A 72,089-nucleotide genomic window follows, 5' to 3' on the forward strand; every position below is an offset into this window, starting at 1 on the left:
TAAGTTATAATGAAGTGTTTCATTAATATTTTACTATTTGGTCAAGGAAATTGCTATTTGTAGAATATTGTAGTATATGAGATAGATATCAGAAAGATGGTAAGAAAAGGCCACATCTAACCTCCTCTGATTTCTCTATTGTCAAAGACAGGGATCAGACATGTCTTCCTCATCCATCCTTCTTTACCTTATTCTGCCACCAGCAAGTCTTCCCTCATACACAACTGCTCTGTTGAGGTTGATAATATGTGGCAATTGCCATACAGAATTTACAATACACACAATGATGGGATTTATTAGATAGCTAATAAATTACAACAAGTAAGGATCCGTAAATAGTAAGGATATTGTCCGTGTTTTACAGCAGCAGATCTCCTTAGCCAGCAGCCAAATCGCTCACTGATCCTTAGCCTCTCAACCAAGTGGTCCTTTTTTCTCTGGCTCTGCAGACCAGGAAACACCCTGTCACTCAGCTTCACAGTCCCCTTAACTCAGTACTGCTTTTCTGCTCTGTCTCCTGTTTTCCTCACCTTGATCTCTGGTCTCTGACTGGCTCCTTTGCTCTGTCCCAGTGTCTCCATGCCATGGTCCCTGGTGCCTCCGGTCTTGGCCTCTGATATTTCAGACAGAGGTATTGAACATGATGTTCTTGTGTTGGTGTTTCTCTATGTCTGAGAAGGCTCTTAAACTCAGAAAAATGGCTTTGATGAAGGTGTGTTTTGTGTCTTTCAGTAGGACTTTCCCTGAAAGACACAAAGGATCTTACTTGATTCAAACTCTCTACTAAGGTTTAATCCCATCTTTATCTTCTCCATTAGCATGGCAGAAAACCCATCCAAAATGGGATTATATGCATAGTCATAGAGTGCAGAATTATAATACACCATATAAACACTTCAGCTAGAAGAGCCATATTAATTGGCTACAGCTCTATGGCCAATCAAATTAGTAAAGGCTTACTAAGTTTCAAAGTTAAGTTTCAAGGTTCATCTCAAGTGAATGTGTCTGACAGAAGAAAAAAGCAATCTGGAAAAAAAATATGTAAAAAAAGCAGTGAAAGGAATTTTGGATGGCTACATGCCCTAACCCTTAAACTGACTTCTACTTAGTGGATTATATATAATCACCAGATAATTGAGATATTTTTATATACTAACTAAATTATTTCAATATTTATTTCTATCTATACCAGCTACCTAGCTAGAGAATCTGGTAAAATCATCATACAATATTATTAAAATTAATAAATAATCCTCCTTTCTTCTTTGAAATATTTTATTTTCTGATGAAAGAATTACAATATGAGTCAACCAGAATGATGATAAATAATAAGGAATATCTCCCATTTTAAATATATGTAAAGTAATATTTTCTAATATATCTGTTACATATGAATTTAAACTACCAGTAGTTAGAGGTGAGCTTGTAAATATCAAGGGAAAAAAGCATAAACGACAAGATGGCTATTCCATTACTTTGCCCTAATGAGTATTGTCTTTCTCAGAATACAAATAACAAAATTATAGACTGTCACAAAATTAAAGCTTTCATAAAACTAAGTTTAGCCCATAATCTCATATTTAATATTAAAATGAGTGGAATATGAAGAGTTCAGGGGAAAATTCCCTTATCTTTCATTCTAGTTTCCATAAAATTATTGAAGCTTCCTAATATATCTTGAACTCTCAGACTCAAAGATTGCTTCTCCAAAGTGGGATTTTTTTAATGTTCCTGAAATATTTATATATAAGCTATTTCTAGAGCCCAGGTGATTTTGTGTTGGGCAGTTAAGCACAGGTTAGTAGTTCAAAACCACCGACTCACTGCACAGCAGAAAGAAAAGCTTTCTACTTCCATGAAGAGTTACAGTCTCCAAAACCCACAGGGCCAGTTCTGTCTTGCCCTACAGTGCTGCAATGAGGAAGAATTGACTGAATAACAGCAAATTTTTTTTCAAAATATAAGTTGAAAAGCATTCACTTTGAAAATTAATTTTTAGAGAAATACATAACTTTAAATGAAAGGAATACTTTATTTAATTATCCCAATGGGGTAGAAAATATATTATTAAAAAGTAAGAAACTGAAATAATTTACAAAAATAAGATAATATTTTATAATTAAATATATATAATTCAAAACTTACATACTTGTTAAATTAGATATCATTATAAACTAATTGAGATAAATTTTGTGTTCTTTGATAGGGCCGTATATACATAAAATTTGATATTACTTACTTTAGAACAGTAGCAGATGGTTCCATAATATCCCAGTAAACCTTTTTGCATTTTGTTCAAATTGCTACTTTTACTCACATAATTTAGGCGAGAGATTCAATACAATGTTCTAAGTTTATCGAAGGAGCCCTGGTGGCACAGTGGTTATGAGTTGGGCTGTGATCTGCATGGTCAATAGTTCGAAACCAAAAGCAGCTCCCTGGGTTTTCTACTTCTGTAAACAGTTAAAGTCTCAGAAACCCACAGGGAGGTGATATGAGTCAACATTGACTAGATGGCAGTGAGAGAGAGAGAGAGAGAGAGAGAGAGAGAGAAAGAAACAGAGATTGATCATACAAAGCCTAATTATTCGTAGTTAGCCTACACTTTTTAAATCTCCCTTTCTCAATTGTGCATTGAATATATTACCAGGGGCTAAATCAATGACATTATAAATGGAAGGATTTTATGCTCCAGGGAGATGATCCATAAGATTCTCTACCCAAAAAAAGAACAAAGATGTCTGTAAGTTGAGAGAGAGGCAGATAGAACAAATAGATAAGGGCTTTCCCTCATCCTGGCTCCAATCGCAGAACAATTAGTTCTTACTAAATGGCCCGACTTGATACTCACCCTCACAAAGGAAACATGAAATATTTTGGTTGCTATAGCAAAGTGTGGTAAAAAAAAATTCAGGTGATGTCCAGCCACCAGAAAGAATAACAACTGCCTTAGAGATTTATTTCCAAACAAGTAGCCATCTAGATGAGATGTCAACTAAACCCACATGAAAGAAGAACACCGACATCTGCGATCCAAGGATTGAAAAGATATAATCCAAATCCAAAGGAGAGAATGGATCAGAATCGGTCTGGCAGAAGGATATGGATGACAGTAAAAGCCCAAAATACATATGCAGGATCCACACCATAAGCCTCCAGGGATATGTCTCAGACTGTAAATGAAGGATGGGAATAATCTAGCTATCGGCCAGAGAATATTGGAGAGACACTTATAGTAGATTAAAATGATATGTCTAATTTGAGTGCTTAAACTCCTGTCCTTTATCTTCCTTTGGATACACTTTGAGCTTGATGTGGTTTTGAGTCTATCTTTCTTTCTTTTTTCATATTGGGGCTTATCTCTGTTGTATTTGTTATTGTTGGAAGCATTCTTGAGACCATTGTGTGTTTTTCTATGATTTTTGGCACATGAAACTCACTTGGTGAACCTCTAGGGACAATGACTCGAATAAGGATTCCTGGAGGATACAGCAGAGGAAGCATAATGCGGAGCTGATAGCAAGGAGTACAAGAAGGATGAAAATATTTTGAAAATGATTGTGATAGCAACTATACAACACTGCCTGGTCTGACTGGACTATTGAATGGTATGATATCTAGATTATGTCCTAATAAAATTATTTGGGGAGGGAGGGAGAAGGAAAGAAGAAAAAGTTCTAAAATATATGGAGAAAGAAAGAAGAAAATGTTCTAAAATGTATTTTAAAAAGTTCTTTTTAATACTATTGAACTAATTGTGGGATGTGTGGATTGTATGTCAATGAAACTGTCAAAGAAATAATCTCAATATCCACTCTCACATGTATATGAAACAATACAAAATGTCTTGATTTGGATCAAGTGAACATTAGTCCTCAAAATAACATCTTTGTTTTTCAATGTTCTAAGGAGATCTTGGGCAAGAAATTTACCCAATGCAATTTATCCTTTGATCTCTTGACTGATGGGCATTGGTGCTGAATCCCCAAAAGACAAAATCCTTAACAATGTCAATCAAATATATAGATCCCAAAACCAATTCATAAAGCTCACTCTTAAGACTTTGTGTCTCTAGAATGACTTTTAAAAAATCGTTTTATTGGATGCTCTTATAGATAGTATCACAATCAATAATTCAGTTAGATAAGCATAATTGTACAATTCCTGCCACCATCATTTTCAAAACATTTTCTTTCTTCTTGAACTCTTTGGCCACTGTACCCCCCAGGGACCCATAATATTATACACTATTATTATGACCCATCTTACACCATCCAATTTATCCCTTCTCCTACAATGCTGTTGTTCGTTCTCTTCGAGTGTGGTTATACAGTCATCATTGCTATCAGTTCCCTCTCCCCCGCCCCTTCTCTTCTCCTACCCTCAGGGAGTCATTATTTTCAATACTGTTTCTGAAGAGTTTATTGATCTTGGATTTCATGTATTGAATGGCCTTAATTATACAAATGAACATACACGGGTCTCACAAGATTAATGAGGTGAAACTAAGACCATAATAGTAAGAGGAGAAAAATTAAAGAACTAGAGGTTATCAATGTGTTTCATCAGTGCTATACAACACCCTGGATACAGCATCCATTCCATTTGTTCAACTCTTCTGTGAGGGGCTGTCCAATTATCTTACACGCGAGTTTTGCTTCTCCACATTGTCTATGCTCCTTCACATCAATCTGTTTGTTTTTGCATTTCTGATACCTATGCCCGCTGATATCTCATAATGGCACAGGCTGGTGTGCTCCTTCCATGTGCCCTTTTCATTTGGATAACGTGTCTTTAGTCTGCTTTTTGTCAGAGTATCTGGTCTTTAGCCCAGGAACTGTGCAATATGTACATCTTCCCCTGTGCCCGTTCTGTTGTTTGAACTTACCTCAGAGGACTCATGCTGTACTTGTCCTTTTGTGCTTGGCATAATGTCCTCCAACTCCTTCCACAGATGAGGTACCTCATTGTCTCTTTACTGATTTTTCAGGTATGCGTAGTACTCCATTGTGTGTATATACCAGGGATTTTAATCCATTCAAATATTGCTGATTCCAATTCTTTGTGACTGTGAACTGTGCAGTGATGATGATTGGAGTATAGATTTCTGCGTTTGACCTGTTTCTTATTTTGGAGGGGTATATGCTCAGGAGTGGAATAGCTGGGTCATAAGGTAATTCAATTTCCATCTGTTTTAGATATCACCAAATCGCTTTCTACACCATCAGTGAATGAGTGTTCCTATCTCTGCACAGCGCCCCCAACATTTGTTGCTTTATGTTGAATTGGGCTATCCTTGTCAATGTCGCTATATCATGGTTGTTTTGGCTGGCATTCCCCTAATGGCTAATGATCAGGAACATTTTCTCATATGTTTATTGGTCTTTCAGGTTTCCTCCTTTGTAAATCTTTTCAAGCCTTTTGCCCAGTTCCTGTCGGCTACTCTTTTTCTTTCCTTAGTGTAAAGTTTCAGGGTTTTATAGATTTTAGAAATAAAACTTTTGTCTGATATGTAATTAGTACATATCTTTCCCCCCATCTATGAACTCTCTCATTATTACTCTTTTGATGCACACAGTGTTTTATCTTTAGTATGTCCCGGATGTCTATGTTTTCTTCCTCTGGGTGAGTATCTTTTATTATTGTTGATAGCCCATGTATTCCCTGTGTTAAAGTTCTTAGCTTTGTCCCTATTTTCTTCATTGATAAGCCTTTAGTTCCGGGTTTTACCTTGAGGTCTCTGAACCACCTTTAATTTGTCTTTGTGTATGGGGTGAGGTCTTGGTTCATTTTTCTGCAGGTTGGCATCCAGGTTTTCCAGCAGTATTTATTTAAAAAGGGCATCTGCATCCCATTTGATTTTGGGAGGCCCTTATCAAAGATCAATTGTCTGTATTCTGCTGTCTTAATTTCTGTATTTTCTGTATGTATCCACTGATCCACGTGTCTTTCATTATACCGGTGACATGCTGTTTCGAAAACTCTGGCTGTATAATATGTTTTAAAGAAATGTAAACCCCCTCACTTTAGGGATTCTTTGCCAATTCTGTTTTTTCCCCTTTCCATATAAAATTGATAGTCATTTTTTCCATTTCTTTGAAAAATCATGCTGGCATTTGTATTGGGATTGAATTGAACCTCTCTAGTGCCTTAGGTAGGTTTGATGTCTTTACAATATTGAATCTACTGATTGACGAGCATGGGATGTGTTTCCATTTGTGAAGGTCCCTTTTGATTCCTTGTTAAATATTCTATAGTTTTCCTCATACAGATCTGGTGAGGTTTTTGGTTATGGATATTCATAGATATTTCAATTTATGCTTGGCTATTGTGAAGGGTACCACCTTCTTGATCTTTTTCTATAAACCTATCAGTTGTGTATAGCAACCCAATTGACTTTTCCATTTTGATCTTATATTTTGCCACTCTACCATATTCCTCTTTTGCTTCCAGCATCTTAGTCTTTGAGTTTCTTAGTGTATATAATCACATCATCGGCAAATAAGGATAATTTCACTTCTTCCCCAGGCATACACCTTTGATAGCCTTCATGTGCCTTTAATTATTAGCTAGGACCTCCAGGATGATGTTGAATAAAATGGGGACAAGGGACACTCTTGTGTGGGTCCCTGTTTTCAGGGGGAATGTTTTCATCTTTCTCCATTGATTGTGATGCTTGCTGTTGGATTTTTATATGTAGCTTTAATTATATTGAGGTAATTTTCTTCCAGTCCCATCTTCCTGAGTGTCTTAATTAGGAATATGCATTTGATGTTGTCAGATGCTTTTTCTGCATCTATTGACATTATCATGTGGTTCTTGTCCTTTTAGTCTCATTGTGGTGAATGCCGTTGATGGATTTTTGAATGTTGAACCAACCTTATATCCCTGGTATGAATTCCACTTGGTCGTTTTCGATTATTCTTTTTATATACTTCTGTTTTCTATTGGCCAAGGTTTGGTTCAGTATTTTTGCATTTATGTTCATTAGAGATACTGTATATACTCAAATTTCAGCCGATCCAACTATAAGCTGAAGTACCTAATTTTACCACAAAAAATTGGGAAACCTTATTGAATAGAGTATAAACGTAGCATGGCAAATGCCACAGATAATGGCAAATTTCAAAATAAAAATAGATACCAATAAAATTACATTAATTGAGGCATCAATAAGTTAAATGTTTTTCAATATTTATTTCAAGGAAAAACAGTAAACTAGATCTGTAAGTGGAAAACAGTGTCAACAAAAACAAAATGGTATCAATAATAACTATACACACTGTGTTATTGCATGCATTGCATTACTATATACACTGCTTTACTGCATGTACACAATGACACTTGTATAGGTTGAGGCCTAACACAGGCTGATGATATTCCAGAATGTGATGACATGACTGTTTGCATAGAGTAGCCTGTGTTAGGGCTCATACTATACACGCTGCATTGTATATGCACTGTGTTACTGCATACACAGCATATGCATGGGAAGTGCTAACGCAACACATTCAGTAACACACAAAGCAACATGTATAGTGTGAGCCCTAATACAGGCTGCTCTATGCAAGCATAGTTAACACAGTCTAGATAGGGGTTAATAAGAAAACAAAACATAAAGTATAGAAGACTAAGTACTGTAAATAAATGTACTGTATATCCAAGATCAGAAATTTACCAGTACTTGTATTCAGCAATACTTGGACATAGCAAGGGGGCGTGACCAAACACGGGTAAGACTGTAAAGGCTACATCATTGGTCACAGCCTTGGAGAAGAGCGGGAGAAGAAGAGCAGCTACATCCGACATTCGTCTGGCAAGGATGCAGTGTGCCCAGGTACCAGCACACAGAAGCAGGTAGGTTCATTCCCAGTACAGCAAAGACAATACAGGGCTGCCGGTGTGCAGGAGAAAAAGATGAGTAGTGATATCAGCAATCTATTGACCACCCACAGAGGCTGCAGGCCCCCACAGATGAATTGGAGAGACTAGAGAACACCTGCACTGAACTGGAGAATAGGTAAGTGGGACCCTCACTCTAGTATAAGCCGTGGGGAACACCGGCCAGTGCGATCACGAGGTGCCAAGGGACCAGGTATAAGGCATCATGCCAAAAAAACTATATAAGTGTGTGTATATATGTGTATATGTATATGTATATATATATATACCATATTAAATGAAGGGGGAAGTGCAGAGTGGAGACCCAAGGCCCAAGTGTCGGCCAATGGAGATCCCCTCATAGAGGGGTTTAGGAGAGGAGATGGGTTAATTAGGGTGCGAGGTAGTACCGATGAAGAACACAGCTTTCCCCCAGATCCTGGATGCTTCCTCCCCCCAACTACCATGATCCGAATTCTACCTTGCAGGACTGGATAGGGCAGAGGCTGTACACTGGTACATATGACGGCTGGAGGTACAGGGAATCCAGGGTGGATGATACCTTCAGGACCAAGGGTGTGAGGGGGCGATGCTGGGAGAGTGGAAGGTGAGAGGGTTGGAGAGGGGGAACTGATTATAAGGATCCACATGTGACCTCCTCCCTGGGAGAGGGATGGCAGAGTAGGGGGGAAAGGGAGACTCCGGATAGGGCAAGATATGACAAAATAATGATGTATAAATTACCAAGGGCACATGAGGGAGAGGGGAAAGGGGAGGGAGGGGGGGGGGAAAGAGGACCTGATGCAAGGGGCTTAAGTGGAGAGCAAATGCTTTGAGAATGATTGGGGCAGGGAATGTATGGATGTGCTTTATACAATTGATGTATGTATATGTATGGATGGTGATAAGAGTTGTATGGGTCCCTAATAAAATGTAAAAAAAGAAAAGAGGAGAAAAAAATGATTAGGGAAGGGACTGTACAGATGTGCTTTATACAATTGATGTATGTATATGTATGAACTGCGATAAGAATTGTATGAGCCCCTAATAAATTGTTAAAATTTAAAAAAATTTAAAAAAAAGAAAATGATTAGGGCAAAGAATGTACAGATGGGTTTTATACAATTGATGTATATATTTGTATGGATTGTGATAAGAGTTGTATGAGCCCCTAATAAAATGTTTTTTAATAAAAAAAAGAAATAAAATACAATTAAAAAAAATGTATTGAAAAACTCGGTTTATACAAGAGTGTATAGGGTATCTAATTCTAGTTCTCTATTCTTGTCAGATCCTTGCCCAGTTTTGGTGTCAGTGCTATCTATATCAGCTTCATAGAATGTGTTTAGGAGTTTACCTTACTTTTCTATGTTCTACAAGAGCTTGCTTAGCATTGGTTTCAGCTCTTCTCTAAATATTTTGTAGAATTCTCCTGTGATGTCATCTAGGCCAGGGCTCTTCTCAGTCAGTAGTTCCTTTTGTTATGGGTCTGTTCAAATTCTTGATGTCTATATGGGATCATCTGGGGAGTTTTGTTTTTTAAATTTTTAGGTATTTGTCTATATTTTCAAAGTTGTTGTATACCTTGCAGCACAGTTCTTTGTAGTACTATATAAATAGTCTTCTAATTACATTGGAGTCTGTGGTATTTCACCTGTTTCATTACTCAATCTAGATATTGAGGTCTGCTCCTTATCTTTTGTGAGGTTTGCCAACAGTTTGTCAATTCTGTTAATCATTTCAAATAACCAACTTTTTACTGAGTTAGTTTTCTCCATCATACTTTTGTTTTCCCACTAATTTATCGCCACCTTAATTTTTATAATTTATTTTCTTTTGCTATTAGGACTATTCTCTTGACTCTGTTCCAACTGCTGAATGTTTTTTATGAAGGTATCCACCCTAAGTCTTTTCCATCTTCATTTGCACTTTTATTGCTATCCAGCATCCTTTGATACTGCCTTTGCTGTATACTGTAGATTTTGGTATGCTTTAGTCTTATTCGCATTAGTTTCTAGATATTTCCTAAATTTGTTTCTAATTTGGGCCAATACCCACTATTATGGAAGGAGTAAGTTATTCATCCTCCACATATTTACCCTTGTTTTGATCTTTGTTTTGTTGATTTCCAGCTTTATGGTGTAATGATCAGAGAAGGAAGTCTGTGTGAATTCTATGTGTTTGAATTTGCCCAAACTTGACTTGTGTCCAACATGTGTTCTACTTTTGAATATGTGCCATTTGAATTTGAAAAGAATATGAATTTGTTTGCAATTGGATGGGGAGTTCTGAATATGTCTTCAGGTCAAGTTATCTTAAAGAGATTAGTTCTGTAGCCTACTTGCTGAGCTTTTTCTTGCTGATCTATTCTCCTTGGAGAGCAGTGTATTGAAGTCTTCTACTATGATTGTCAATCTCGTGATTTCTTTTTATATCTTTTGAAGATTTTGATTGATGTATTTCACAGGTCTTTCGTTGGGTGCATATGTTTATTATGCTCACTAGCTCTTTGTTTACTGATCCCTTAAATACTATATATAATGCCCATACTTATCTCTTGATTTGTCTGGCACTTGAAATAGAATTTGTCTGATATTACAATTGTGACTCCTACTTTATTAAGATTGTCATTAGTTTGATATACCTTCTACTAACCTGTGACCTTTACCCTGTTTTTGTCTGTAAGTTTGAGATGTGTCTCTTGCTGACAACGTATTGCTGGGATGTGTGTCCTAATCCAGTCTGCTAGCTTTGTCTTTTGATGAGAGAATTCAGAACATTGACTTTCAAATAATTACATCCATCTGTGGATTTTTTGTTGTCCACTTGTATCTTTTGTTGTAGATATTTTCCTACCTTCCTTTTTAGTAATGTGTTATGTACATATGTGTGTGTTGGGAGGGGCATTATTCTTGCCTTCTTTTCACAGTTGGGTCAAAAATGTCTTGGATCTATGACTTTAGATATAGTTACACTGTGTGGTGATCTCATGTTTGTGGTCTATGATTGTTGGTCTTCTGACCAAAGTGAGTTGGAAAGTAAATCAGGTTTTTTTTGTTTTTGGCGGGGGGGGGGAGGGGCGGGACTGGTTTTTTTTTTTGTACTCTCTAAAATTTTCCTAATCTGGGAAAACACTTACCTCTCCATCTCTTTAAGGGTGATTTAGGTGGAAGAGAGAATTTTTGCGTTTCTGTTTTCCTATTTCAACTTTTGGAAAATGTTATATTATCTCATCTTCTTTCAGGTTTCTGCTGCTAAGTCTGAGTATATTCTTATCTGATTACCCTAATAGATGACTGCTTGTGGAAGTTACATAATCTGTCAACTTGAGTGAAAGGGTGGAGTCTAGCCTGTCAATTAGGTCATTGCCAATGAGGCCTCTGTGTGGGCATGGCCTTCTCTTGGGGATTCTGAGAACTCCTGTCTTCCTTCCTAGAGGCAGCATACACTGTGTTTCTACTGACAAGCCACATGGAGCTATGCTGATACAGCCAGATCCCTGGAGCTGGAGGAACCTTGTGGATACCCATAAAGTGCTGAGAAGCTTCCACCGCCACTGGAACCACAAGACTTTCCACCACTAGTCTGTGAACTTCCGGCATTTGGCATCTTTGATGTGTTGTATGAGTCTGAAGAGGAATTTATAGTCCGGTATTGGACATATGGGTTAATATCAGACTTATGGACTTTATCTGGACTAGGTTGGGGTGTTTTTAAAAAAATATACAGTTACTTGTGGATATTAAGTTCTCTCCTATATATATGTGGGTCTTCCTGAATTTGTTTCTCTAGTCTACCTGGACTAGCACACTGCTGTTATGATTTTGTCCTTTTCTACAAGTTGGATGGTTTGACTACTATGTGCCTTCATTTGCTCTTCAGGGGTTCAATCGAACTGGTGTCCTCTCTGCTTCTTGGATGATTGTCTGATTATCCTTCATTAAATGGGGAAAGTTTTCTTCCAGGAAATCCCTTGCTAACTTGTCTGTTGATTTTTGTGTGTGTCTTGCTCTGGTAACCAATTATTTGAATAATGTTTCCTTCATAGCATTGTTCTCAGGTTTTCTTCAGTTTCTTTGATCATTTTGTTTGATTCTTTCACATTTGAATTCTACTCGGCTGTTGAATTTTACTTGGCTATCTTCAGGGTTGTTGATACAATTCTCCACCTCTTCCAGCCTGGTGATAAGGTCTTTAGTATTTGCTCTGCTTCTGCCTCATTCTCCCTTAACTCCTGTATTTCCCTTTGATAGGCAGATTCTATCCTATCAATTCTTACCTTCTTTTTCTGCTGTGTAACTCTAAGCAGCATACTGAGTATTTCTTTCTGAGGTGGTTAAGTCTTTTTTTTCTATGTGGGTCACCAGGTTCAGGTCTTCCTCAGACATTGCATTTTGTTTCTCTTGCTTTCTTGTAGTGCCTGTTGATATGAGTTGTAGTCTGTGTAGTGTTTTGGTGGAGATCAGCACCATTTTCCTGGGAGACCAGGAGCCCCGTGATCTTTTTATTTTTTTGTCAGAGGCTAGTTGGGATGATTCCAAGGACTAACTGGGGCCAGGTGTGCTGTGGGTCCGAATTTCATCTTTCTCTCACTAGGGTTCACTCTGATCCTAGACACCTGGGACTATTGCTTTAGAGGGCAACATGGGTGGCTGTCTCAGACAGGGTGGATGGGTGATCACATGCACCAAGAGTGGTTCTGGGCAGACAGATTGTACTTATCATGAGCCTGTGCTCACATCCCTTAATAAGGGAGGGAGATTCTCAAGGAGCCTGAGCACAGACCAGCTGCAGACTCTGATCACTGGCAGTCTCTGTTGTGAGCAGTGAGGGTATCACTGGGCCAGCCAATTGTGTGCAGGTGGACTGTTGTTCGTGGGCACTTGTGTGAAGACCATTTTGAGGGATGCATATTTAGGTGATAAGATGGTGGAGAAGAGGTTTCCTTTGGGTGTAGGAAACAGGTACTAAATGTTGTGGTGGTTGGAGTATGCAAGAAGGTATGTTAAATCTACCAGGTTCCCTTATCGGCCCTCAGTGCCATTTTCCCAGAAGGCCCCTAGAGCAACAATTTTTAACAAAAATATCTAATTTTCATAGTCAGGTTTTTTTTTAGAAAAAAAAATCTAAAAATTAGAGTCAGTGCCACTGAGTCATTTTGACTCATAGTGACCCTATAGGACAGGGTAGAATTTTTAGCCCCTTTGGATTTTGTTGGGAAACTTATTTCATCTAGACTAAAGCCCTGGTTTTGCCTCTTTAGACTTCTTTGTTTGTTTTCCAAACACACACACACACACACACACACACACACAACATGGTGTAAGATCCTTCAGATGGTAAAGGTCATTATGACATGTTATAAATCAAAGAATGCAAATTCTTTGAGAAAGGGGTAGAGATGGAAACACCACCTTCAGAATTTCACAGACTGACCTTGAGAAATAAAGAGCTTAATATTTTGCCATCCCTGATTAATATATTTTTAAAATGATTTGTAGCCATGCACTTAGACAAACTGTCATACATGGGGTTGTGATGTTATTATTGGTCACAAAGTTAAGGGAAACGTTACAGAAGATAGTAATATTTGTCTCAGTACTTCTTGGTTCTTTCGGTTAAAGAAAGCCATAAAAATAAGAACTTTGAAGAACTTTTTAATTATGTGCAAAAATTCTTGGGAATTTTGATTCTATGTTCTAGATTTTACTATTCGACTAGTTAATTTGAAGACTTTGATATCTTTGGTTTCCCATTTTATCATATACAAAATGACATTGATTATCTATTACAATGACACTTGACTCTACAGACCTAATATGATTCATTGCACTTTTAAAAAACACATGCAAATAATTGTTGGTGTTATTTTAAAACATCCATTAATATTTTACAAGTTTTCCAAAGATAACATGTTTCTTTTTCATTGGCAATTTTCCTTGATCACAGTGACTCTTTAACAATTCCTTAAATTTGGAGAATAGTTACACAATTATTAGATGAAGAAAATAAGTGGGAAAAAAAGAAAATGAGAAATTTCATTTAAAATAATAGTGCAAATTAATTCGCCTCTAAACTGATAAAAGTAAGCAATTTTCTAGAGCACTGTTATCATATAGAAAATACATTTCAATTTTATAAAAATCCTTTGATTTACATATATTTACACACAAAACAATGCACACAGTACTCTCAATAAAAACAAGTAAGAGTTTTTGAAATAAAAAGGATACGTCTATGTTAAGGCTATATATATAATTCATTTGTTAGGGGCTCATACAACACTTATCACAATCCATAAATAAATGAATTGTGTAAAGCACATTTGTACATTCATTGCCATCATCATTCTCAAAACATTTGCTCTCCACCCAAGCCCCTGACATCAGGACCTCATTTTTACCTCTCCTTCCCCACTCACCCCTCCTTCATGAACCCTTGATAATTTATAAATTATTACCTTGTCATATTTTACTTTGTGCAACATTTCACTTCACTCATTTTTCTGTTGTCTTTCCCCCACGGAGGAGGTCACATGTAGATCCTTGAAATCAGTTCCCCCCTTTCCAGCCTACACTCCCTATGCCATCCCAGTATCGCCACTCACATCCCTGGTCCTGAGGGGATCATCCACCCTGGATTCCCTGTGTTTCCAGTTCCTATCTGAACCAGTGTACATCCACTTTATCCTCCTGTGTCTTCTCTCTCAGGGGAGTGATCCAGAAGCCTGGTGGGTTGTCTGCTTTGGTGTTGCGGAGGTTGGGCAGAGATTCCTGCTGTAGCTTGGAACGTTGAGGAGTGTTGGCCAAGCTACCTTAGGAGCCCAGGCACACAGGCAGGAATTCCCCTGTAAGAAGTTGAGCAGAGTATCCCCTGGTGGAGGTCGGCAGGGCCTTCCAGCCTCGTGTTAGCCACACTGGTTGAAGCTCACCTAGCTTGGTGTGGCCCAGGCATAAATGCCCTAGGATAAGGGGAGTGGTCTGGAGGTTATCAGTAGTGTTGTGAGAGATCAAGAAAAAGATGAGAAAAAAAGATAAAAAAGCAAGCCTGCTGAGCCTGTGGGACTGGGGAGATATAGTGAAGAGATGGAAACAAAGGCAACAATGTAGCTGAGTCACGATCACTGCCAGTGGAGCTACAAGGATTTAGTGCCTGCTCTGAGGCGGCAGAGGTAAGCTGTGGCTGTGTTGAGAAAAGGCCTCTATGCAGCCCTCAAAAACCGAGGGGGACATAGAGAGAAGAGGGAAACAAAGCAACAATGTAGCCGAACCTCGATCCCTGCTCTTGGAATTCCAGGGGTCCAGTCCCTGCCCCGAAATGGGTGGTGGTAAACTGTGGCTGTGTTGAGACCAAGCCACTCTATAGGCTTCAAATGGTCCAGGCTCCAGCAGAAACAGTGGCGGGGCCAAAGGCAAGCCCCAGCCAGCCTCCACTGAGGTAAGCCTAAAGCCCCCAGCCCCTCAAAATTCCATGGGTCTGTGCCTACTTATCTTTATGATGCTCTTCCTGTGTTCCAGCATTGTTGATTTTCTCTCTAGTAACTCTCCTGGGTTGAATTCTGCAGAGTCCCTCTGGTATGTGTTACTCTGTCACTATCTTTGAGCTGAAGAGGTGCAAGGAGTCTCAGAGAGGTGGCACGGCTGGGAGCTCTGGCAACTGGGTGCTCAGGCCGTGGGTGTTTCTCAGGCACCATGTGCAGTACCCAGGTGAGTAGGATCTGCGATATAAAGGCTATATTTTTAAAAAGTCACATATAAGAAAGACAAAAGAAAATTCATCAATAAATTTAAAAGGAAAAAGAAATACAAATATTTTCACTCAAACTGTAGAGGTTAGAGTGTCCATAGAGATAAGAATAACTGATATAATTAGTCCAAAATTCAAAGAGAAAAAGAAAGGTTTAATCTGAATATATTACAAGTTTATTATATCTGATTTCAACACTGACTAGGTCTTCAGAGTGCACTTGTCAGGAGATTGATGTGATGTGAAGAGAATTTTTTGAAACTCAAATATTATCTCAAATAATTTCAAGAAAATCAATATATTAAAAGAAAAATGATGGTAGAGTAAATCCACATACTCTCTACATTATTATAGCTTAGTTATCTGAGAATGAGAACTACTGTTATTCATATAATTTACTTCAGCTGATATGTAAGTGCTTTAGCAATTCATGGTGATATAAAATTATTTTGAATATAATATTCGAAAACATCTGGACAACTATATATGTGTATAATGTATATATAAAACACTCAAACTTCTGCAAAAATTAATAAGATTTAAAAATGAATATATGTTGATACAGTTACTGGATCCAATCCATTAAAATAAATTAGTGACACACATCTGATTATAAACATTAGTTACCTGAGATCTGAAAAGATAAATGTGAATAAAAATAGAAATATCAGTTATGAGGTATTTCATATACAATTAAAACAATTTAATTAAACAGAAAATATACAAAATTTTATAAGATTAGAAAAAAGCAAACAGATTTATATGTAAAAATGTAAACCTTGAGATCTTGATTGGAAAATAACCCTTGAATTTGTGCCTATATTGGTGTATGCACTAGGGGAATCAGCTCAAAGCAGCTAACAAGAAGAACGACATCCTTAGACAAACTATTTGAACCAGGAAACGGATTTGATCAGAGCTATATAATCTAATTGAGAGTTGACAATTAGATGAATCTTAATTACTCTTCCAAATGAATATTTGAATGCTTTATTACCTTTCACGTTGACAATGTTTTCTGACCAAGAATATTGGATAGATAAACATCCCTGATAATTTTCATGCAGGAATTATAGCTTTCTAAAAGGTAAACTGGCAGATAACCCTTCAGTTTCCTCTTCCAAAATAATACCAGTGAATAGTTTGTGCTCTTTCAGAAACATTAATTAAATCACAGATAAAATATGCTAATTATGCTATATATGCCAAACTTTGCCAAGTCTATCTTGGACTGAAGAGATGGAGTATCGATCTTTGTTTGCAGAAAAATTAATATATAAAATAATCAGGATTTATGATATATATGACCCTCACATGCAAATCCACTGTCATTGAATCTATGTCAACTCCTAGCAAACCTATGTAGGATTTCCCCAATAGTAAATCTTTAAGAATGCAGACAACCTCTTCTTTCTACTATGGTCAAAGCTGATGGCTTTGACCAATAATGCCACCAGGACTTCTATATGCAATAGAGATCGAATACAAAATTTTGGAAATGTATGGCATAAAATTTCACAGGAGTTTTGAAAGTTGATAGTGTAGAAAGTTATTATTGATGGGTAACATATCCTCTGGTTAAGAGAAAGAATATTATTATCTGACCATAGGAGAACATGAGCAAAGTCCTAGCAACTGGAAACAAAGTTATAGTCAATAGAAGAGAGCCTTAGTCACATAGTGGGTTGAACACTGAGCAGCTAACTGCCAAGTCAGTAGTCTGAACCCCTCAACCAGCCTCTCATTGGGAAAAGATGACGCTTTCTGCTGCCATAAAGATTTTCAGCCATGGAACCAACAGGGACAGTTTTACTCTGTCTCCCTGAAGTAAAACTACTTGATGGCAGTGAGAGGTTTTATTGGTAATCGATTTTCAGTTGGAAGGATCAGATAACTTATGTTAAGCCTACGTTGCTTCGTTCAGGTCCATTTTGTGTGTGATGACTTATTTGGCTCAAAGGGCGTTCTCTACTTATAACGGATGCCTATAAAGATCCCTGTTTCATGAGGTTGTTGTGAAGACCAAGTGTTATGCATGCATGTATAATGTTAAACCATATTTTACCATTTGACACAAGAGAGAACAAAAATTCCGAAGTCTGCTTACCTGCCAGAACACATTGTATTCATTTCTTTGATACCATGCTGCTTCCATTCTACATAATTGCAGAGTAAAGATGGATAATTGATATTGAAACAATTTTGATATTGGAACCCAGAGACTACTTACAGGGTATTTCAGAGATAGAAATCTGTCTGCCCCAAAGTGTCTAAGTATGCCTTTTTTCCTCTCAGCACATAAATTCAAACATCTTCTAATTATTGGACAAGTGCTGATTGGTTGTAATATGCATCCCCAGCAGATATCATTACAAGGAACAGTCAATGGAGCCATTGAGTCTGTCTGGCTCCTGGCTGCCTGATTATTCAAAGACTGACCTTAATTTACTTTCTTCCAAGAGTGATGTGTTCTATGAAACCTCTTTAAAACCTTTCTTAATTCAGCACTTGAAGTTACTTCTCCCTCTTCTGAGTTTTCACGTTTGTTTTTGCTCTCTTTTTGCCAGTTTTCACTTATTGGTTTCTGCTATAGATAATTAAATGCATATGTTTAGTTCTTTGTGAACTTGGGTCTATGAAAAAGGCACAGGCTTGTCACATTTGTTTGTAACAGCTTAATGCATGCCCTTAAATAAGTCCAACTATCTGATTCAAATAAATGCATCTTGATCACACGTTTGATCAATTTCAGAAAAGTAAAATCAGACTTTAAGTAAAAATCTTAGATTTGTTCATCTTTGACATTAGTAGTGGGTGCATAAAATTGGACTTGATGCACATTAACTGGACGTCTTTGTAGCCTTATGGATTTTATTCTTTCACTGACAGTGTTACACTTCAGTATAGATTTTGAAATGGCTTTTTTTTTTACAATGAATGTGGTGCCATACCTCTTCAATGTATGATTATGGCACAGCAAAGCATATTGGTCCATTTAAATTGGATAATATTACCCCATCTCAACTCAATAATGTCTTGAATATCTGTCTTTATGCTTTTCATTACATTTTTGATGGCTTGAAATTTTGTAGGTTCGTGTTTTATATACTCTGTTCTGATAATTAATGGATGTTTCCAACCATTTCTTCTCATTTAGCATTGTGTCACATTAGCAAATGCAGGTTCTAAAAGATTTATTCCATCCATGTCTTTAAGGCTGAATCTTCTTTGCAGATTCAAGCACTTGTATTTCAAGCGCTTTCCAGTCTGGTGTGTTTGTCTTCTGGCACTAGATCCCATTATGTTTCTCTGCGGTTGATAACATTTTCTTTTTTTTTTTAATTTATTTATTTATTTATTTTAACAATTTATTGGGGCTGATACAATTCTTTTCACAGTTCATACATATACATACATCAATTGTATAAAGCACATCTGTACAGTCTTTGCCCTAATCATTTTTTTTCTTTTATTCTTTTACATTTTATTAGGGACTCAAACAACTCTTACCACAATCCATACATATACATACATCAATTGTATAAAGCACATCCATACATTCCCTGCCCCAATCATTCTCAAGGCATTTGCTCTCCACTTAAGCCCCTTGCATCAGGTCTTTTTTTTCAGAAGCAGGTCACTACATCCTGATTCCTAGTTTGCATGACTAAAATTTCCACCCAAATCTGTCTACCATACATAATCCTGCTGGTGTTTGAACTATTGATGAAATAGCTTTCAGCATTTATAGGAACAAGCAAGCTACCACAGTCTGCATAGAATTATAATAATATGAACAAGGAAGAAAATATGAATTTGAGCTACATTTAAAAAAAAAAAGGATTGGTAAAGCCTTGTAAACCATTCGGCTTGAGATGAAAAAGCGAATTAATTCCCATGGAAAAGACCCAGATTTACACCAAACATTAGTAAATTGCATTCCTTTGCTTCCCTTCAGTGCTATTTATCCTGACAGTCAATTAAGAACCTGGAGACTTAGCAAACCTGGAACTGGAGACTTAGCAACTCCTTTAGGGCTGCGAGCTACTCCATGGCAGCAGGTACAGGCTGCAGGATTGGTGGGTAGGTGTGCCTCTTTTTCTCAGCACATAAATTCAAACATCTTGCAACTATTAAACAAATGCTATTGTATGTCAATATGCATCCCTACGAGATATCATTACAAGAAAGTCAGTGAAACCATCGTTGTGTCTGTATAGCTCCTGGCTGCCTGATTATTCAAAAACTGACCGTAATTTACTTTCTTCCAAGAATGATATGCTCTGAAGACCTGACTGTCATGTAATAAAAGCAAATTAGATTCAACACTATGACAAAATTAAAATTTGCTGTGGAAAAAAAACTTCAGCTGTAACTTAGCTGACTATTAGTGTTGTTGTAAAGGAAGTGCTAAATGTTTCTTTTACATCACTGATTAAATGCATTCCATTTTTGCAGGTCTTATTGAGGTGATTTCTCTGAACATTTTAGTAACAATATAACACTGCAAGACTATCGTCCAGAGTAGTAAAATGCCTTAGTGTATGCACGGAAAAGAATAGCATTCACATACAGGGAAATAGTTGCTGACACATCTAGAATGCTTTTAATTGTCTTATTTTTAAGTGTATTCTTCTAAGTGTAGTTTTAAAATATTTGCTTTTATTAACAGGGAGTATGAATTCTTATTAATTAAAGGCATATCGCGTTTTATTAAACATTCTCTTCATATAACAAAACATAAGGTTGTACAAATATTATTAATATAAAAATTAGAATTAACTCTAGGTGTGAGATTGATTAAAAATGACTGATGCATGACCAAGGTGATCATGTTGGCATCAAGCTAGTTGTGTTTAATACCTCTTAATATGCATGGCTTTTATGGACTCAATACATATAAAACCTTGGAAAAATATAATTTTTGGCTCTTTGAAAAAATATACTTGCCCTCCTACTTTTCTTTTAAGAATCACATTATTTCTAGATGATGCATGTATTATATGAAATAATGCCCACGAGAATTCTAAGACTTGTCCACTTTGAAAATCACAGTCCTCTTCCAATTTTGTACTTTTAAAAATTATTAAACATTTTATTAAAAGCAAACAGCATAATTTGATAGCTGAAATATTCTTTTTTCGATTTTGTATGATTGTGGGTTGGTTTGATTTATTTTCTCATTTAAATGAAATAAAATTTTTCTTTCAAAAGAGTAGGCTACATATTTTGAATATAATTATGAACTAAAAGAATGTCTTTATAAATTCAACTTAACTTTAACTTTAGAAGACAGAATTTTCTATAGTATTTTATAGAATATTTACTGTTTTATAATATATTTTAGAATAATATATTAGTATATCTTGTCAGAAGTCTGTAATACATTATAGAATAATATGTGAGTATATGTTATTAGAGAATGTTTTCTTATTATCTGTTGAGATATTTTGGCTTAATATTTGAATGCTATATGTAATTTTATTCTTCTGGAGAGAATTCCATAAACTCTGGTGAATAAAATGTGGGTATGTTAATATGTATTCTGATATTTTCATTATTAAGACAAAGAGTTTCATTTATAATTAGACTTGTTATCTAGAGAGTTAACCAAACAAGCACCCATTCTTATCATGTGTACTGTTGTAGAATTCTTACTCTATTTATATGTGATTTTAAACATACAAATATACAAACATACATGAAACTACACCTTTAATTCTCTCCTAAAACACCGCATGTCTTTCTTGCCTCCCAGTCACTGAGGAACCAGCTTGACCGCTCCTAGGATTTCTGCCTTGTGAAGCATTAACCTGCTTCCATCCACTCGGCCCTCAACTCTTTCCTCTGGAGAATTTCACTGTTTGATCCCTGTGCTGAGACTTAAAGCGAGCTCTCATTTTTCATACCCATTTAGATGCTTTAAAGCATTCTGTTACATAGCGAAAAAGAATTACAATTGAAGATGTAATATTTTAATGAGAAAACCTATACCTTTATTAGATTTAATATTGCAATAATATACATGGTGATGCAAAATCATAGAAATTTTTATGAAACAAAAATATGCTACAAGAATTTAATTGGGAACATTACTCCACCCTTCCTACAGTCCTGACCTTGCATCTCTAGATGTCTTTCTTTCCCTCAAATTTAAAGAATGTTTCAAAGGATCACAGTTTGAGCTCCTTTCAGATGTCAAGACTGCTCTTTTGAGGTGGGACGCATTGAGGGTTAGGGAGATGGAAACACTGCCTTACTCAATTTATAGGCCTAGATGGAAGATATGATAAGGCACAATAACTTCACATTTCGATAATCTTGTTTACTAAAAGTATCTATGATTTCAATCAATAATGTTTCATTGCTATCATACTGTTGGATGGATCTTGAAATGTTCTTTTAACAGTTAGTGGAGTGCCATTTTTATTCATTCGTCATTCCTGTACGAGCACATCATATGTTTGATTTTAAATGGTCAATGGAAGTCTACTCCTGCTCACTAATGCCTAGGATAAAAAGTGCTAGATAGTCTAGCTCATTGGAGATGACTTCCAATTTTTCCATTTTCATTTCATATATTCCATGCTTTGATTATTAATGAACATTTGTAACTGTCTCTAATTTAATTGATGTCACATCAGCAAAGAATGCCCGAAAAACTTTATAATGTCCATGTTATTAAGGTTGCCTCCACTTTTAGAAGGCAGTTCTTCCCCAGTGATATTTTGAGTCATTTTTATTTTGAGCAGCTCATTTTTCAACACTTTAGCCGACAGTGTTCCATTACTGCTTATACTTTTTCAAATAGATAGGCCTTTCCAATGTATATCACTAGGTCCTATTTTCTAATCTGCCATAGTCTAGAAACGTCATTGAAGTCTGTTCACTCTGTGTGATCCCAATAGTATTTGATATACTAGCGGAATAGCTCTCCACATTGCAGCAGCATACGAACTACCGTAGCTCACCAAACTTACTGACAAGTGGCCATCAAGGATTAATAATATTTTAAATGGATTTATAAACAATATTCATACAATTATCATTTCACCTCATTGTGGGATTTTATAGACATAGATAATTAATTCTGAGAAATGCTTGGTCTTAGACAAGAGTGAATCCTCTCTCAGAGGAGTGTTCAGAGGCCGTTGTCACATTCATTATCACTGTAAAGCAGTTGGAATGAGATTGCTTCCGCTGGCCTTTTGGGGCTGTTATAACACACCAGTTATCCCTTTGTAGAAAAAAATGGAATGAAGGTTAACTTTCCATGTTTGCTTCTTTTGGGTTGGCATGAAGAACATTAATGAATTGCAAGCTAAAGCCCTCTTTGCATTAACTCTCTATATAATTAATGACTGCACATGATATTTTCTTGTACTTATTTCCTAATCTCTGTTTTTTATAGCCATGTCTGCCATCAATATTAATACAGTGTAGCAGCAATTATTCCAGATTTTATCTTCAAATACATATTCAGATTATAATAATTCTTAATTTTACTTAGAGACAAAAATATATAACTGAAGAATTTTTATTTTATGTTCCAGGCATAGATCTTAAAATCTTTGTCAAATTAAATGTTGGAAAAATCCATTGGAACACCTACGATGGCATGTGAAAACAGCAACAACAACAACAAAAATGAAAACAAGCAAAACACCTGCCTTGTCAACTGAGGTGCTGCACTTAATTCTGACCTAAGAGTGTAGGTTTTTAACCTATACTTGTTGGGGAAAATATTACTATGTCATGAACATTTTTCAAAAAGTAGAAGAAAGTCACTAAATTATCTCTAGGATTCCAAAGGAAAATTAGGAGAGATAGTTGAATTTGGTTATCAGATGTCAATTGTATAATTTTTCTTATTGTGAGAATTAAGTCAGTTGCCTATAGTAATAACCTCACTTGAATCAACCTTAATTGTTTAATGTTTATTTGCATGTATTTTAGCATTTATTATTGTGTATAACCAGCAGCTTTATAACCTCAATGACATATCACAACAATTATTGAGCTCATAATTCCGCAAAGTTCAACTATTTTGGGCTAGTGAGCAAATGATCAGATATGAATTTGTAATGAACTGAGAGCCAAGTACTTGGCTCTTGTAATCTTGGCTGGTCTTAATATAATGTTATAGTTTAACTGGCTGCTGTTGAATTCCAATGAACTTAGATTGAACAACTGAGGCAAAATATCACTCTTCTACATTTCTCATCCATCCAGCAGGCGAGGGAGGGTATTGCCATGCCAAAATGGAGAGTAGGAACTAGCAGGCTGACACATTCTAGGTTTGGAACTAGCCACACTGCATTTAATTGACCAAACCAAACCACAAAATCAGCTAGATTTGCAATTAAATAAAACCTCATCTTTTAACGATAAGACCTGCAAGTGACTTGGTGAAGAGCAAGGGGTGGAGGGATGCACATAGGGATGAGAAAAGAATGGAAACAATCTTATAATCCATTTACTAGTTACATAAAGGGGTATACTAGACCATTTAATAAACTTGCACTTTTTAGATGCAACATTTTCTCCTCAATGATGAAACTAATCTCAACTTTTAGAAGATTTAAAAAGGCATACTTATACATACATATGATCCAAGTAGCTTGTGAAAATACTAAATAGATAAATCAAAACATTTGAAATAGTTAAAGGACTACACTTGAAACACTTGACTAAGCCCAATGCCCCCAAATAAATATTTTTGTTGTATTTTTCAATAAAATATCAAAATAATCATGTGTGTATATTTTTATATTAATAAACACATACTTAATGATCTATGAGGGTAAGTAAAAATGTTTTGTTACAAAATAATAGAACCCTTTATTAAACAGAAATATCAATATATAAATATATTGTGTCTAGACAATTCCTTCATGTAAGATCCATACGGTGTGACAGCAGGCAGTATTTCCAATTCTCTTACCTTCCCTGAAAACTGCTATGCTCTGCATTTGTTACAGGCTTCAATTGTCATTTGGGCAACCTTAAGGGACTCAAATTGTGTTCCTTTAAAAATTATTTGAGTTTGGGGAATAAAATAATCCCGATAGGAAAATATCAGGACTGTCAGGTAGATGGGTACGGTTTCCGAGTGAAACTCCTTTTCGGCAGCCCTTGCTACTTTTGAAGAATGAGCAGTGGCATTGTTGCGATGGAACAAAAATTCCTCAGCACAACTTTTATGGCCATTTTCCACCATTGCAATTTTGTATTTTTCCCGAAAATCTCTTCCTAGTAAGCCCCTCTAATTGTTCTTGCACATTCGGGAGAATATATAAATATGACACCCTTGGAATGCCAGAAAACATGATCATAATCTGTGGTGACTGCTCTGCCTTGAATTGATCTGGGCCAGCAGTTTAAACGCATCCTAAGCCAGGGAGTAGTCAGGAGACATGTTTAAAAATTGGTTGTTTCGAGTAAAACTGAAATTCCAAACAAGTTATGTTTGGCCTCAGCTGTGAACTCCTGCATTAAAATGTTAACCACATTTACAAGAACATATCAAACCAAAGTTGTGAAAATATTGATTTGCAGAAAAAATTTAGTGACCAATACATTTTACTTAATAGGTGCCCTTACAAAATCCATAAATAACAAGAATTGTATGTGTGTATACAATATACCTTTCTTATTGACTACCTTGTTATTTGACAATTACATTTATGATGATTTTGTGCATTGAAGACTACTATCTCTCAGTTATGGGTGGTGCCTCTATTACATATTATGTCACTACCTGGGAAGAGAGAGAGGGAATGGTCTTCCCAAGCCAATGGAGTGGCTGAGAGCCTGGGAAAAGCAGATAACACACTGAGGCACGGTAGCAGAAGTGAGGGCCAGTGTCCTGTAGGCAGGTTACATTTGGGGCTGGCCCTAGCTACTAGCCTTGAGGGGTCACAGGGATTGCCTGTCCTGTGATTTCACGGAGGCCTGAGATGGGACTCCAGACTGTCCAGAGTCCACAGAGCCATACATCAGTGGATTATCAACAATATAGTCCTTTCAGGTTTCATTGAGACTTGGGGGAAGAGAAAAGCAAGCATTCAGTTAGACCCAATGAATGCTTAGGGGAGCAGTTGGTAGGGAAACCCAGCCAGCAGCATATTTCACCCCCTTGTAGCACAAGTCCCTCCTAAAAATGCACAGAGAGGTCCCTGCTCCGGAAAAAGTCACCAAAGGGCTCTGAGGAGAGGTTTGGACCACCCATTGTGAAACCAAGGAGACAGGGTGGACCTAAGAAAAGGAAAGGGTAGCAGTGCCTGGACTACCTTATCTCTGAAAGACAGGCTAGCCCTCCCCATTGGGTGATGATGGAGGCCAAGCTCTGCTGAAGCAACATGGAGCAGAAGAATCTGGTGATGGAGGGTGACTTCAGCTGGGACCCTAAGCAATGTACCCGGTCCAGGTGAGGCAATGCAGTGCGACAGACATCCTCCAGCTGACCCAAGTCTGTTGCACATGGAATTGCTATGAGTCAGCAGTGACCGAGGACACTTTGTAACCACAGCAGCCGCACAGGACAACCATGTAGCCCTAGAAACCCAGGCACTAGACAGCTCCTCTGCGCTTCCTCGTCACATCGCCTACCAAGGACTGGGCACTTCCTGGGGATGAGGCCAAGGAAGTTGTCTTTTGAATACCTCAGAATAGGCTTTAGGGTTCTGATAAGCTTCGCATGTTTTTCTAAACCTATTTTTAGAAAATTAGCTCCATCATATTTAAAATTTTACTATACCTGAATATGAAATGTTTTAAATATTCTATCCTGGTCATAATCAACCACCATAATTAATTATCTTATTATTTTAGTAGAAATTCAATTGTTCCTTTTCATTTCTAGTGATGGGATAGTCCCTAGAAATTCTACAAACCACAACACTTTTTATGTCAGGATCTAAAACTTTTTGTATTTTTTTCTTTTGTTGAAACACATGGGCTAGAACTTACAAGGCAAATATTACATAATATTAAAATGCCTTGTTTGTTATTAATTTTATCACTATTTTATTGAGGCATGTTTAAAAATTAGGAATGAATATTTAATTAATTAAAGAAAATATTTAAATGCACAAAATAAATAAAATTTGAAACTTGACTTAGTAAATACCACATAAAGCTGTGAAAGCAACTAAAATATAAATACACCATAGGCATTTAAAAAAGCTGATTCAAAAGTATAAAAGTAGGCATTAATGATTTATCAAATAGAAAAGAAGTTAGAAATCCAAGAGCAGATTCTTTGAAGGTTGAAGTCTAATAGAATTAGGTCTGACCCACTGCAATAGTTTATTGTGTCAGCCTGGCCGATAAACACAAGTAGGATTAACTGAAAGGCAGAGGGATAAATGGCTCGGTGAACCTCACTTTGCTTGTTCTGTGCCTCAGTTTAAAGGGGTACACTACCTGTGGGATGCCTTGCCTGTGGACTGTGTCACTGTAAATTGAGGTCCCTTCAAGCCCACACGATTGGAATGTTCATCTCTGGAGCTGGGGACCGACAGTTGATGACAGTTGGGGACCTGCCTTGCTGTTTGCTGCCTGGATATGTATAGCCCAGCTCTCTCTACAGAAGGGAACTGGCAACTGGCGGCTCTCAAGCCTTAAAGAACTGATAGTGTCTCATTGCTTTATAATTTAACTGTTAACTTCTTGTATTACCTAGCTGTATATAATTTAACGGTTCATTTCTTGTATTATATATTTATCTTTATAAATATATTTATATATAATTACTAGCAGTCTGGTTTGTCTCTCTAGAGAACCTGTCCAACACACCCACATACTTGGAACTTGGCCACTTCTACAATTATGTGAGCCATTTCATTTCTCCATAGAAACATTTATTGGTTTTGCTTATCTAGAACCCAATCAGTTGTCTTTAAGTAAAAAATGAAAGACTTTATTTCTTCAACATATATTGTTTAATGTTGTTAAGGATCTCTCAGTGTATTGGTGAAATTTTAAAACTTGGTACAAATGTAAGTTACAGAAGTGCATGCAATTTTCAAAATTTATTGAGCCATACACTAAATGTATACTGTATATCTTTATGGAAACTACTTTAAGTAAAAAAATGTAATACAGTTTCTACTAGTCAGAAGTTCCTTAATGCTTGAGATTTTAGATACATATTGGGATAGTGATTATAACAGCATTTCTATAGCATGCAAGCCATTCATATATTATATGTGGAACTGTGTTTATTCAACAGTCTATAAAACATGACCTTGTTTGGATTTAAAATTTTACCTCTATGGGTTATTTTATATAACTCATTTTCTTCAAAGTAGTGATTTTCTTTTAATACCTCTTTGCAGAATCTGAGCTAATAAATCTCTTCTTGTGTGAGCAAAACATAACCTTCCCATTTAGTAAAATTATCAAAGCAGAATATGCTGGTATAAAAGTTACTAAAATCATAGAAATATCTGAGAGGAAAGTGAAAGAAAGCATCTTAGAAACAAGAGAACAATTATTTCTGTTAATAAAAACATCAATAGCAGACAATGAGGCAGACTTTTAATGAAAAGGGATAAAAAGAAGAGTACAATTATCTGTAATCATGAGATAGACTTGAAAACATTCAATTTTTAAAATTGTTGAGTTACAGGCATTTGCAATCTTTTATTATCTTAAAAATGTTTTTTTCACTCTCTATTGTAGTTAGTTGTAAAATATATTTAAAAGTCAATTCTAACAGAGTGATCAAATATAGCAGAACACTAAATCCAATACACTATAAGAATATTGGGACCATAATATGTAATCTTTATTAAATTTATGTTTGGACTGATGCCTTGACACTGAGGCAAAACATTAAAGGCGTGCAGCAGAGCAACGGGGGAGCAGAGCAGGGAGGCCCCAAGGGAGTGCAAAAAAATACACATTTGGGGCCAGAGCTTGGCATCCCATCAGACCTGCCTAGAGGTCAAAAACCAGACCTTGATCTATTTACAGGGTTTTCTTTCTTTTTTAAACTTTAAAAACATTTTCTTTTTCTTTTAATCAATTTATTCATTTATGGGCCATTGGTTTCTTTTTGTTGTCATCACTGCTTTCTCTTGAATTGCTTGGTCTTGCTATGCCTTGTTTTTTTGAGGCATACTGTTATCTCCGCAGATCTAGCTACATAAGATAGGCTGGAAGAGCAGTCTGGAGGAGAAAACAACGGGACCGATGGTTCCAGGGGAACATGGGAGAGGGGGAGGGAGAGGTAAGGAAGTGGTGTTGACCAACACAGGGATGGGGGAGCAACAAGTGATCCACAATTAGTGGCAAGGAGGGTCTGAGAGGCCTGGCAGGGATTCGGTAAGGGCAATGTAACCAAGATAAATTACTGAAACCCAAATGAAGGCTGAGCATCATAGTGGGACAAGAGGAAAGTAAAAGGAAATAGAGGAAAGAACTGAGAGACAAAGGGCATTTATAGAGGTCTAAATACAGGGATGTGCATATGTAAATATATTTATATAGGATGGTGGGGAAATATATCTACATGCATTAATTTATAGGTTTAGTATTAAGGTAGCAGATGGACATTGGACCTCCACTCAAGTACTTACTCAATGCAAGAACACTTTGTTTTATTAAATTGGCATTTCATGATGCACACATTTCCGGCACAATCGCTGAAAACAAATGTGCGCATAAGCAAATGTAGTGAAGAAAGCTGATGACGTCTAGCTATCAAAAGATATAGTGTCTTGGGTCTTAAAGGCTTGCATGTAAATAAGCAGCCATCTAGCTCAGAAGCATCAAAGCCCACATGGAAGAAGCACACCAGCCTGTGTGACCACAAGGTGTTGAAGAGATCAGGTAACAGGCATTAAAGAACAAAAAAAATCACATCATTGTTAATGAGGATCCATACCCAATATGTAGGCAACTGGACACTCCCTTACTGAAGGTTTGCTGGGAGGAGATGAGCCAGTCATGGTATAGGGTAGCAACGTTGAAACATAAAATTTTCCTCTCGTTCTTAAATGCTTCCTCCCCCCCCTATGATGATCCCAATTCTACCTTACAAATTTGGCTAGACCAGAGGACGTACATTGGCAAAGATAGGAACTGGAAACACAGGGAATCCAGGAAAGATAGCAAAAGAAAAGAAATAATAAAAATCAGGGCTGAGATTCAGGAGAGGGGAAATAAGAAAATTATGGAAAAATTAAACTTGCTAAAAGTTGATTCTTTGAAAGAATAAATAGACTCGATAGACCACTCACAAACCTAACCAAAGAAAGGAGGTAACAAATTTCAATAGAAAGAATGAGGGATGAAAGAGGGGATATTACAACAGACCTTAATGAAATCAAAAGGATAATTACAGAGCACTATGAAGGATTGTACTCCAATGAATTCAGCAACTTGAAAGACATGGACAAACTCTTTGAAAAATAATCCCTCCCTAGACTATCGCCAAAGGATGCCAAGAATCTCAGCAGACCCAGAGCAATAGAATAAATAGACAAGGTTATCAAGGGATTACCCACAAAAATACCCCTTGGACCAGAGGGCTTCATAGGAGAATTCTACCAAGCATTTAGGGAAGAACTAATACCAATCCTACACAAACACTTCCAGAACACAGAAAAAGATGGCAAACTCCTGAGCATCTTCTATGAAGCTAACTCTGATACCCAAACCGGGCAAGGATCCCACAAGAATCGAGAACTGCAGACCAATATCCCTAATGAACATCAATGCAAAAATCATTAATAAAATATTGGCCAATAGAATACAAGAGTATTTAAAATAAATAATTCACCATGACCAAGTGGGATTCATACCAGGGATGCAGGGATGGTTCATCATACAAAAGAGCATTTATATCATTCCTCACATTGACATGAAAAACTATAATAATCACACGATAACATCAATAGATGCAAAAACAAACAAACAAACATTCTCCAACATCCAACACCAATTCCTGTTTAAGACACTTGAGAAAATAGGAATGGAAGGAAAATTCATCAAGACAATACAAGCTATTTATGAAAACCAACAGCAAATGTGGTAGTCAATGGAGAAAAGACTAACACAATCCCACTGATAAAGGGGACCAGACAAGGATGCCTTTTGTCCACACTCTTATTTAATATCGTGCTGGAGGTTTTAGCTAACAGAATAAGGCAAAGAAAAGACATCAAAATTATTCGTCTGGGGAAGGAATAGGTGAAACTGTCACTTTTTGCAGATGATATGATTTTATATATGGAAAACCCCAAAAGTTCCACAAGGGAAGTACTGGAAGCAACAGAGGAGTTTTGCAGAGTGGCAGGATACAAGATCAACAAACAGAAGTCCACTGGACAGCTGTACACATCAGATAAGACCACAGAAGAAGAGATCAAAAAGGTGGTACCCTTCACAATAGCCAAACACAAATTGAAATATCTAAGGATATACTTGACTAAAAGAACAAAAGATCTATATGGGGAAAACCACAGAATACTATTACAAGAAGCCAAGAGATATCTCAACAAGAGGAAAAATATCCCATGCCCCTGGATTGGAAGACTCAATATAGTCAAGATGTCAGTTCGGCCGAGGGCACTATATAAGTTTAATGCAATCCTGATAAAATTACCCTCATCTTTCTTCAAAGAAATGGAAAAACTCATTACCAACTTCATATGGAGAAGGGAGAAGCCCAGACTTAGAAGAGACCTCCTCAGGAAGAAGGACACAGTGGGAGGGCTTTCTTTACCTGACTTTAGCACATCCTATACAGCCACAGTTGCCAAAACTGCATGGTATTGGTACAAGGACAGATATTCAGACCAATGGAAAAAAACAGAACATCCAGAAATAAAATCATCAACATACGGACAACTGATTTTTGTTAAGGGCCCAAAAAATATCCAATGGGAAGCAGATGTCCTCTTTAACAAGTGGTTCTGGAAAAAAATGGATATTTACCTACAGAAAAATGAAGCAAGATCCTTATCTCACTCCATACACAAGAATAAACTCAAGGTGGATCATAGATCTTGAAGTTAAACCCCAAATTTTTAGGGCCATCAGTGAGGCCATTGCGACCAATTTGAGAACTTTGGCACAGAGAATAATACATAGGCTATCAGAAATAGGGAAGGACACAAGCACAGAGGAGGCACAAATTGACAACTGGGATATACTGAAGATAAAACACCTGAGTACATCTAAAGAATTCATCGAGACTAGTAAGAGAGTCCACTGACTGGGAAAACATCTTTAGCAATGACACAACAAAGGCCTTATTACTAAAATCTACAATACTCTGTAGCTTCCAAAAAGAAAAAAAAAAAAAACTAATTGGCCACTGAGGAGGTGGGCAAAGGACCTGAACAGAAGTTACACAGGTGCAGACATCCAAATGACCAACAAACATATGAGAAAATGTTCCTGATCTTTAGCCATAAGAGAAATGCAAATTTAAACAACAATGAGGTACCACCTAGCACCCTCAAAGATAGCACAATTCAAAAAATCAGAAAGCAACAAGTGTGGGAGGGTCTGTGGGGAGACAGGAACTCTCATCCACTGCTGGTGGACATGTAGGTATGTACAGCCACTATGGAAATCAATCTGGCGGTATCTAAAATAGATGGAAATCAAGTTACCATATGACGCAGAAATCTGCTTAGTGGGACAATACCCAGAATAGTCAAGAAACAAAACAAGGCCAGACATCTGTGTTCCAATGTTCGTTGTGGCCCATTTTAAAATTGCAAAGAGTTGGAAACAACCCAAATTTCCATCATGTGTGAGTGGATTAAAAAGCTATAGTACATACATACAATGGAGTACTACGCATCACTAAAAAGCAGTGAAGAACGCATGACGCACATTGTCACAAAGGAAGAACTGGAGGAAATCATGCTAAGCGAAGTAAGCCAAGAACAAAAGGACACATCCAACATGAGTCTGCTGAGGCAAACTTTAAAAATAATGCAAAAGGGGTATAGGGAAAAAGTTACTGTATAAAAACATTCCTGGGGTGAGGACCATGTAGTATATAGCAGGGACCAGACCACATATGGGAATATATATGGTAGCCAACTCTAAAGAAGTTGGGGGAAAAAAAAGAAATGAGTAGTGGGGGCACAGGGCACTAACCCACCCAAGCTGAGGGTATTCTTTATATCCCCACAGGGAAAGTGGGACCAAACTTCAACCCAGTGCTCCAAGATGTGAATGCAACATGCCAGCATGGAGTCGGGAACCCGTGGAGAGGTCAGAGGGGCCGACCCCAATTCCAACTACTATGTGAATACCAGTCCCTCCCCCCAGAAGAATTTATTTCAAAGGACTTCACTGAATCTGCCACTCCAGGAGAGGGACATATCTGATTAGAGCAGATGGGAGCAGATGACGGGGGAGGAGTAGAGGGTGGAGCACATCCTGACCTACCAGGCCTTGAGGACGATGTTCCCAATTAGAGGAGCCAGTCCACAGAGAAGACCACATGGCCGGCCCCACTATGAGACACGACATCCCTCACTGGCCCACAGCCTTACAGGGGACAATACCGGAGACACTGTGTGGGAATTGCACCCTATCTGATCCCACCACACAGAGGCAAAACATTAAGGGGGTACAACAGAGCAGCAAGGGAATGGAGCGGCGAGGTCCCCAGGGAACACTGAAGGTGGACTTTGGGGCCAGGGCATGGTGCTCCAACAGACTGGACTTGAAAACACTCCTAAAGGCCAACAAACGGTCCTTGAACTAACTATAAGCTTTTTCTTGTTGTGGTTTTGTTGTTTTTTTTTTTTGTCATTGACTTGTTTTTTTTGTTGTTGTTGTTGTTACTTGATTTTGCTGTGTCTTGTTTTTGTGCATGTTATTATCTCCGCAGGTCTATCTACATAAGATAGGCTGGATGAACAATCTGGAGGAGAAAACAACAGGTTTGACAGTATCCATGGCCATGGTAGAGGAGGAGGTGGGGGGAAAGGTACTGGTGTTAACAAAGCCAGGGACAAGGAAACAACAAGTGATCCAAATCAGTGGTTAGGAGGGTGTAGGAGGCCTGGTAGGGCATGATCAAGGGCAATGTGACCAAGAGAAATTACGGAAACCCAAATGAAGACTGAGCATGATAGTGGGACAAAAGGAAAGCCAAAGAAAATAGAGGAAAGAACTGGGAGGCAAAGGGCATTTATAGAGGTATAAAGGTATGTACGTATGCAAGTATATCTATATATGAGGATGGGGAAATAGATCTATATGCATATATTTGTAGGTTAAGTATTAAGGTAGCAGAAGGACATTGGGCCTTCACTCAAGTACTCCCTCAATACAAGAATACTTTCTTCTATTAAATTGGCGCTCTATGATGCTCACCTTCCTAACACTGAAGACAAAGAGGGTGAAAAATCAAATATGGTGAAGAAATCTGATGGTACCCGGCTATCAAAAGATAGAGCATCTGGGGTCTTAAAGTCTTGAAGCGGGCCTCTATCTCAGAAGCAACAAATCCCACATGGAAGCACACCAGCCTGTGTGAGCTTGAGGTGTCGAAGGGATCAGGTATCATCAGAACTAAAAATCATATCATAGTGAATGAGGAGTGGAGTGTGAAGTGGAGACCCAAAGCCCATTTGTAGGCCACTGGACATCCCCTTACAGAAGGGTCTCCGGGAGGAGACTAGCCAGTCGGTGTGTAAGTTAGCAACGATGAAACATACAACCTTCCTCTAGTTCATAAATGCTTCTTCCTGCCCCACTATCATGGTCCTAATTCTACCTTGAAAGTCTGGCTGGACCAGAGGTTGTACACTGGTACAGATAGGAACTGGAAACACAGGGAATCCAGGGTGGATGATCCCTTTAGGACCAGTGGTGTGAGTGGAGCTACTGAGAAGGTGGAGGGAGGATGGGTTGGAAAGGGGGAATCGATTACAAGGATCTACATGTTACCTCCTCTCTGGGGAATGGACAACAGAAAAGTGGGTGAAGGGAGCCTCGGACAGGGCCAGATATGACAAAATAATAGTTTATAAATTATCAAGGGTTCATGAGGGAAGGGGTAGCGGGCAGGGAAAGGAAAATTGAGGAGCTGATGTTAGGGGCTTAAGTGCAGAGCAAATGTTTTGAGAATGATAAGGACAATGAATGTACAAATGTGCTTTCCACAATGTATGTATGTATGGATTGTGATAAGAGTTGTATGAACCCCTAATAAAACGATTAAAATATTTTTAAAAAATTAAGTGTCATGGACTGCAGAAAACAACAACAGCAACAAGTCTCTCTGAAATATTCAGCCAAGATGCTCCCTGGAGATAAAAATGGTGAGACTTCACGTCATCAACATTGGACCTGGCCTCAGTAGAGACCAATCCTTGGGAAAGGACACCATACCTGGTACAGTGGAGGGGCAGCAAAAAAGAGGAAGGCCCTCAAGGAGATAGACTGACAGTGTCTATAACAATGGGCCCAATCGTAGTGCAATTGTGAGGATGGCTAAGGACTTGGCTGTGAGTTGGTACCGACTCAATGGTACCTAGCAACCACCATCTGACAAAGGATATCTAACAGTCTCCTGTAGCAGTATTACCTATAATGATAGAAATTTGAACAGATTTTGTTTTTAAAAGCTCATATTTCATCATCTTATCTTTTTCAGGTTTTCATGTGTTTACAGGTTCTTGTCATAAATGGAGTGGGCAAATATTTTCCATATACTCTGGAGTAGTTCATGTTCCATTAGAATTATTTTTTCTTTGACTATTTAATAACATTTTGCTCTTAAGAACAAATATATTATATATTTAAAATTTTCACAATACAAATTCTATGTAATATAAGAAATTCAAAGCATCTCCTCTTTTCATATTAGAAATATATTATTCACCTTTCAGAATTCACTTGCACTGCTACCATTGTTGCAAAATATGGGGAGTGTGCTAAATTGTACATTGATGCTATTTTCTGCTGAAGGACAATGATCCTAAAGATCAAATGGCATAGGTAATAGCCTTACAGATTATAATTACAGTGGTGAAGTATCTGCACCTGCCTCCTATTATAATGCATAAAGAAGGTCCCCACATAGACATCTGGGAGAAGTTGTTGCTCATTGTCAGCTTATGGTCGGGCAGAGTGCCCTAGTAATACAACCAGCTCTATGGATGCTGAGTAAGACATGTTCGAAGACAAGAAAAATGTACCAGATTGATCATTTTCTTAAATAAAACATTTGTGTCTTTACATACAGAAAATAGATTAGTAACAGGCTCATACAAAAAGTCAAATTTTGATGGACTTGATCGAGGCAGTCTCTGGGGATATCATTGCTACGAGGCTGACTTTTTTCTTTTCTTTTAAGGATAATCTTAGTGTAGGGACCCTGCTCTGAAAATGTGCAAGTCGAACATTAGAAATAACAGTGAATGGAGATGGAGGTATCAAAGTGGTAAATAATGGCATTGCCATATTTTGATAGGCATGTAGCTTATATTACTAATTTTTTCCTATTGGCAACTAAAAAGCTAGTGACCTTTATATAAGACTTTTTTTCTTGGTAATTTTGTGTGACTTGCTGATCTACTTCCAGATGCCAGCCAACAAACACCTTACGCATCACAATGGTTCCATCTTCCATTTTCCTGGGGATTGCAACTGATAGGGGATCATTTCCTTTTTGTGGCACCTGGGTTCCTTATGAGTCAGGGGCCAACTAACCAAGAGCTTACAATGCAGCAACACCAACTGGGATAGAGTTGCTTATGTTTTAGGGAAGAAAACAATTCCTAAGTATCTTTGTATTCTCAGTTCTGCACAGTGCCTGGCCCAAAGGAAACTCATCACCAGGATGTTTATGCTGACTCATGAGAGCCCTAGCTTTACAGAGTAGATCTACCACACGGGGCTTTCTTGCTATATAATTTGTATAAAAGCAGATCACCAGGCCTTTTTTCTGTGATGCTGCAAGGAACATTTGACCCGCCTATCATAGATCAATAGACAATTTGCAAACACTTGCACTCTGTAAAGACATTTTTAAGTTCTCATGTCTGCACATGGCTGGCACAACATATCATTGTGTAAATAGTGATTTATTTTGTGCATCTGAAATTCCATGTTAAAAAGATACATGCTACATATCTCATTCTTAAAAGACTAACACCCGTGAGTACCTATTGACTTTAAGGACATTTAGTGTGGCCCTTCTTGTGTATTATCATCTTTTCAACTGCCCTAAATAGTTCAAGCTTAATTACCTCCCATATTCTCCAATTCCTTCTCAACCTCTCTTGCTAACCTCTGACTCCCCACACCTCCTCTTGCATAAAGTCAGGGGCAAATAATGATGTGATAATTCTGTCATCCTAAACTCCACGTCATCCGTGTCCCTGTCTCTTTCTGCACAGCTGCTGTCATGGTTTGCTACTACACCATTTTCCAGCAGCACTCTCCAGCACTAACCTGGAAAACTGTAGTAGCCACTTGGCTGGACGTTCTGCCTTCAATGTCTCTTATGCTCCAATCTAGCACAAAGTGGGGAGTATCAAATATATTTATTTTTTTCAATTAGCACTATATCTGCCATATTTAAATAAAATATTTATGTTCCCTTGTTGCTTAACAACGTCTAAATAAAAGATGCTAGTTTAAAAGTAGGAATAATATTTGTTCAACATTCTTGATTTCAATGCATTACTAATAGATATGTGAGATTTGATGAACTCTTACATCTGGATCCAAATATCAGGCAAATATTTCTCAAATATTTGACCTGTTTAGAATTCAGTCTTGAATGTGGAGTTGTGACAGATAAAGAGATGTTATTTCTCTCCATTATAGTTATTTTTGTCATGTTCATATAATCTAAAGAATGAGCTGGTAGATTAATGGTATGTCAGAGCTCCTTTAAATCCATCCTCGACTGCAACACAAACTACAAAAGGATCTACACAATTTAAGTGGGGATACATCAATCATAGAAATGAGCAGGCTGTGGGTCCAGGTCAATACCTTCCAGCCCATTAAACAGAGGGAAGGGAAGCAAGTTTGCTTACGTTCAATATGCCAGAGAGCAGAGATGAATAACAACAACGCAGGTCTCTGACTACAGCCTGCCAATATTAACTTGAAAAATTATCCACCATTAATCCATCACAGTCCTAATTATTACTGAACTTCTACATTAACAGGAAAGGGAATTTAATGAAATAGGTTAAAGAGCCTAGTTGTTGTTTTTTTTAAATCTTATTGGATTACATTTTAATACATTCCTATTATTAATGAATCTAGACATGTTAAAAGGAATCCTTGTGGCAGGTTTTGAAAGAAATTATATCAATAAAATTACTCACTGTACTTCTAAAAGTAGCAGTCTTGTTAGTACCCATTTATATTGAAGCCTTTATAGCAAATTCCAGATTTTTTTTGGCTATTGTTTAAGTATGAACAATGGGGAGATAGGAGCTTATTCTTCTTTTCTTAATAAAATAAGACTCAATGACAATTAGGGTAAACACAATTCTCATAATAGACTACAACGGTATTTCGAATGAACACTGTAAGCTGCTTAATTGAAGTCTGGGTAATATAATAAAATCTCTGAGAATTAAAGTTGAATAATTCAAAAAGGAAGCTAGGCTGTATAGTTGAAAATGTCTATAATATTAAACCATGTCCAGCTACCATTTTTTTCCTTTACCTTTCTCTTGATAGATTATATGAAGGAACATCAAAATTCTCAGAAAAATAAAATAAAAAGACAATGGAATTATCCAAAAACTCCATGTTTCTTTAGTAGTCATGGTTATTCAATTTCACAATATCCTTCATAAATCTAATAATTTTATCATATTTTTATTTTTAAAATATACCTTCAAGTATGTTTTATATACTTGACACAATTGTCCTTTCAATAAATATCTAAAGCATAGAACCAACTCATCTAAAGAATAGACCCAACCAAGCTTGTTTTTCATTTTATATTACATCTTCAATATTATTGGTTATTTCTGGTTATTCTGACTCCATTTTTTTCAGATTAGAGAATCAAAGCTGTGGCAGGGGCACAAAGATCTCTTCAAACGTAAAATGTGGTTAACATCAGTAAAACAAGTAATAGAAATTTTAATAATCATTAGCTTGTTTGCGTTCCTAGTTAATGGCACATATAGTAGGATATTATATGTAATAATTCAACTTGAGTAGAGTCATCCATTAACCTCTGAGAATGAAGATTCCATGGGAATTCTAAGACAAAACTTAAATAATGTCTACATTGCTTTCAACGTGGATACATCGGACTGCAATTAATTTGTGCATCCTGAAGTACTTCTGGTGAGTTTATAATAAGAAATCTTTGGAATATCCAAAGACGACTGTGTTAGACAGGGTTCTCTAGAGAGACAAAACCAGATTGTTAATAATTATATATATATTCATAAAGATAGATAGATAGATAACACAAGAAATGAACAGTTAAATTATATACAGATAGAGAGTTTTGAGACACTGGCAGTCTTTCAAGTCTTGAGGGCCAGCCAGTCCTATGTAGAGAGATTCAGGCTATCCCAGCACAGGCAGCAAACAGCAAGATAGGTCACCAACAGTCAGCCAGGTCACCAACAGTAAGTCCCCAGCTCAAGAGATGTAAATTCCAACTGTGTGGTGAGGCAGGTCTTAAAGGGACCTCAAATTACAGCTACACAGTCCACGGGTTAAGTGTCCCAAAGGTAGTGTAGCTTGAAAACTGAGGCACAGAACAAACAAGGCCACACTGGTCCGATGTTCAAAGAGCGAGAGACAAGAAAGGCCAGGCTCCAGGGACATTTGTCTCTCTGCCCTTCAATTAATCCCACATGTATTTCTTGGTCAGGCTGGCACAATAAACTAATTAACTCAACTCTCAATAGTTAATAAAAATATGTTAGGTTAAATCCAAAGAAGGTGATTGAAAAATTAGTTTGCGCTGCCAGTGAACATTTTCCACAAAATATATGGTAATTAAAAATATTGCAAAGGGACCAGGTATAAGGCATCATCAGAACAAAACAACCTTACCATAGTGAATGAAGGGGGAAGTGCAAAGTGGAGACCCAAAGCCCATTCATCGGCCACTAGAGATCCTCTCAAAGAGGGGTCTAGAGGAGGAGATGAGTCAGTCAGGGTGCGACGTAGCACCGATGAAGAATACAGTTTTCCTCCAGTTCCTAAATGCTTCCCCCCATCCCCACCCCACCCCCGCCCCCCAACTACCATGATCCGAATTCTACCTTGCAGGACTGGATAGAGCAGAGGTTGTACACTGGTGCATATGGGAGCTGGAGGCACAGGGAATTCAGGGTGGATGATACCTTCAGGCCCAGAGGTGTGAGGGGCGATACTGGGAGAGTAGAGGGTGAGTGGGTTGGAAAGGGGGAACCGATTACAAGGATCTACATGTGACCTCCTCCTCGGGTGACGGACAACAGAAAAGGGGGTGAAGGGAGATGCTGGATAGGGCAAGATGTGACAAAATAATAATTTATAAATTATCCTGGGCTCATGAGAGAGGGGGGAGCGGGGAGGGAGGGGAAAAAAGAGGACCTGATGCAAAGGGCTTAAGTAGAGAGCAAATGCTTTGAAAATGATTAGGGCAAAGAATGTACAGATGTGCCTTATACAATTGATGTATGTATATGTATGGATTGTGATTAGAATTGTATGCACCCCTAATAAAATGTTAAATAAAAAAATATTGCAATGGTCCTTAACATTTCCTTTTTTTAGTAAGAGTAATTAAGCCAAGACAACACTATATATTTAGAAAGAATGGCATTTAGACAACATCTGTAAAGTATCCTATTCCATGATCTTATGTGTTGAAAGTTTTATGGAGGAGTCAGTGCAAACAACCCCCTGGCCCTTATGCGTACACAGCCTTTCCTGTTGTTTCCCTCTAGGAGGTCATGGTGGTCTGCTGTGATGACTAGGACGTATAGGCTGCGGCTGTCTTTGCAGGAAGGCTTTGAAATTAGCATTTGTGTTGCCCTTGGCCAGATTGGCTTTTCTGCCATAATTCTTTTTAATTCTCTTGAAATGGTGTGAAGCTGCAAATTTAGGATTACGTCAAATCAGTCACAGGCTGTCCACTAAGAATGTGCTAGAAAGAGACATTTAAAAAAAACAAAAACTCCTAGAGTAGAATGGAAGAAGTGCTAGCAAGAAAAACAGAATTTGTAATCGTGCAGAAATCCACTTACACTTTGCTTGCTGCAATATTTTGTCAGATTCTTTACATTCTACGTGCATGCATTTTAAATGTTCATTGTTGAATATATCAAAATGTCCTTGTAACAGACTTGGCTCGGCATGTACTATTTCTTTAAAAACTGTCATTGGTTCTTTATTTGAATTTAACTTTTATATTTTCTTATGTTCTACATAGTGATCCTTGAAAAGTTAAATAATTATGCAGGTTTACAAAGAAACAGCAATTCACTCTTCCCATTTCCCTTTGCAATTCAATAGCCGAGGGGCTCACCTTTGTAGCATTCTTTTTACCTGAGCATTTGTTTTTGTTGTAGTTGCCTTCAGATTTCCAAGAACAAGCTTAGAAGGCTGTCTTTTAATTTCTTAGTTTTAGACTTGTTGAAATTTGACTGTGGAAAGTGAGGATCTACTAAAACTCTTTGATAGGTTTCACTCACTGTCTCAGTTTTCTGTAAAACATCCCTACCTTCAGCAAAACCTTGTGCTCTGGATAGAGAAGGCCTCATGGAGACATCTCCTGCTCCATTTCGTAGGGGTTTCTGGGAACAGGCAGCTGAACGTTTCCGTTTCTGTGCGCACTGATTGAAGTTTCTGCTTTCTTGCCTGTGTTTCATTAGTCGTGTCGCATTAATGCGTCTTAGCTGACAATGTCAGCTCCCATCCAGAATCTTCCTTCCTGGGACATTGTGGACTGGCGGTCCTTTTTCTTACTACTAAGGGAATTTTTAAAAAGAGAGGATATGTATACCAAAGCGCTGCTCCAACAATGTCTTGTCATCGATTGTTTTCTCTGTGTTCTGATCTCATCAGAGAGACGGATTGTACCATCAAGTCAACTCTGACTCACTGGGACCTTTTGGACCAAAGAACAGACTAGACCAAATCCTTCTTTCTCCTCAAACTTGTCAGCAGTTTTTAAATCCATCTTCGTGGTTACTGTGCCAATCCATCTCATTGTGAGCCTCCCTCACTTTGCCAAATATGTCTTTCTCCCTCAGGCAGCCAAACCCTTCTGGTGACTTGTCTGAAACAAGCAAGTCAGATACCCTTTTGTCATGATCACTGAGATTTTAATGATTGATTTCCGGCAGCATGAGGAAGTTGCAAAAATTTTTGGAAACACTTCATTATTTTTGAATGAAGTTCTTCCAGGAAATTCTGTAAAGCCATATTAGCTTAATCAGCCTCTTCAATGGTAGGTCCAGATGAGGCATCACAAGCTGCAGGAGCTCCCCCACCAGGGAAGTCTCCAGTGGGGGAGGGGGGCTTCCAATCCTGGCCACAGCACTGTGGTACATCTTGGTAATGATGGGGTTGCCGACTTTCTCCAGGTCTTTATGCTGGTGCTCAAATTTCTCTTTCTCTGCAGTCTGATCCTACCATGCAAGTTGATCATTTCATCTCACTTGTCTTCATCCCTGATCTTGCCTTGAAGATTTTCATCAGCAGCAACTTTCATGTTAATTGTGTAAGATTCAAGTGAATTATTAGAGAACTTCTCTTCTCCTGGGTTGTACTCCTCAGAGTCTCGGGCCATCAGTCCACAATCTTCTTTACTCACAAGGCCTGGGCATTAGTGAGGATAATCTTGCTCTACTTTCCCAGTACTCTTACCCATGGCAGACACACTGAGATTGCCATTGGTGACTTGAATCTGAGGAACACCACGGAGTGCAAGAGGTATGCCAATGAGCTCAAACTTGTCATGCAGGTTGTTATCCTTGGTGATAGCACGTTCACCTTCATAAACGTGAAGGAGGACGCCAGGTTGGTTATCAGAGAAGGTTGTGAAGGTCTGCCTATGGTTGGTAAGAATGATAGTATTGTGCTTCATGCGACCACCAACAGTTTCAATACCAAGGGAAGGAGGTGTGACATCCAAGAGCAGCAAGTCTTGAACATTTTCAGATATGTGTCTGGATAAGACAGCTGCCTGAATAGTTGCATCGTAAACAATAACCTCACTAGAACACTAAGAAGAACCTGTAATGCCAGATATTAGGGTGCATTTTAATTTTAAATAGAGTATTTAGAGCAGGTCTCATGGGCAATGACATTTTGGAAGAGAATTAAAATGACCCCAGACTAACTGAGGTTACTTGAATAAAAATGATAAAGCATTCACTAGAACAGCTCATAACCCAAAATAAAATAGAATAAGAACTAAGAATATTACTGGAAAATAATCTCAATAAATGTGAAATGTTTGGCACAATGACAGTGGCATCTTAGTTTGTAATTTAATGTAGTTCATTCTAATTCTTACCTGAACTAAAAGTAAAACCCACATTTGTTTGTGTTAGAGTCAAATCCTATTACAATTCCATTACATTTAACATTGCGTCCCAAGGGCTTGAAATAGAGAAAGTTGTAGAAATCGTAATGAATGTGAAGAACCTATTTTAATGAATTGAAAAGAGCATTCACAGTGAAATGCTAAGGGTATTGAAATTCATGTGCACCACTGTAAGTGGACGTGTATATGTGTACATAACACATATGCATCCACAATTCACACATATACATGCATATGTATACATATGCATATACATGTTTAGATATTCTGAATGTCATTTGCCATATATCCTGGCCATTTGCAAACTGAGCATTGAGCTACCATTGCCTGTGTATGTAGTTAACTCAGATGCCCAGGCAGAATTTCTAGACATTTCTACAATGGGCCATTTTTTTTTGCTCTGACTCTAAAAATATTCTACAAGGATAATCTCAAAAATATGTGAAAAACGTATTCCTCTAGACTTTCTAACTTATTATGTCCATTTAAAATCACATACATTCACAATTCTAATCTGTGAAAGATTATGTAGAAATGCCTTAGAAATACCACCTAAAATTATACTAGCATAAATCACTTGGAATATTGAGGAGTGATGAAGTAAATATGCAAATATCTTCTCCAAATGCTCTCAATTCTTCAGTACTTCAAATCAAAGCTCCTGCACTTAAGTTTCCATAAACCTTTCTTCATTTCTAAGGCATTGCATTAAAGTAAGGGAAGAATGAAAAAAATAAAAGACTATCTTTCAATAGACTGCCCTGATATTCTTTCAAATTCGGGTCGTCAGTACTCCATACATGGGTCAAGGCCTATATTGATTTATCTGCATCCCCAGTAGCTGAGGAATAACTGGGATTCAGTATATTCTATTTGCTTTCTATCATACTTTGACAAATCTCTGTTCTCAGTGGCTGACTGCTAAGAACTGCAATAGCTAGTAGTGGACATTAGTATTGCCACAGTATCAAAATGGTAAGCAAGAGACTATTTTGACTTTAAACCGTGGACTGTATTATACCCTTTGACTTACTTGGCTAAATGTATTTTTATTACAAATGTATTCCCATGGATGAGCTAGAAAGGCTAGTTTGAAGGGGGAAAGATCCATGGAAGTGCAGCATTGCCCTTGGCTTTTCATTGTTCAACTGGGAGACACAGCTACCACTCAGGTCTGAAACCTGACTGCCATGTCGTTCCAAGTGTCAGCCATAGATCACCTGTGACAAGTATTTAATCCTTTGTCTCGCCAGGGACGATGGGCAACCTTCTGCTGAAAGTGAGGTGCTTTATTTCATTTTAAAGATGCCAACACTAGTTGTCTTTTTGGCCTTGCTGTAAACTCCTTTTCGATTTAGTATTCCCAACTTCTACCTCTAGAGGCTCTGAAAATCACTCTCTCTCTACTGATTTCCACGCTACACCCTTTAAAAAGCATATGACTCTTCCTACCACAGTAGTGAGTTGGGTTATTTTCCCACAGAAATCTACATAGAGCATTTTTGCCTTTGTTTTTGCCAATTGAACAGAAACAAAACATACTTAAGGTGATGATTGAAGAGGCAGGGCAAATGGCTCTTAGTTTTTGGGCTCCTAGAGAGAAGGAACATAGATTACAATTAACATAGGCAAGCAGTGTTTCTAGTGCTGAAACATACAAATTATGTTCTTCGTAAGAGTTAGTAGGTACAATGACAAGAAGACTTACTCTATCACTGAAAAGAGATTGTATTTAGGATTAACTATTGTCTCACTGCCATTTTACAAATCATTGGCAACTCATTGGGGCATTGCATCTAAACTATGGCAGAGACACACAGCAATACAGATTGAGCCTCAGACTCCAAATAGTGTCCATATTACTGTAATGGTTATTATAAAATCATAAATAGCCTATTTTGTTTCATTATAATCAATAATGAATAAAAGTTATGTTGTGTTTTATGAATGAAAAGAATTAAAATTACTGTTTTTAAAACTCATACATAGTATAGACCATAGAATATGTATTTTGCTAAAACATTATTTTGACTCCTTGAGACAAATAAAAGAGTTGCAGTATTTCACTTCTTTCCCAAATGTATCAAAATACGATCTAAGAAAAGCATGATTGCAGGTAGTGAAGAATAAAAAGGGGGATGAGTGTTGTTTTTAAATAGGAAACAATAGATGTTAAGAATTGGATAGATTACACAGTAAGTTGACCCTATAAGTTGTAAAATCTCTGTGTGAACAATAAAACATAGGCAGGAGAACTATTTGTTTTGTGTTATAAAAGTCAACATTCTACACAGGAGTAAACGGCAATGTTTACAAAGCTATGAATGTATTTTACATCACTGAAACTATTTCGCTTTAGGTATTCACTAACCAGTGTGATCTCAAACTAATTCAGATTGCTTCAACCCTCTAAGATACTGTCTTTGCAAAATAAGGATTGTTTCTCTTTAACAGAGATACTCATTTGTAAATGAATTACATGTATGATTGTATCACCAATTTGTGCTGTCTTTTAGAAGACACTATATATTTAAGGATGACCATTGTTAAAGAATATATAGAAAATAAATACAGGAAATTGAATTGCCTTAACCTTGAGTTTTGCTCTTAGATGGTAGAGTTTGTTTCCGTATTTTATGTGCATCTTATTTCTTCATATATTCTATTTATTCCTTACATACTGGATTGCCTACGGGTAGACAGAATCCGTACGTGTATATAATAAGTTAGTTAGAAATTTGCCATGATTCCAGCATGGTTATTTTCAAATTTGCTTTCCAGGTTAAAATTTTGAAAGAAGTTTAAAAAGATGCCTTTTCTATCTGTTAGGTTTTGACTGCATAACTGACCCAGCCCTGCCAGTAAGATGTCTGCGGAGCAATATGACGGCATCTGCAATAATGTTTTAAAGCGGAACATATCTCTATGGGTTATACTTTATGTGTGCTGTAGATACTGGGAAGAAAAGCATTCAAGGACATGCTACTCAAAGTGAAGCTGTCACAGGTAAGAGAAGACTACAGTACTGAGGGGAGTGATACAGATGGACTTCTTTCATTTTCCAGCAGAACATTTTAAGTGGGCTAGCTCTTAAGAGCCTGTAAATTGTCTAAGCAGGGTGAAAAAAGAAGCCAGCTGATAAAATCGTAAATAGCTTTTCCATCATTGCTGCAACTCTAATTTTCTTGCTTATTGCTTGAGTTGATAAAACAAATAAAAAAAGGAATCTCAGAGAGCGATTTCTTTAATATGCAAAATGAATTTCAATGTACTCTCCTGCTGGTATTTTTATGGAAAACCTGACTACATGGTACACATGGAATGCAGAAATCTGCATTTAGATGGAAATATTATTAAATGCATGGTATGGCACAAAGTCGGTATTTTAATGGAGATTGCAAAGCGCTGCATCATACGGTTGAATGGAGAGACAGCATGCCTATAGGCTTTCCCGTCTTCAGTAACCAAGTGCCTGTTTTGTACATTATTTTGAATTTGTGACAAATATTGATAAGGGAAACAATATGCCAGATGAAGAGACACTTGTCCAAGTGACTCTTTGGTGCTTTTTATAGAGTATATGCTTGTAATTTCCTCATATTTGTCCCAAACACTTTTGGAAAACATTGAAGATTCTATGGAAGTTGTCCTGTCATGCATAGGTGGCATTGATGGTGAATAACTGAACAGTGCCTTAAAGTTATAGGAAGACAATAGAAGGTCAGAAATATTTGGTTCTAGTACTGTAGTGGATTTTTGTGGGTGATCAGGATTTTCACAGTTCCTCGGTATCCCAGTCTACATGGATTGAACAGTTTAAGGATGCCTCTCACCACTTTTGCACAGGGATGAATGAGATAATATCAACTCAGAAAAGCCTCGGCCATCTAGTCAATTCTGACCAATGGCATCCCCATAGGACAGGATGGACCCACTCCTGTGGTTTTTCGAGGCTATAACTCTTCACAGATGCAGAATGCCCCATCTTGCTCCTATGGAGCCCCTCGTGTTTTTGAGCTGCACACGTTGTGGATCAAATCTCAAAAGTAACCACTCCACCATATATGTGTTATATTATTCTTGGGTGATGGCCAACTCCCAGTGACCCTATGGACAACCGAATGAAGCACTAGCTAGTCCTGCACTCTGCTCACGGTCATTGCTGTTTGAGCCCATCGCCGTACCTGCTGTGTCAATCCATCTCATTCCCTCTTCAGGGACTAGTTCCTTTTGATGACACGTACACAGAACACGAGATGGAGTCTCACCACCCTTGCTTTTAAGGAGTGCTTTGACTAATGGTTTCCAGACAGATTTATTCCTTCTTCTGCTACCCATTGCCGCGGAGTCGACAATGACTCACAGCAGCCCTGTAGGCAGGAGGGGAACTGCCCCCTGTGCGTTTCTGAGGCTGTAGATCTTTATGAGAACAGAAAGCCTCATCTTTCTCCCACACAGTGGCTGGTAGATTGGAACTTCTGATTTCACAGTTTGTGGCCCAACACACAACCCTTTATGCCCCTGAACTAAAAATCAGCCATTTGAACCTAATAGCTGTTCTACAAGATTAAAAACAAACAAACAAAAAAGCCGGGCTGCCTACTGTCATAAAGATGGTTGGTACTGATGTTAGGTTCTGCTGAGAGTTTTCTGTGCAGCAAATCAAAACACCACCAGGCTCTTCACCATCTTCACATTCATTCCTATGCTTGATCCCGTTTTAGCCTCTTGTCAATCCATCTCTTTCAGGATCATTTCTCTCTTCACCCTCTACTTCCAACAAACATGGTGCTTTTATTTTCTTCTTTCTTTCTTCTTTCTCCTAATAATATGAGTAAAGTAATGAAATGAGGTTTCAGTATTCTCACTTCTAAGAAGTATTCTGATTGAACATCTTGAAAGAAAATGGCTTGATCAGGTGCACCTTAGTCCTCAAGATGGCACATTTGCTTTTTAGCATTTTTACAAAGGACTCTGACAAGCAGGATACTCAATACCGTGCACAATGTCACTTCCTAGCTGCTGCCTGCCTGGACTGATTGTGGACCCAACTCAAGTGAACGCCTTGACAATTTTAGTCATTTCCACTTTGATCACAATGCTGTTATTGTTCTATCTGTGAGCATTTTTTAATTCTTTATGTTGAACGGCAATCCATATTGAGTGATGCACTCTGTGAATCTTATCAATCAGCTCTTCAGGTCCTCTGAAGTTTAGCAAGCAAAGTTGTGTCATCTGCATATCAAAGATTGTCAACCAGCCTATATTCAATCTTGAAGTCTGATCTTCTTCATATTGTCCACCTTCTCTGAGTAATCGCTCATTGTAGAAATTGAGTATATATGATGAAGTAACACTCTCTGATGGAAACGTTTCCTGACTTTAAGCCAGTTAGTATCCCCTTCTATTTTAACATCTGTCTCTTGTTCTACAGTTTCCGCAGAAGCACAACTAAGTGTTATAGGGTTCCTATTCATAGCAATGTTATCAGTAATTTTGATGTCATGTCAACTGGCTTTACACAGTCAATCAAATGCAAGTGGACACTTTTCTGGTATTATTTGCTTTCAGCCAAGATCCATCTGATGTCAGCAATGCTATCCTTTGTTTTATGTCCTTTTCTGAATCTGGTTTGCATTTCTGTGAGTTCCCTGTCAACATGCTCCTATGACTACTTTTCAATTTCACCCATTGAATCCTTCAATATTGCAATATTGAGTTTTGTTTCAGTTCTTTCAGTTGATAGATGCTGTGTGTTTTCCTTTTTGCTTTTATCATAGAACCTTCGGTTATATTTTAATTTAATCATTTATGTTCTTTGCTACCATTTACGTTTTCTGTTCAGCTTTCATTCCACCAATTGTTCCATTTGCTTTCGCTACTCTATGTTTAAGAGTAAAGCTTCAGTATCTTCTCTGACACCCACTGTCAGATTTACTCTTTCCATTTTTGTCTTTTTAATGAACTTTTGTTTTCTTTGTGAATAATATCCTTGATATCATACCACAAACTTTATGATCTTCAGTCATTAGTATTCAAGGTGTCTTGAAATTGTCTCTAAATTTATGTGATATAAGCACAAGGCCATATTTTGATTTAAATAATAATTGATATAAAGTAAAAGAGATGGTACCTATTGGGGCTATTTGTGCCAAATGTCTTTTAATGCTTTGTTTGAAGTATCTGTAATGATTTTACTCAAGGAATCTTGGTAATGTAGTGGATTAAACATCAGGCTTCTAACCATAAGGTCAATAGTTTAGACCCACCATGTGCTCTGTGGGAGAAACTTGAGGCTACCTACTCCTATACAAATTTACAGCCACTACCAACTCTATAAAGTGTGTGTCAGTCTGGGCAAAGTAGAGAAACAAATCCAGGGAAACTCATATCTATATAAGAAAGAAGTTTATATACATGAACAATTGTACATTAAGAAAACATCCCAGCCAAGTCCAGATAAAGTCCCCAAGTCTGCTATTAACCCATATGCCAGTTATCAATTATAAAGTCCGTGTCAGACTCATGGAATACATGCAATGACGCAGGAAGATCACAGGCCAGTGGGTGCAAAATCTTGTGGATCCAGTTGAGGTAGAGGCATCTCTGCACTGGCAGGGGGGGGGCCCCATGTGGTTCCTCTAGTTCCCAGGGCATGGGGACCTATCAACATAGTGCTATGTTGTCAGTAGAGCGTCTCCAACGGAGTGAGCAGAGAGAGAGAGTGTGTCTCTAGCCTCCAAGAATCCTCAGGGGAAGGCCTTGCCCACACAGAGGCCTAAATGACATATTAGGCTCACCCCTTCACTGTTAATTCTCCCAGGTTCCAAATAGACAACAGATTATATAACTACCGCAAAGTGAGTTTGTTTTGCATTGTGTTCATCTACCACCAGTCTGTCAGTTTGTCATACAGTGATGGCTTGTGTGTGCTCTTGTGTTGGAATCAATGCCACTCACTGGTATTTCAAGTACCAGCAGGGTCAATATGATGAACACATTTTACCAGAACATCAAAATTAAGGAAAATTAGTAAGCCTAGCCCTATAATCTATAAAGGCGATTTTTGGTTGTTTTTGACTTTGGCTTATGTAAGAAAGAAAAATCCCCTCAAATTTATATATAAAGTCAAACTGAAACCACCGATTATGGAAAGAGGTAAGAATTATTGGCAACCAGGAGGAAGATCAGGTCAGAACCAAAATCACAATCTAAATACGGGAGAACTAGGGGACTGACTGCTGTTAGGTGCTGGGTTTGTCTGGCAAATCTAGGGGGGCTGGAATACAGTGTCCTGCTGCCATTAAGTCCCTCCGGTGAGTGTTCTTTGATGTGTTCATAGCACCATCACATTCAGAACAGCACTCGCAGTTAAAGCTTACACTCAGCTACTGACCTCAAAGTCAGTGGCTTTGCAAGGAAAAATTCTGGCTATTTTCTCCCATGAAGATTGCTAGTATTGATGTTAAGTGATGTTGAGAGCACGGAGCCCTAATGGTATAGTGGTGACCTATTGGGTGACATTCCACATGGTTGGCAGTTTGAAGCTAATAGCAGCTATTTGGGAGAAAGGCATCTTTCTGTTCTAATAAGCAGTTACAGTCACAGAAACCCACATGAGGCAACTACAGGTCAGCATTGACTTGATGACAGTGAGTTTTGTGGCTGTTTGATCTTCCACCATTGCCACATCCACTGTTATGTTTGAGTGGATTATTGTTACCTCTGTGCCAATCCATCTCACTGAGGATTTATCCTCTAATTTTCCAAACATGATGGCCTTCTCCAAGGGATGATCCCTCCTGATAACATATCAGAAGGAGACAAAGCTTCACCATTCTTGCTTCTTCAGGTCCGTACTTCTTCCAGGACATATTTGTACATTCTTATTCCAGACCATGGTATCTTCAATATTCTTTGCCAGCAGTATAATCCAAATGAATCAATTCTGCAGTCTCCATTTCTCATGACACTGCTTATTGGTCCGCTTGTGAGAATCTCCTTTCCTTTATGCTGTGTAATAGTTCTGTATGTGGTGAAATACATGCAGAAGGCTGTATGTAGTCTCTGATCTTTATAGAGTGATTTCAGTACACAAAGTTGTCTCATATGCAGGTCGTTAATGACTATCCTCTAACCTTGGTGCTACGTTCTTCTTCACATACTGCAGTTTCTCAGATATATTTTCTTTCTTTCATTTTTTTGCATAGCATGCAGGTTAGATAAATACAGTGAAAGTTTACAGCCATGAAACAAGACTTTACTGATTTTGGAGTAGTGTATGCTTTCAGTCAAGTTCCATCTGACATTGTCAGTGATATCCCTTATTGTACATCCTCTTCTAATCTGGTTGGACTTTTTGAAAGTCCCCTCTCAATATATCACTGCAAATGTTTTATTTTATTTTTAAAATTTGGCTTCAATGTGATAGTAATGCTTCTGTGACAACTTCCAAATTCTATTTGATCCCCGTTTTTGGGGAATGGAAACAAATATGAATTTCTTCCAGTTAATTGGACAGATCCAACTGTCAAATTTTGGCTTAGATGAATGAATACTTGTAGTGTTGCATCTGTATGTAGAAACATCTCAGCTTTTCATGTGATACGTTCCGGGGGCCTTGTTTTCAGCCAATGCCTTTAGTGTAACTTAGAGTGCACTGGACCTTCTGCTACCTTCTATAGAATCAGTCCTGAAATTTAAGTGCATATATACCTTCTACTCTGCCATAGGTTCAATATGACTTACAATCATCTGAAAAATATGCAGCATATTCACATATTCACTACTCGTTTACTGTTTGTGTTTATCTCTTTACATTAACATATAATCTCCCTGTGGTAGTCTTGTTATTTGGGTTTATGAACTTTGGGCCATGACTGTAACAGGAAAGTTACCTTAGAAAAATCTGCTGAGTGAAAGTGATCTAATATCTTTGACTAAAAATTTTAGAAATACTATTTGAAGACCAGTCTTCCATGATAAGTATAGTTATATTGGGTTAATAAACAACCTTCATGTGACTTAACACATGACTTAACACATCAAGCTGTATTACTCATTCAACATTACATGTATCAGTCATGGATGAGGAGGGAGGCCTACGTCTCTGTCGGCATCGCTCAGGTACCTATGTTGAAGAGGGCTCCATCTCAGTGCCTATACGACTGTCAGGACAAGAAAAAGCCGAACAACTTTTTCCTAAATATTTCTTCAAATAATTAATGCATTGTAAATGATTAATATTCATCATATTCCAATAATTATGCCTTACACTATGCCTGTGGTTTAACCTTGATAGAACATTAGAGAATATAGAAGACTTAGTCTTCACATATTTTTTTAGATTAGCCTTCAATATTCACAGTCAGAAGGTTGATGTAACTCAATGTCATGTCAAAAAAATTGACCATGTTATAATTTAAGTCATATAAAATTGTAGGTATTTCAATTAATCCTGCCCATTACCCAGTGAGACTTCTCTTGTCGTCCTTATTCTTGGATAAAGGTAACAGAGACTTGGCAATGTTGTAGTTTGTGCCGGGTCACAGAGTTAGGAAGGCTCAAGACAATTTGAAACCCTTAGAAGTGTGTGCAAGCAAAGCTTCATGCTTTTTTTTTTCTTTCTCCATAGCATACTGGTTACAGAATCTGTTATTCACCAATTTAAGTAATTGACAATACAGCCGTCAAATCTGCAAAGCAAATAGTTTGCTGGCTTTAGAGATCTCATTTGGAAGCGATTCAAGGCTGTTTTGCTTACACACAATTGGCTAATGCAAAGTGGGAGATTTCTGTAAGTTGAATGTGCCAAGGAAGGACCATTCTGCCATGTGCCTCGATGTAAAATGGGAAATATTTGAGTGAGAGCTTAATAACTACACATCACAAAAATATTTGTTCTCTTTCTAACACTTCTTAGTATTACTGCTATATTTTTCTATAACACACACACACAATAAGATATGGAAAAGGAAAGAATATCACTTCCATTAACATTGAATATTTTTTTGAAAATGCCACAATTCTATCCATGACATGAGTAGTCGTGAAGCATCACTGAACAGACACCCTCACTTCCTGTGTCCTTGAGCAAAATGGAAGAAAACTGCTCATCAGAAGGGAAACAGGTGCATCAAGTGTTGGTCTTATCTCATGCCTCTTTGTCCCTTGATGTGTTGATATTTTTCCTCATACAGAACTGATCCAGAAGTTAAGTTTAAACCAGTAAATAAATCTCATCCTTTCTCTCCCTCTTTTTCATTGACTTCTTGCTCTTGCTGTGGTTAAATTGTTGGGCTGCTAAGAGAAAATTTGATGGTTTGAATTGTCGGAAGCTCCTGGGGAAAGGATGTGGAAGTCTACTTCCATAAAAATGTCATAATTCAAGCTACTTAATGCATAAATCCTAGGTCGAGGTCCAGCTTCTTTGGCAGTGTCTGACCCAACTCAGGGATGCTTATGGCAGCCAAGTAAAATGGAGGGGAGGACAAAAATGAACGTGTTGTGAAATAGGGCACTAATACACCACAGTGAGGATATTGTTTATGTCTGCACAGGAAAGGGAGAGAGGGATCAGGTCCCATCCCAGAACGCCAAACCTTGTGGACTATACACTTGCATGGAGAAGTGAACTAATAGAGAGGATGACAGGGCTGGTTCTAAGGCAAGCTCTGTTGACCTGCTCCCCAGAGAAGGCAATACTAAGGACAGCACTGAAGATATAGCCCGAGGAGAGATGAGAGTCTCTCCAGACCACGGGGGGGGGGGGGGGAGCATACTAAAAGAGAGAGAGAGACAGAGAGAGAGAGAGAGAGAGAGAGAGAGAGAGAGAGAGAACCTCATTATGGCCTACCAAGTCCTGGGGATGACAATCTTGCTCAAAGCAGCCATTTCACAGAGGGGACCGTAGGGTCGGCCCTACCACAAGACATGACACTTCCTCACTGACCCATAGCACCATGGGGAACAGCACTGGAGACACTGAGCGGGAAGTTTGCCTGTTCTCTCCCATGCATAGTGGGGTGAAATGCAAAGGGAGTGCAACAGGGGCAGCAAGGCAAGCAAAGTAACCAAGTCCCAGAGGAATCCTAAAGATAGATATCTGACTTGGGGGCCAGGGCTTGGCACCTCATCAGCCTTGATGAGAAAACATACATGAGGGTCAGCAGACAGATCTGGAACGTTCTTTTTTCTTTCATTGCTTTGTTTTGGTTTTTCTTTTACCCTCTGTCTATCTATACCAGCTAGACAGGATGGACACTTCTGAGGATAAAGCAATGGGTCCAGTGGTTTTGGGGAGACATGGGAGAGGAGGGGTCAGGGAGGGAGACAGAGAGCCAACAAACTCAGAGATAAGGGAACAACAAGAGATCTAAAATTGATGGCGACGAGAATGCCTGGTGGGGTTTAATCAAGTGCAATATGTCCAAGAGGAAGTACTTAGTCGAATGGAATGTGAACATGATAGTGGGATAGGACAAAGGTAAAAGTAAATCAAAGAAAGAAATAGGAGGCAAAAGCTATTTATAGAAATATAACTACAGGCATGTATATATGTAAATTATTAATTTATAATGGAAGAAATAGAGACCAAAGTACTATATTTATGTGTTAAATATTAAGGTAGCAGATGGACTTTGGGCCTCAAATCAAGGCTTCCCTTAACACAGAACACTTTGTTCTGATAACCTGGCACTCTGTGATACTCACCTTCCTGACACAATCTCTGAAGACCAAATGGGTGCATAAGGAACTTTGGTGAAGAGAGAGTGTATGGTGCCCAGCTATCAAAAGACATAGTGTCTGGAGTCTTAAAGGTTTGAGGTTAAACAAGCAGCCATCTAGCAAGGAAGCAAATAAACCCACATGGAAGAAGCACACCAGCCAGTGCAATCATGAGGTGTCAGTGGGATCAGGTATCAGTACCAAAAGATCCAAAACAAACAACTATATCAGTGCAAATGAGGGAGGTTGGAGTAGAGAACCAAAGCCCATCTAAGGATAATTGTATATGCCCCCATAGAAAGGTTATAAAGAAGGGATGATTCAACCAAGGTGTAGTATAGCTCCAATGAATTACATACTATTCCTCTAGTTCCTTAGTGCTTTACCCCCCACCTCTCCCACCCCACTACCATGACCCAGTCCTACCTTACAAATCTGGCTAGACTGGAGAACACACATTGGTACAGATAAGAGCTTTAGACACGTGAAATTCAGGACAGATAACCCCCTTAGGAACACTAGTGGGATTAGAGATATCATGAGGATAGGGAGATGGCTAGGGAGGAGGAAGAGAGAGAATGGGGGAACCCTTCACAAATTTGGATATATAGTCCCCTACCCCAAAAGGGATGAATAACAGAAATGTGGGTGAAGGGAGACAACAGACAGTGTAAGATATGAAATTATAATAACAATATATAATTGATCTAGGATTCATGTGGGGGGTAGGGGGACTAAAAAGAAGAGCTTATACCAAGGATCATACAATTGATGTATGGAATGTTATAAGAGATGTAAGAGCCCCCATTAAAAACGAAAAAAAAATCATCCTTGAAAACCTTATAGAGAAGGTTCACTCCATGACAATGAGTGTGTGTGTAGATACATATTATTTTATAGATATATAAGTTTTGCGGGTAGAGAGGAGGGAGGGACAAGAAATTATGGAAGGAAGGAAGAAGAATTGGAGGTAGAAAAAAGAAAAACACTCTTATGAGGGGTTTATTGGAATATTATTATTGATTTGATTTGATTAAATGTTTGTCTTTAAAAACAAAAATAAATAAATTAAGCCAAGTGTTTTGGAAAAAGAAAACTTGCAGATGTACAGCCTTTAAAATCCCTCTATGTTCCTTATCCCTTAGATCTACACATTGATCTGAGTGGCTGAAAAAGGAGGGAATATAAAACTCAAGCAGACATGGATTAATAGGTGACATGCTAGTTTATATCAAATATATGAAAACATATATGTGTTTTTGTGTGTCTATGTAGATTTACTTTTTGCTCACAAATGTATTGTGACTATTGTTCTTTACCAATTAAATGTATAGTTTTTTAAACTTTTGCTTAGTATGAATTAATTTAGAGTATTTAGCCCACTATTTTCTACAAGCGATTTAGATAATATCTATTTTTTCAATTTTATTAAAATTATCATAATAAATATTAGGAGGAAAACTTATTTGCACTCAACTTCTAGCCTTACGGTGGGTGGTTTGATCCCACCCAGGTTCCTGTGGCACAGGAGTCTGCCCTCTCCTTTCATTATGATTGCAGCCCAGCTCTATTCTAACCTGAGTGAAATCATCCTGCGTCCGAATTGACACGACAGCAACTAATAGCAATAGTATATTTGCCTGCACACAGACATAGGCCTTTTATAAATGAAGTTGTTGAATTAGGCCTCCAATTTTTAAAATTTTGATAAATATTGGTCAATTCTCTGTATCTGATTTTCTCTATATAACTCTATATAGAAATACCTAATTCTTCCAACCTATGTGGTCAAACATGTTATCTTTCTTTTTGATCTTTTCATATAATAAGATAGCTTTTAAATTATTTAATGTTGGAGAAATTATAATGTGCTGAAAATTTTGTACACAGGTTTTTAAAAATTCTGATATGTCTATGAAATAATTAAGTTTCTTAATCAACGTGGTAGTAGGTAATTTTACGTCAACTTGAAGATATATGATCGTGTAGGGGCGGTATTCAACCTGTCAGTCAGGTCAATTTGATAGTGCCTTCTTGTGGGCATGGCCTTCTCATAAGGGAAACCTCCTGTTCTCCCTCTGCCTTCACCTTCCTGCTGGCTGACCCAGATTGCTGCCAGAGCCATTGCCATTAGATCCACATAGCTTTGCACCACCTGATGCCTGTGATCTTCCTGCATTCCGCATCAATGCGTGTGGCTGCATGAATTTGAAGTGGGACTTCTGGAATAGTATTGGACTTATAGACTTGAGTTAAACTGGGTTGGGGTGTTTTATCAGTATGAATGTAATTGATTCTTGATATCAAGCTCTTTCTTACACAAATATGAGTGTCATTGGATTTGTTTCTCTGTTAACCCTACCTAAAACAATACGTCTAAAAGGTTTAAAAATATATTTTAATAATTAAGTTAATGATCACTTATCATTAATAATCATTTGCTAATGTCTCTACTTCCTAAATATGAATTACACTTCATTATTTGCATATGGGAACTATACTTATTAAGTATCTTTGTATTATATTGTATAACTGGGTATAAGATAAACGTGTTACCATATGAAAAGGATTAACTAAATATTTCTCATGTGCAAGTAAATAATCCAATGTTATAATTTTTGTCTCTGATATAATCTAAAAATTTCTGCAGAAATTACCAAAGGAAATAATTAGCACCTTAAGGAATAATTATTGCAGTAAGATAAATAAAAATCATTTAAAACCCAGTAATTTCCTGTAGAAAATATTTATAAAACAAAAATTAATTGGAAATATTAAAAAATAAACCATTGATGCTTAAAATATGTAATTTATTTTGTACAAACACATTTCATATTTTGAAGCCCTAGAACAAATTTAACCACTACTTTGCCCATTATGTTGATCAGTGATTAAGAAATACTATAAACAGTTTGAAAAAATTGTGAAGCTGGGCATTCAGCCATGGCCGTGTGCCACTCTAGCTTTGTGACTTTAGATGAGTTCTTAGATTTCATTACCATTCTTCACAAAGAGAGCTTTACTGGGGAATAGCAAGGATGAAAGGAGATACTGTATTGTTTACACGTGAGTTTAGAAAATACTATATAACCAATGTATATTCATTTCATCTTCAAATTCATATATAACATATACATAATACATATAAAATAGTAATGGCAATTTAATAATTTTCTTTATGCTACTCATTCAAGGAAATATGTGGATAGAATTATTTGTATTCCAGTTTGATGTCTTTGATATGCTTTATAATTCTAATGTGTTAAAATGCTTAATAGTAGCCTGTGGTATTATTTAAATAATGAAGAATTTGTTTCTGAAATCAGAATCTTCTTTAGCTCTATTTCTAAGAATTTCATTGGTATCAGTGGGAGGTTGATGTCGCTACAATGTGTAGGGAGAAAATATTAGGAATTCCTTTCTAGTAACTAACTGTTCTCTCAGAGAGAGAATTCCATATGTTGCTCCTGTTGAGATGGATTAATTTAGCAGACTAATTATTGTGTGGTGTGTTTACACAGATTAAGGAATAGAGTTTGATTTCCCTATTTGTTTTTAGAAAAGATAATTGCATGGGAAACTAAAGCTAACCATATTTAGAGGCAGTAATGTTATTTGATAAATTAACCTGGCTTACTCAATGTTCCATGCAACTACTGTTCCTTTCTTGTGATCTCCACAATTTGCAGACATGTGGACATAGACCTGGCATATGGGAGGAATTTAATAAATTAGATTTGGTAGGGTGATGAATAGATCAACATAAAATCAGAAAGAGGATAAGTAATCACCACTTTAATTTCTCTATGAGGTTGCTAAAAGGACTCATGACTCAGCTGATTTGCTTGCATTGATCTTCCGAATACAGCCAATGCATATGAGAATTCTCCATATCCCCCTATTAGGTAAAAATTTAAAAAGGAAAAAGTCATTGCTGTTTGGGGATTCCACCATTGTACGAGGAAGACATGTTGGTTTGCTTTCTTATTATTTACTGCACAGCCCGACTAGTTCTTTGCAGCACGTCTGACACTGTGGATTTGTTGAGTTCAGCCATCCGCCAGTACTCACATACCAGATCAAAAGTCTTGGTGAGATAGAAAAACAAATTGAAACACTGTTACCTTGCTGCTTCATTGTGAAAGTGAAATAAAGTTTAATTTTCAAGAAATACATGAAAAACGAACAGGTTTAAAATGAAAAAAATTAAGATTCACTTTTCATTACTATCCCCAACTTTATTTCGTTGCTTTTAAAATTTCTCATTTCTTGTGAGTCTATTTACTTCTTTCTAGATACATGTCGATGATTCAGTGGCAAATCACTCACCTGCTATCTGGTATGTTGCTGGTTCAAAACCACTCAGAAGCGCCTTGGAAAAAGACCCAACTGTCTTCCTCTGTAATGTTGCCGTCATGAAAACCGTAAGACAGAATTCTACTCTGCGACACATGGGAGCGGGCTGAGTCAGAATGTACGTCCTGGCAACCGGCTGGTCACTCATTAAAAATGAGAACTCAAGAGTTTTGAGGGATGTCACGTGGCTGTTCACTCTCTGTGCTGCTCCTTTAAAAGCCATCTTATCCTATCCCATTTCTGAGGATAGAAGTCAGGAAAGCCACAGCTGTAGTCCTGAGGGGACAGAGGAGCCTCGGAGGCATTCTGGGTTAAGAATCAGGTTACTAAGAACCACAACGTGGGTAGCTCAGATATATCCTTTCTCCCTGGAGAAAAATGAGGCGGTCTGCTTTCATAAAGATTTACAGTCTCAGAAACTCTATATGGTACAGCTCTGAGGAGGAATCAATTTGATGACAGTGGGTTTGCTTTTTTTGGTTTTAAGCTTATTTTTCAAAAGCACCATTTGGGCCTCCAACCCGTTCTGCTCTGGGGCTTGCTTCTTGCGGCTTCGGTGCTAAAAAGCTCCTTTGTCACTGCTGTTAAGCCCAGTGGTGACTTAACTGCTACAGAAAAACCTACTGATGGAAAGATATATGTTCAATACCCTTGACTTCCATGAGTTGAGCCACTGCTGGAATAAAGGGTAAGTGGACCCTTGGTATTCTAAAAGTGCCATGTCCTTCTCTATATCCTTCCCAGGTCAGCATTCTTTACTGATGAAAATTCTGCTGTGGATCTTGTGTTGCTGCTACTGAGGAGTCTCTGGAAATATTATCTACCCCCGAGCTTCGGTTGTTATCCCCAGAAGCCTAAGACCAATAATGGCAGAACGAGCTGTATAGTGGTTTCCTTATTTCCAGTACATCCGGGACCCAGATGTCAGATTGATACATTTCTGGCAGCATGGTTAGAACTTTAGATGGGAAAGTGGTCCTTTTTTTTGTGCTAAATATTTAAGTATAATCAAGGAAATTTTAAAATGCCACCTAAAATACCCCAGGTGAGCTTTGAAATTTCACTTCAATCCTATGGATAATATTTTAAGTCTAGTATTTATAATTTTTTACACGTCCACACTTGTTTGAGCTTTTCTTCCTATATATAAAAGCACTGCAATGAAATTCATCTCACGAGGAGCTCTATTTGGCGTGGAAATACGTGGAATTAATGGTATTACTTTATTAACATAGCTTCAAATTGTTTCAGAGGCTCTAATCCAATCTAGTGCTAATGTATTCTAGCATAAAAGATACACATGATCTACACATAACATTGAGAAAATTTTAGCTCAATCACTTGGCAATAAATCAAACATTGACCTTCAAATGTGGAGGGAGGAGGTAGATTTATTGCCCGCTGACTTTCAATACAGCTCTCCTCAAGCTTTCAATCAAATGGCCAGTTGATATCATGGAACAGTAGTGATGTGAACGCTAGAGGCGTGAGATCTAGAAATGACACAGTACTTTGGGGGAGTTTGGACCTGTCTCTGGGCCTCCAGTTGCTCATCTGTAAAATGAAGAAGAGTCTGATGAGATGATTTCTGAGTTCCTTTGACCTAAAACATTTTGTTTCTGCTCAGAGACACCATCCATAACATCTTCAAATCTGTTGGAATCAATCTGAGATGAACTTAGTTTAGTTTTATTTAAAAAGGAAGCGTGACTCACTTATGTGGATTTCCATAAATAGCCTGTCATCTTGACATTGGTATTGTACCATGGGTTCAATGCAAAGGAATTTTAAATATTATCCTCTCATTTCCCCTTTTTAGGTCTAACATAAAGTGAAATAAGCCAAAACAGAAATAAATATTGCTTGTATTTTGTATTTTTATAAAGCACTTTATTTTTTCCTTCATCTGCCAGGAAGTGTAAAGAAAACCACATTGAATGGAAATTATGCTTACCATTTTCAGTCTGGAATAAATGGGGCTAAATCAACTGTTAAAGTGCATATGCAAATAAACCCAGTACAAAGGGCAATGGATTACCTAATGTGGCTCTTCTCTATAAACTCTCTAACACCCACCAAATTTCCTTTTCCTGCATGGGTCTGGCAAGAAGGTAGGAGAAAATACTGATAGGAGCCATCTTTGAGTTAGTGTGAACAAGAAACCCTGAAACAACATCCTGCTGTGTATAAAGTGACCTTCTGAGAAGCAGAGGGGGTAGTCTCTGACCCGGAACAGCCAGGAATGGAACACCTCCCTGGAAATGAGATCCCTGCCCAGTAAACCTCCTAGATCCAAAGGAGAGCTATATCCCCAGAGCAGTCCCAGCAGAACCAAGAGCCTGAGACTTGAACAGAGTGGTGGACTTCCCAACCCATGGCCCTAGTAAAGCGGAAGGCTTTGATACACTAGGCTGCCTGAAGGAGTGGAGTGCCTCTGGGCATGTCATTGTGGGAGCTGGGTTTGCTGACTTGTAAAATCCAGCTGAATGCCTGTGGGTTGATATTTACAATCAAGTGGTGTGCTCCTTTGGACATTTATTAGCAAATCTGAACGAACTTTGTAATGTGTCCTGATAAACAACTCTTCTGACCATTTCCCACTGGCATTATAACCTATCAACTTCCTTAATAACTCCTTTAATCATGGAGATTGCTGTGAGTGCTACATGAGCATGGCAATGGCTATCAGAACCTCGAGAGGGAAAATAAAGAACATTATTTATGATAAAATACCCTGAAGAAGGACATAGTCGAGATCATGTGCCATGGATTGACTATGGCAACCATGCCATGATGTATTTTGATGCTTAAGTAATAATCATGCATTTTGTTATCTTTGTGATAAGAGTATGAGAGAGACACATGCCCTTAATCTAGTCTCCATGCTGATCCAATACACACCCTGGGGTTGTGATTTGCAATAAATTTTCTTTTATAAGAAATAAAAGAAGTAAGAAGTGGCCAGAAAGAGAAAAATACACATTACCAACATATAAGAATACTCAGAAGTGGACCGTGTCTTTTGGACCTGGTCCTTTGTATTGGGAACCTTTTATGTTCAGGGGGAGATTGATGCCAAGATATATGTAGCTCATGCTGAAAAGAGACAGGGACCTCCATCCAGATCAGAGAGAGAGGAGAAACTTACCCTTAGTGTTGACACCATGAATTCTAGCCTCCTAAGTGGAGAGAGAAATAAATTTGTGTTCATAAACTCATCCACTTGTGGGATATCTATAAGAACATCACCAGGTAATCAATACAAAATTTGATACCAAGATATGAAAGAAAGTTTCGACTTGAATAATGAGTGGAAGATTCCACTCCTGTGTGAGTTTGCTGTACTTTGGTAGCTTGCTGGCATTGTGCCATAAGTATTTTTAAGACCAGGATGGCTGTACATGATGAATGGGGTTCAATGGAGCTTCCAGATGAACAATCTAGAAGGAAGGTAAAGAAGATCAGCTTGTAATTGATTACACACCAAAAATTTATGAATAGTTCCTGAAAATTGTCCGATATAGTGCCAGAACTTGATCCCCTTAAGATCTGAAGTGAGTTCAAATACCCCTGGGCAAAGCTATTGCCTGAAATAGAGCTCTTCTTCATGACACTGAGGGGCCCTGCTTCTGGGGACTTCGCCAGCTGATAGTTCAGGATTCTACACGAAAAAAATATAACTGCAAGTATTCATGGGTAGTTGGAACTTTGACTATATGAATCTAGGAATAATTGAAAGTTCTCAAAAATGAAACAGAAGGCATAAAGATCAATATCCTAGGCATTAGTTAGCGGTAATGAAGTGGGATTGGCTATTTTCAATGAGATAATCATATGGCTTACTCTTGCTGAGGATGACAAATGACATCATATATATCTTCAAAAAGAACATGTAAGATCCATCTTGAAATGCTATTTGTGCTGGCAGAATATTGATACAACTACAAGAAAGACCAGTTAATATGCAAATTTACCCATTAACCATGAGAGCCAGTGATGAAGACATTAGCTAGTTTTACCAACTTCTTCATGTAGGCATTGCTAAAATATTTAATTAAAATTCCTTGATAGGTACTGGTAATTGGAATATATGAAGATTAAAAAAGAGGAAATATGGTAGTTATACAGCCTTGTTGGCAGCCATGAAGTTCACAATGCTATGATAGAATTTTGAAAGATTAACAATGTCATTATAAATACTATTTTTTAAAAGAACATAAATGGTAAATATATATGTATACCTCACTATATGTAATACAGGAATCAAATTGACGACATCTGTGGGAAGAGATGCTGAAGAAGCTCAATTCTAGCAATCAAAGCAAATTTGGGGGCCAACATGCAAAGTTCAGGATGAAATTGAAGAAAATAAAACATGTCCACAAAATCTAAATTATAACCTAGAGTATACCCCAATTGAATGTATGGACCATATACGAACAAATTTCAGAGATTTAGGAAGTAATCATTGAAGACCAGATGTATTGTGGATGTCATCGAGAACATCATTTATGGAGAAGGTGCAAGATTATTAAAGGGAAAGAAAGAAAGAAAGAAAGAAAGAAAGAAAGAAAGAAAGAAAGAAAGAAAGAAAGAAAGAAAGAAAGAAAGAAAGAAGACAAAGACGGGACCAGAGTGAATATCAGAAGCAAATGTGCTCTTGAATGTTGAGGGTCTAAAGCAAAAGTAAATGATGATAAAGTAAAAAGTTTAACAGAAAATTTCAAAAGGCAGTTCAAGAAGACAAAATGTTAGGAATAATGTAAAAACCTGGAGTAGGAAAATGAAGAAGAGCACATCTTCATATGCTTCCCAGGTCAGCGTTCTTTACTGATGAAAATTCTGGTGTGAACCCTGAATTATTTTCAGTCTTCTTCACTATCCTGTTCTCACCTGCATGTGCAGCAATCGAAAAGATCATGGTTGAGACAGATGCACCTTACTACTCAAAGTGACATTTTGGTTTCTGATGCATTAAGTAGTTTTGCTCAGTAGATCTGCCCACTGCAATAAATCACTTGAATTTGAGACTGCAACTTCCATGAGCATTCATTGCTTATAGATCCAAGTAAAATAAAATTCTTCACAAGTTCAATTTTTTTCTCCATTTAACATGATGCTGTCCATGGGTCCAGGTGTGAGTAATAGCAACTGGACATGATGACAATCATAAACATTAGTGTAAGTAAGAAAATAAAACTACCTGGCTGATCAAAACTGACATGCCATGCCATAATCAGAAGTGTATTTTAAGTTTCGGTCTCATAGATTCATTCATCAGGTAGGAAAGGTGTTTTTAAACAAATCAGCTTGATCCATTGTGGAGAAACTCCATAGTAAATTCAGCATTTTATTTCTCAAAGACTAGAAGAAAGAAAAGTATATTGTTCTTTGTTTTATTTCTAAAGTTCATTTAACAATAGACTCTATATGGTGTCTGATATACCTGGAATGAAAATATGATTTAATTAATTTAAAATATTGACTCAGCAATTGATTAAAAATAAAGTATGGTAATTATTCAATCTATACTAAAGGAAAAAAGTTTCTAATCTCTTTAAAAGTGATTTGTACTGGTCACATTGAATTATATTATGTTAAATCAGAAAGGCAAAGAAAAACAAAAAGTACTAATTCATCTCTGCCAGGGCATTTAGTCCAACCTATCCATATTATTTTATCTTGCTGGTTGATAAACAAGCTTTGGCCCACATTTTTCTGTTCTGCTGTCAGAAAAGGATTTATATGAAGACAATTAACTTAATACATTTTCTGCAAAACACTGACTATCTATATTGATTAGAACAAAGAGGTCATTTAAAAAATCTACATCAATTAGGACTATACATCCTTTTAATTTAAATATTAGAATATGTTTAACAGAACCAAAATATAAATAATATAGGTACAGTGACAGTTTTCTAGTCATCAAAAATTCTTTTTGTTCTATAAACATTGTCCATTTTGCACATCAGGTATTGTAAGATTACATGAATTTAGAAAGCTAATGAAGCTTGGTAATTGCTTTTCGCTACACTAACATTTTCATAAATTTGCTGAGCTTTGTTGTTGAGAGGGATCTTCTACTGTTCTCTTATTTTGCAGATAAATTCCAAACACTGCATCTCCTGGGGAGGCAGTTACAGGCAGAAAATTCAGAGCTAGTTAGCATGGTGCATCTTATTGATATTTTCCACCATGTCCCTGGAAGGATAGTTGATGTGCAATTTAATTCATAAACTATAATTCATGTAAGAAAACTTATTAAAACAACTACAATACACTAATTTACTTATCAATTTGGTAAAAATTATAAGATCCAACAAAATAAAATGTCGGTGAAGACAATGTAGAGAAACAGGAATAATGTATGCATTTGCAGATAGTAGGATACCTGTAATAGTGACTTAGAGAATAATTTGGCATTTCCTAGATATGTGAAAGATACCTCTACTTTTTAAAGCCATGTGTCCTTCTGCAGGAAGTGGTCCCGGTAACATATCCAAGACACATGTCAAGAAGGTTGACCGTTCCAGTGTCTACAGAACACTCTGGCTGCACTGCCTTCGAGGTATATGTTTTGGGTATGTTTTATAAGTGAACAATAGCAGTCATTAAAATAATGGTCCTCTGTAGAATAACTTTCCAGTAATAAACAGAACCAGTGCTTTCATAAGTACACTTTTCAACACTAATAAATCATTTTGGCGCTCTATATGAGTGTTCCCCAGAAGGACACAAAGTATTAGCTAGCACTTGATATAGTGATTACTTCCTCCATTGTATATTCTATAGTGCTAGTTCATAGAACTAGTTTTTCCAGTTTTTCTTTTTCTAAAATGCATATCATTAATATTATGCCTGTTCCTATGAACTTCTTATATCTTTACTACAGAAAGGGAAACTTCTTTAACTCTACATGTACTGATGAAGGACTGAAAATGGATCACTAGGAGAAAGATAATGGTGCCCGGCTATAAAAAAGATATAGCGTCTGGGGTTTTAAGGCCTTGAAGATAAACAAGCGGCCATCTAGCTGAAAAGCATCAAAGCCCACATGGAACAAGCACACCAGCCTGTCTGACCACAAGGTGTAGAAGGGACCAGCTATCAGATATCAAAAAACTGAAAATCATATCAGTGGGTGTCCACCTTCCTGATATGATCAATGAAGACAAATGTGTGAATAAGCAAATGTGGTGAAGAAATCTAATGGTGCCTGGCTATCAAAAGATATAGCATCTGGGGTTTTAAAGACTTGAGGACAAACAAGTGACCATCTAGTGCAGAAGCAACAAAGCCCACATGGAAGAAACACACCAGTCTGTGTGACCACGAGCTGTCAAAGGGACTAGGTATCAAGCATCAAGGAACAACAACAAAAAAATCATATCATTGTAAATGTGGGTAAGTGCAGAGTGGAGACTCAAAGCCCATTGGTAGGCAACTGGACACCCCTTTACTGAAGGGTTGTGGGGAGGAGATGAGTCAGGGTAGCAACGATAAAACATATAACTTTCCTCTAGTTCTTCAATGCACCCCCCGCCCCCCTCTATCATGATCTCACTTCTGCCTTACAAATCTGGCTAGGCCAGAGGATGTATATTGGTATCAATAGCAACTAGAAACACAGGGAATCCAGGACAGATGAATTCTTCAGGACCAGTAGTGACAGTGGCGATGCCTGGAGGGTGGAGAGAATGTGGGATAGAAAGGGGGAACTGATTACAAGAATCTACGTATAGCCTCCTCCCTGGGGGATGGACAGCAGAGAAGAAGACTGGGGGAGATGTCGGACAGTGTAACATATGACAAAATAATAATAATTTTTGAATTACAAAGGGTTCGTGTGGTGGGGGAAGTGGGGAGGGAGGGGGAAAATGAGCAGCCGATATTAAGGGCTCAAGTAGAAGGCAAATGTTTAAATGTTTTGAGAATGATGATGGCAATAAATGTACATATGTGCTTGATACAATGGATGGATTTATGGATTGTGATAAAAATTGTATGCACTCCCAATAAAATGATTTTTATAGAATAAAAAATAAAAGTTTTAAAAAAAAGAAAATGGATCACTAGGAAGGAAAGTGAAAACATTTTCATATATTTATGATCTTATTTCCAATTTGGAATGATGTTTTGGCCTTTTAAATGACTACATTTTAATGCCAAAAGAATCTCATTCTATAATAAGTCCAGAGGTGTTTTTTTACTAATTGAATCTATAGCACTACTGAGTTCAAATATTCATAACTTTATCATATCTCTCATTTCATGAAAATACTTTTAATCACTTTGACTCATCTTGTGAAATATAAATCGGCATAACAGAAGCATCACCATAAAAATATAGTTATAAGTAAATGATAATAAACAATACTGGCCAGGAAAATCACCCAGCTAACTGAATATTAGATGAGAGATTAACTGCCCTTTTAGTGCTTGGGCAGCTTTAAGAATACAATTATTTTAAGTATAATGAGTTCCTGTGAAATAGTAATGTCTATGTACCCAAAGATACAATATATATATAAACAGAAATGAATATAAAGAGCCAAGAAGTATTTCCATTGTCAAATGAAAAAAAAAGAGACAGATAATAAGTGATTTAGGTATTGCAATAAAATTTAATGATCTAACATAGCTCTTGTAGATAAGTTCAAGGATTTAAAAGAAAACATAGTTATACTGATTAATACAATAGATATTTGACTAGAGAAATATAAAATATAAAAAAGAAACAGCACTTACCTGATGTAAGAAATATTTAATAGGTGTTTTACAGCTGAGGGAAAAATGGAATAAAGAGTTGATGAAATTAAATAAAAATCAATAAATTTCATCCAAAGTCTCTATAACTCCCACAAAATGATCCTCTCTAATGGTCTGGGTAAGAGAAGGTAGGGGATGGTACTTATAGGACTCAGCTGTGATACCCTGTAACAGGACGGGTTCCTTGTGATTGCCAGTCTGCTAGGTGTAAGGTGAGTCATCCTAGAAGCAAGGAGCGGGATCACAATACCAGCAAGAGCAGTGAGCATCTTTTGGGTCCTGCATCTGGATTGCCTTTGTCTGTGGAACCTGCCACTCTTTGAAACATAGGAAAGACATTTGAAATAACAAAATAAAATAAAAACTCCTCTTATGTCAGGCTACAAGCTGACCTGCTCTCATCAGCTTCTGCAACTTTGGGGATGAGGAGGATCCTCTAAATAGAAATCTGAGTTTCAGATTTGGAATTTATCAGCATCCACAAGGTATGAGATATTTTACTTTTTGTTATGAGTGTCCTGCTGACATTCCTGTGAGTTTCAGAACATACTAAGGAGAAGAGATGGTAATTGATGTCAGAGGCAATGCTGTGATATAGCAGTTTGCATATTTGGGATATATTTAACCTCCACCTACTTGGGAACAGGATTGTATTAATTTTCCTAAAATAAATTATTTCTAGAATTGGTTTCAGAAGTCTGAAAAAAAGATTAATAAAAGACAAAATCAAATATTATATTTTTCATAAATATAGGTATATACATTCATAACAAGAGTGAGAAATAAAATCTGACAATTTCTGAGCAGAATAGTACATAAATGACTTATTCTAAGAATGTAAAAATGCTTAACGTTAATTATTAGTCAATTTAATTAATCACATTACTAGAAAAATTGGACTAAAGTATCAGATCAATGAACATAAGAAAGACATTTGAAATAACAAAAATAAAAAATATTCATCATTAAGATTCTCAGCAAATGAAAAATAAAATGAAAGAGCCTCAAACTAATAAATATGATGAGCAAATCTACAACAAAGCAAATATGTTCTTACATATTTGTCTATGTCGACATTTAGCAGCTGTAGACATTTGGTAGCTTTGGTTTCATAATTAGTCCGGATTGGTCATTGCGATGGTTAGGGATAATGTCGACTAACAGTCCTGGCTAAGGATAAGGGTGGACCCAGCCTATCCATGAGGTTAAGTGTAATCTTTTGTATAAGAGAGAGAAGGAAGAGAGACAGTTTCTCTTTGGCCCTTCTCCTAGAGCTTGATCCTGTCTCTGGTGTGTCAGTGATGCTCAGCCCTGAAGCCATCAGCGCACTACCAACAGTGAATTCACTTGGCTGACATCACATTCATTTACCTCTGCATCACCAGCCTGTGCACCCTGCTGCCTTTGTCATCTGTGGCCCATTCATTAACTTCCACAGTTACTTGTGCCAGGAGATATTTGACTTGGGCCAGGATGGACTTACCTACCGTATGTATACAGCTGTGTTCTCAACAGAACCCCAATGAATACACATGAACTATATGTAATAAAAACATATGATCATCAGGAAAGTGGATTAATATATGAGGGGGTATCTAAAAACAACCCAGAAAAAAGAACTCTGTTGGACGGGGCTTTCTTGGGACACATTTTTCCCTCCTGGCGAGCATCCAGAAACTTGCCATGAGTTAGTGCACCGAGGGGTGTCAACTGGGAAGGTTCTCTGGTCACAGTGAATTTTTTCATGAACACAGTTTTGCCCAAACCTTTTTTTTGTGATGGCCAATTTAAGAGAAGAGTGTGTGGCTGTGAGATTTTGTTTCCAGCTTGGGGAAATGCTGCAGAAAGTGCTGTGATGTTGAACACAGCTTACAAGGACAGCTCTATGGGAAATATTCAAGGGTACAAGCGGTTTTCTCATTTCAACAAGAGTGAAATGTTGATTGATGACAACCTTGTTCTGGAAGTCTGTCAAATTAAGAAACATGAAAATATCAGCATGTAGAGCATTTGGAGTTTATTCCACCAGGTCAGACTGTTAATCAAGCTTTCTATTGAGAGTTTCTGAAAAGATGGTGTAACAGTGTGTGACATAAAGGCCTGATTCATGACAGACAGTGGGCTGGGTTTGCCACCAAGGCAAGGCACCTGCTCTCGCAGCCATCTCAATGCACAACTTTTGGCCAAAAAAACCCAGCATGTTTCATCTTGCTTGCCTGACTCATTCCTTGCGACTTCTTTTTGTTTCCATGAATGAAGAATGGCATGAAAGGACAGTGATTTGGTGACATAGGAGTAAAGAAAAAAAATGAGGGAGGGGCTGTCAGCCATCCAAACAGATGAGTTTGAAAAATGTCTCCAAGGGTGGAATCACAGATTTGATAAATATATTAAGTGTGATGGAGAACACTCTGAAGGTGATATAAGATACATGGCTTTGAAAAAAAAGTCCATTGGGGGGTACCCCCTCAAATTGTGATACAATTATATGTTGTTGTTAGGGGCCATCAAATTGGCTCTGACCCATAGACACCATAAGCACAATGGAATAAAAAATTGCCTTGTCCTTCCCCATCCTCACAATGCTCCTCTGCCTGAGCCATTGATGTAGCCACTGTGTCAATCCATCTTGTCAAGGGCCTCCGCTTGACCAAATGTGATACCCATCTCCAGGAATTGGTCTCTCCTGATAATATGTCCAAAGTATGTAAGACAAAATCTTGCCATTCTTGCCTCTAAGGAGCACTTTGGCCTTACTTATTCTAATACAGATTGGTTTGTGCTTTTAGAAGTTCATAGTACTTTTGGTGTTCTTCTCTATATGTATATAAATATTGTATATATATATATAATTCTTCTCCATATCTATATCTGATTGTACACTTATATATAATCAGATAATAAATCCCACTGCCATAGAGGTAACTTGGATTCACGGCAACATTCTATAGGGCTTCTGGCACTTAATATTATTATGGGAACAGCTCCATCTCTCTCCCTCAGTGCAACTGGTGAGTTAGAACCACCAACCTTGAGGTTTACCAGTCCAATACTTTCCTGACCTGAGAGCACCATAAGAATGAATTACTAGTGTATATGGAAACAGCATGGTTGAAACTAAAATATCAAAAGAAGCCAGATTGGAAATAGTCTATATTTTGTAATCCCACTTATATGAATTTTAAGAATATGTAAAATTCAGTTTATGATAAAATTATAGCAATAGTTATGAATAGAGAATGAATAAATTTTATAAATGTATGGAAATGTTCTCTTTCTTTATTGGACTGAAGCAGGTGTACACCACCCAGAAAGAAAGAGCAAGCAAAACAAACCATTGCTGTAGCATCTTTCTCATAATGATTCCATAAAACACTCGAAACGCCTGATGGGGTTTCCTAGGCTGAAAATCCACACATAGAAACAGACTGCTACAACATTCTCCTGTGGAGTGGCTGGTTGTTTTAAATAGCCAGGCTTTTTTCTTAAAAGTCAAACACACACCCACTGCACCCCTGGGACTCCTTGATGGGTCTGTCAAACTTGTTGCGGTCCAAGTGTTTTGGGCTCCCAGTGATCCAATGGTACAGAAAAGAACTGCCTCTTAGGGATTTCTTTGGACTGAAGATAAATCGATGCATTTGAAATGTGGCATTAGCCAAGAATACTGAAAATACCCCAAAAGTGCCAAAATAACAAAGAAATATGTCTTAGACGTGCAGTCAGCCTGCTCTTTAGAAACAAGGGTGACAATATTCCATCTCATGTACTTTTCCCTGGAAAAGGACACCATGCTTAGCAAAATAGAGGGACAGTGAAAGAGAGGAAGACCCTTGATACGATAGATTGACACATAGCTGCAACAATGGGTTCAAACATAAAATCAACTGTGAGAATGGTGCAGAAGAAATAGGCAGTGTTTGATTCTGTTGTACATAAAGTTGCTATGAATCAGAACCAACTTGATGGAAGCCAACAGCACCACCACCAAATCATTTGGTGAGCATTACAGAGACATAGTATGTTAGACAGGGTTCTCTAGAGAAACAAAACAAGGACACTTATTATTTAATATATATTT

General features: G+C 37.5%; 1 pseudogene; it reads right to left on the reverse strand.

Annotated features, from left to right (window-relative positions):
• Positions 1-42,033: 42,033 nt before the first annotated feature.
• Positions 42,034-59,459, reverse strand: LOC142452373 (heat shock cognate 71 kDa protein pseudogene; annotated as a pseudogene).
• Positions 59,460-72,089: the final 12,630 nt, after the last annotated feature.

The sequence above is a fragment of the Tenrec ecaudatus genome, chromosome 7 (assembly GCF_050624435.1).
Source record: "Tenrec ecaudatus isolate mTenEca1 chromosome 7, mTenEca1.hap1, whole genome shotgun sequence".
NCBI lineage: Eukaryota > Metazoa > Chordata > Mammalia > Afrosoricida > Tenrecidae > Tenrec > Tenrec ecaudatus.